This window comes from Pinus tabuliformis, chromosome 1_1, assembly GCF_031772625.1.
Source record: "Pinus tabuliformis cultivar Carrire ecotype Pingquan chromosome 1_1, CPIR1, whole genome shotgun sequence".
NCBI lineage: Eukaryota > Viridiplantae > Streptophyta > Pinopsida > Pinales > Pinaceae > Pinus > Pinus tabuliformis.
In genome coordinates this window covers 95,486,793-95,554,658 of record NC_142297.1, presented here as the reverse complement: position 1 = coordinate 95,554,658, position 67,866 = coordinate 95,486,793, and the positions used below count along the sequence as shown (strand labels likewise).

Here is a 67,866-nt window from a genome sequence, read left to right as displayed (position 1 = left end):
ATAAATTCCGACACTATATCACCGGTTATCCTACTTTTGTGCACACTGATCATTCAGCTATTAAATACTTAATGAACAAATCTGTCACAAATGCTAGAGTTACCAGATGGCTATTACTATTGCAGGAATTTGATATTACAATTGTAGATCGGCCTGGTAAAGAAAATGTGGTGGCTGATTTTCTTTCACGGTTAAAAACTGACAATGATATTCCAGTAGATGATAGTTTTCCTGACGAATATTTGTTTGCAGTTTCTGCTCATTCTCCATGGTATGCAGATATTGCTAATTACTTGGTTGCAGGAAAACTACCAGCACACCTGTCATATAGAGAAAAGAGAAGAATTGTTCAACAAAGTGTCAGGTACAGCTGGATAAGCGAGTGTCTCTTCTATACTGGGCTTGATCAGGAGATCCGAAGATGCATTAGAGAAGATGAAGTGTATGACATATTGAAAGCTTGTCATGATGGCCCTTGTGGAGGCCATTTTGCTGATAAAAGAACAGCACATAAAATTTTGAGGATGGGTTACTATTGGCCCTCATTATTTAAGGATGCAAAGAAGTATGTAAGGGCTTGTGACAGCTGCCAGAGAATGGGTCAACCCAATCATAGAGACCAAATGCCATTAAACCCCCAGGTAGTTTCTGAACCATTTGAAAGATGGGCCTTGGACTTCATAGGACCCATTAACCCTCCATCCAATCAAAGAACCTATATATTAGTCTGCACAGACTATATGACTAAGTGGGTGGAGGCCAAAGCACTTATTAGAGCCAATGAAGAGGCTGTTCTAGCCTTCTTGTTTGAAGAAATTTTCACTAGATTTGGAATTCCCAGAGAGCTAGTTACTGATGGAGGACCTCCATTCAATTCTCATGGTTTTAAATCTACCCTTCACAAATATCATATTCAACATAGAATGACTACACCATACCACCCCCAGGCCAATGGGCAGGTGGAAAGCACAAACAAAGTTTTAGAGACCATTCTAACTAAAACAGTGAAGGACAACCGAAAGGATTGGTCCCAAAGGCTCCCTGAGGCATTATGGGCTTACAGGACTACTTGGAGAAACACTACAGGTTTTTCTCCCTATGAATTGGTTTATGGTAAAAATGCTGTTTTTCCTGTGGAATTTGAAATTAAAACTTTAAGGATTGCTTTAGCTGTTAATCTTGATTTGAATGATGTGCAGACAGCTAGATTGCAGCAGCTTTTGGAGTTGGATGAAAATAGATTAGATGCCATTCATCAAACAAACATGATTCAGCAACAAAGGATGAAGTGGCATGACAAAATTATCAAACACAAGCAGTTCCAAAAAGGTAATTGGGCCTTGTTGTATGATTCTCGGTTTGAAAATTTTCAGGGAAAGTTACGTACACGTTGGCTTGGACCATATGAAGTAGATGATGTCTTTCCAAACGGAACGGTAAGGCTTGTAACAATTGATGATGCTAAAACACCTCTACTAGTCAATGGCCATAGACTCCGTCTATATAAGCACCCTGTTTCTAAAGAGGATTTCAAGACTGCTTGCATGACTGATATTCATTATCTTTTTCTAGGGGAGTCTTCTGCTCCTCACAGTACTTAATTTTCTGCACTATATTTTTAGTATTAGATTAGATTTAGCACTAATAATCCCTGTCAAGGATTGGCATATTACAATTGAATTTTGCAGATTCTGGAAAAAGCAATAAGGAGGACAGATTCATCATGAGAAGATCTGAAGCTTTAAATCAAGAAGCTTCTCCCCATCATTTTACCCTTTTTTTTCCTAAAGCAATATCCCTCCATACCCATATTACTTCTATTATTCCCACTCCCACCACCCCTGAAATATCCTCCTTCAGCCAGTATTTCCCACCCCTTACTGCTGAAATAATCCCTTATCATTCACGGACCTAAGTCAGTTATCCCATTTCTCTGATTTTTCCCGTTGCTGAAACACCTGTTTCAGCAACGTATCACTGACTTTTCCCGTTGCTGAAACACCTGTTTCAGCAACGTATCATTGATTTCTCCCGTTGCTGAAACACCTGTTTCAGCAACGTATCGTTCATTTTTCAGTTGCTCAAACACCAGTCTCAGCAACTTGTTATCATCAAAACAGTATCTCTCTTTGCTGTCATATGAGCTTTCTGGTTCTCCACGATTATACTTCAGATCCTTTTGGTGAAAACTATTCAGCATGTACTAGATTTAATTACACCTTCGTTCTAAAAATCTACAAATTCTTCCATATACATTAAAGCTATTTTGAAGCAACCGACACTTCGAATTATTAAATCAAAGGTAAAATGTAAGGTATAAGGTTTTAATGTAATTCGGTTAAATCATATTAAAGAGAGGATTTCATTTCATAATGATTGCATATCTTTACACGTCCAATCATTATTACACCATACATAGGGGGGGAATTCCGAAAATAGAATAATCATTTCGCATGAACCAAGCAGCCGCCCGTTGTCATATCCATTTCTGCCGTCATTTAGACTATGCAGCCTCTGTTGCAACAACTAGTGCGATCACGGTCTGAGTTTACTGTGTCGGTGCCTCTGCGGAAAACTCAAAGCTACAGCCATGGGTGGGTCGGCCGTTAGACATGAGCCCGGCTCCATAAGTCTTCTTCAGCTGTTTCCTGAAGTTTATCAGATCTTCCAACAAGCGGGATGGACAGTTTATTTCGAAAGGTTGGGGGAATTTAACCAGGAACAAGTCTTAGAATTTGCACAAAACCTTGAAGACAATTTTTCAGTGGTCCAAGGGGTTCGCATTTCAGTGACAGAGGATGACATAGTTCAGGTATCAGGGTTGCCAGCTGAGGGCACTCCCTGGTTTAGCAGGAAGCAGGTCGTTCTTAACGCACAGCAAGAATTTCTGCGCCCGGACGAGCAAGTGGAACCCAGAGGCCGCGGGGTTAGTCTGCACTCACTTCCTCAACCATGGCCATCAGTGGCAGAGTTCATCAAACTCTACTTAACATGTGAGGGGCGTTATCAGGTAGTGTACAATCATGATTTTGTTTTGATGAATCACTTGAGGAATGGACGATTGATTAATATCCCCTATTATCTGCTTGGTTGTATTAAAAACATGTCTTATTATTGTAAACGAGCCAAATCTCCAATGTCATCCCTTACCCATCACCGTTTATGCCAGTTGCTGATACAGAGGGGTTTTGCTCAGCAAAATCTCCCTCTGCACGCCCCACCTGAAATTCCCCAACCACCCGAAATTCCTCAACAAGTACCTGAAATTCCCCAGCCGCCCGAAATCCCTCAACAAACCCCAATATCCCAACCACCCGAAAATTCTCAGGATATTCCGGAAATTCCTCAGCAGGACCAAATGCCTCAACCATCTGAAAGTCCTCATGACATTCCAGAGATTCCTCATGAAGAACAACAGGAGGAAATCCCGCATTCCCCAGTCAACCCAACCCCGAGCTCGCCTCATTTAGCAGAGCCAACTGCCTCCACTATTCCAGTCCCTAGTGACGATTCTCTAACACCCCCTTCTTCACCCGTTAAGAAAAAGAAGAAAACCTCAGCAGTCGCAGGCTCCAGACCACGGACAAGGTCCACATCTCAAATTCTTACCCCTCCGGAAAACCCTGTCCCCAGAAAAAAGCCCTCCCTTTCAAAGAAAAGGAAGGGCAGCAATTTTGCTGCCTTCCTACCAAAAAGAAAAAGGAAAACGACTGTTGAGACAAAATCCACCTCCATTTTCCCTGACCCTGCCACTATTCTACTAAAACCTTTATCCCCATCCCAAACTTCCCAACCCGTCTCGTCCGAAGGCACTGCCACACAAGAACCAGTGCCCCGGGATAATATGACATTGTTTATGGGTCAAGAAGTGACTGCCCCACAAGAACCAGTCACTAGCCCAGTGACTGAAACACAAGAACCAGTCACTGAGGCACAAGAATACACCAAGCAGGATGATAGTGGGAAATGCCCAGTGACTGAAACACAAGAACCAGTCACCAGCCCAGTGATTGAAACACAAGAACCAGCCACTGGAGCACAAGAATCCATTTCTAGCCCGGTGGATGAAACACAAGAACCACCCACTGTGGTGCAAGAACCAGCTACTACTGTGCATCAACAAAATATTCCAACAGAGCCAATCAGCACACAAGGTCCACATACTATGACATCTCTACTGGAGGAAAATGAGTTCCTGAAGTCTGAATTAGAAGCTTACAAAACTGAATTAACCATGGCTCGAGAGGCTTTTGAAAGAGAACTCAATCTCCATACATTAGCACACGTAGCCTCAATGCAAAATAGGGAGCCATGTATAGAATATATGTGCAAAGAGTGTGGCAGCATTTATCAGGATGCAGGCTACAAAGTAGTTAAGATTCAGCTCCCTGAAACATCTACGACAGGTGGAATAAAAGAGGAATTCCCTACTGCTCCACAAGAACCAGTAGGACCCTCTATAAAGCAAGAAGAAGAAGAAATCAAACCACAGATATCCCATCCTTTGCAGGCTGATGCAGCCATCCCGACAGAAGAAACAATGCCCCAACACATTACTTCTGATGCAGCCATCCCGACAGAGGAAACAATGCCCCAACACATTACTTCTGATGCAGCCATCCAGACAGAGGAAACAGTGTCCCAACCCACTACTTCTGCCAAGACACAGACTCTGCCATGGAATCCATTGGAACAGATGAACAGATGGAAGAAGCAATATGCTGAAGAACAAGATATAATATTACGACAGCATAAGTTGCAATGGCAGAACCATGTATATGCTAACTGGGATAGCTGGGACCAAATACTGCAAGAGCACAGGGAGTATAAGAAGGAAGCCAGACAGTCTAAGGCACGGATAGCCTTGATGTTTTCATTAGTGCGGAAATTGATGGTTACACGTAAACCCTCTGTAAATTACTCTCTCTTTCTTTCTGAACGATTAGTTTATTTTCAATTAAAAGCAATAGCAAATGGCAGACCATATGAATTAATGACTTCAGAGAAATTTGTTGAGACCTTTAAGGAGGCCCCTGAAAGTGACCAGCATCTGCTGTGCGAACTCTACCTTCATAATGAGGCCATTCCCGAAGATAGGAGAGTTAATCTTATTCCAATTGCAGGCGATATACAAATCAGGGCATTTGCTTCATTTTTGTCTAACCAGCTCACTTGGCAGACTGCGTTCACTGCAAGCAGTCATAATGAGGAGAATAAACTCCTGTGGATTAGACCAGAGCCTGTAGGCCCAGCCACGTTTATAGCACAATATTATGAATTCTTGCAGAAGCCAGGAATGAAGGAGCACATACAGCAATTACAGGCTTCAATACTTTTTAAGTGTCAAGAGCACATTAGAATGAAGGGTACTGCTGCGTTGAAGGCCAATGATATCTTTTGGCAGCAGTCATGTAAGGAAAGACAGGATTATCATCCTTTTAACCCTCTCAATCTTCAAGCTGCATTATCCAGGGTCCCTAAGTACATTGATTGCATTCAACATTGTGGAGTAAACTGGATTGGGTATAATTTCCGTTTTCCAATTTTATGGCTGCCTTCAGACAAATATCAATGTCATTACCAGTTGACTGACAGAGAGGAAGCCTTGGCATGGCAACAGTTGCAGACCAACAACGGATTCCAAGCTCCTACAGATGCCACCTTCTCCAGCTACTGCTTGAGTAATTTGCATGCTCAGTCCCAGTACTCAGACTCTGATTCAGACTAGGGGTTGCCTGAGGACATGCAACATTTTTAGCTGGGGGGGATGTTAGGACTCCACTATGTACCATTTTTGCTATATATTTTGACACCACTCTACTCTTAAACTATGAACTTCAATGTCCTTTTCATCCACTTTATCCCAAGGTATATAGAAACCTCTTCTTTATTATATGATTAATCTGTCTTACATTTAATTCCGCAATACTCTTATATTTTATCATTAATTGAAGTGCATTGTTGCTAACTCAAGTCAAAGATCGCAGATAAGTTATATGCCTTGTTGGGAACGAGCGGCCGTTGCTGAAACAGCTGACTCCGTTGCTGAAACAACCAACTCCGTTGCTGAAACAGCTGACCCCGTTGCTGAAACAGCTAACTCAGTTGCTGAAACAGCCGTCAAGCACGCAAATCCCGTTATGCGTAATTTGCGATTCTGGAAGAACTTTTTGTGGAATAGTAGCAGCAGCCCGAAGATACGGTTACCTGGATTATCCTGAAGATAGCATTTCTGTTGTCTCGGTTGTAACAGTATCTCTTTTTAAAAGAACAGAATAGTCCTGTCTTGGAGAAGAAAACAGAATCGAGATATTCGCTCTCATGTAAATTGTAAATGATGTCTCCTCTTTAAAAAGAGGAGACATCATCATTAGAGGGGGATTGAATTGTAAGTTACAGGACAATATTGTGGAGAACTGGAGCTAGTCTCCTTCTGTAATGTATCAGTTACTTTGACAGATGAATAAAAACTTCTTTTGAGCGTTTCAATTTAATCCTTTCTCTTGGGGAATCTTGTGAGAAGTAAAGGGCCCGCCTTCCTCACAAGATTCACCCTTTTGGTTCCTGTAGTTTGTTTATTTCTTTATGTGTTTGCACTTCCCTTAATTCTGTTGTTGAAACACTAGTTACATGGTTTGCAATACTCTGTTTCTTAGCGCTACACGTATTGAATGCACGAGTGAATGATGTTGAGAGCATGTGCTGAAGATCCCTGCATAAAGGGATAGGGTCTTGCTCCCATTGATTGCTTTCCTTTGCCTGCAGTGTGATTAGAAACAAGAGGACAAGTGCTGAAGGTTCCTGTTCCTGGGAATAGGGTCTTGATCTCTTGAAGTTACTTTTCTTACAGTGTGATTAGTGCCAGGCAGCAGGTGCTGAAGTTCCTCACCAGGGAATAGGGTCCTGTTCCTGCTATGGTTGAATGATTTCTTTTCTTGTAGATTGATTTTCCTTTGCTGTAACAGAGAAATCGTTTCTGCTATAATTTAAATGACTTCAGCTTTAATTAAGTAAAGTGTGAATTAGTAGATTAATGAATTTAACAGGTGTGTGTCTTCCTTTCACTACAACATTGATCCCGCTTTTTAAATTGAGCATATCCAGTGCGCCATTACCTTTGAAATAAAAAGACCTTCTCGGGTTGACAATTTATGTGGAGCTCGAATTGTGAAAACAATTAGAGCGACCAACATATGCTTCAATCTAAAGGACTAAGTCTTAATTATTGGGCAGAAGCAAATTAACTGTGCAAATTACATAATAAATCGCACTCCTACTAAGGTTTTAAAGAATATCACTCCAGTAGAAGCATGGAGCTCAATCAAACCAGATGTAAGTCACTTTCGTGTTTTTGGAAGTGAAGCATGGGCCCATATTCCAGATGAGAAACATAAAGCTTTAGAACCTAAGAGTGAAAAATGTATTTTTGTTGGATATTCTGAAGATGTCAAAGGATATAGACTTATTCCACTTAAGTCCAAAAATGTTATCATTAGAAGAGATGTAAAGTTTGCTGAAAATATATCGGCTTGCAAGCCTAGTTCAGTGGATGTGCCACCTCTCCCTATCTCTTCTACTTTTGAAAATATTTCTTCTTTAGATGATGAAAGCGAGGATGAAAATCCTCCCCCACCTTCTCAGGATCCTCCTTCAGCTCCTCAGCTTCCAAAATGGGTCCGTGCTACTCGGGATGCAGCAGGTGATCTTGCCAGTGATCCTACAGATCAGCGACGTACACGTTCTCAGTTCGAGAGAGCCTCTTCTTTACTGGCTCAAGCTTCAGTGAATTATGATCCTGACACCTTTGCAGAAGATTCAGGCCATCTAGATTGGGAAGCAGCTATGAATGAAGAATATCATTCATTATTGGCAAATGATACATGGGATCTTGTTCCTCTACCAAAGGGACGAAAACTTGTTAGATGCAAATGGGTTTACAGAACCAAGTATGGACCAGAGGGGAAAGTTGATAAACATAAAGCTCGTCTTGTTGCTAAGGGTTTTTCACAAGTTGAAGGCATTGACTATACTGAAACCTTCTCCCCTGTTGCCAAAATGAACTCTATTCGCCTTGTTCTTTCCCTTGCTACCTCTTTCAAATGGGAAGTCCATCAGATGGATGTTAAATCCGCCTTCTTGCATGGGGACTTACATGAAGAAATCTATATGGAACAACCTATTGGCTTTATACAAACAGACTCCAGCCTTGTATGTCGGCTTAAGAAATCCCTTTATGGTCTCAAGCAAGCTCCTCGAGCTTGGTATGCCAAAATGGATAACTTTCTTTTAGAAAATGGCTTTTCTAGGTGTCATTCTGACAATACTGTCTACACCAAGAAAGTGGGCAAGTCTCTTATCATTCTTGTTCTTTATGTTGATGATCTTATCCTGAATAGTAGTGATCCCAACCTTATAAACCATGTGAAGTCTAGCCTTAAAAGGAAGTTTGAAATGACAGACTTAGGACACTTACATTATTTTCTTGGCCTTCAAGTCTTGCAATCCAAGGAAGGTATTTCCCTTTCCCAATCCAAGTATGCCTGTGATATTCTACGCCATTTTCACATGGAAGACTATAAGCCAGCCCCTTCTCCCTTTCAGTCTGGAGTCAAACTTTCAGTCACTTGTACTTCTCCTGAAGTTGATGCTACCTTATACCGTCAACTTGTAGGAAAACTTTTGTATCTAACCCATACTCGTCCTAACCTTTCCTTTGCTGTTGGCCTTGTTACTCGGTTTATGCAAAACCCACGTGAAATTCATTGGAAAGCAGCTAAAAGAATACTTCATTATGTTCGAGGTACAATTCAGTTTGGGATTCATTACAGTGCCGAAGCATCTCCTCTATTGGTTGGTTTCACTGATTCCGATTGGGATGGTGACCCTGATGATCGGAAGTCTACTGCAGGTTATGTGTTCACTCTTGGTTCAGGACCTATTACATGGGCTTGCAAGAAACAAGGTTCCATTTCTCTTTCTTCAACAGAAGCAGAGAATCGTGGTGCCATAGAAGCTAGTAAGAAAGCCTTGTGGCTCCATCAGATCCTGTCAGAGTTTGGCTTTCAGCAGCAGCATCTGGCTACACTTTGGTGTGATAATCAAAGTGCCACTCAACTATGCAAAGATCCAGTCCAGCATCAGCGCAGCAAACACATTGAACTGCACATGCACTTCATCAGAAAGCTCATTCATGACCATGTTCTTGAAGTGCAATATTGTTCAACAGATGATCAAGTTGCAGACATCTTTACAAAGGCTCTCACAGAGGCGAAGTTCACTAAACTTCGATTTATGGTTGGAGTTCAGGAAGTTGTCACTAAGGGGGGATAGGCTCTAGTGCCTCCTTCCTTCTCCTATTGTGTCATATTTGTAAATCCTTCAATCCTATCCCAAGTTGTTCTTAAGGGTGGATGTTAGGATATTCCGACACATAGGAAATAGTTAAGTACAACTTGGTCTAGTATAGAGTTAGGTAAAGTGTGTTTCTTTACTATGTACATTTTGTAACTTACAATCTGACGGTCACGATATGTAGTGATCCGATGGTTCATTCTCTCCTCGGTATTACCGACACTTGATCCGTGGCTTAACACCCGATTGCTCCATGATCTCTATTTAAAGAGCATGGAGGGTCATTTGTAGGTTAACCGTTCATGAGAGAAGCTTATGTAAATTTTCATTCTTTTATTAATAAATTGCCTGAAGTGGCCGCGTTGGCTCAGGCCGTGGACTGTTTCCCTCTTTGAGGGTTTTAACCACGTCAAAAGTACTAGTGTATTGATCTGCGATCTGTTTGTGAGCGGTTTCCTTTGGTGTTCTGTCTAAGGAACTTACCCTGTAAATTCCTACAAGAAACCTCTGATTTTCACCCTGTATTTTCTGTATAAGTATGCCAATCAGTGATTGGTTTTCAAACTCATACAATTTATTTTTTATTTTTATTTTTATTATTATTATTTTTAGGAAAAATAAAGGCTAAGTTAGTGGAGAAGAAGAATTCTTCTTCACTAGCTTTATTTCAAAGTTATTATGGAAAATCTTAATGAACTCCTCTCTTGAAATTGGCTTCTGATATATCTTCCACCGATGACCATTCACAAGAAGAGGTATTTTGCTTCCATCTATTGTCCTTATCCTTATTTCTCCGTTACTAAAGACTTATTCAATCTCATATGGCCCAAGCCAATGAGTCTGAAACTTTCCTTGAAAATCTTTGAATTCTGAATTGAACAAAAGTGCCCAATCTTCGACTTCAAACTTTTTACTCTTGATATATTTATCATGCCATTTAGCCCTTTGCTGTTGGACTATACTGGTTCTTTGAACTGCATCTTACCTGATTTCATCAAGCTCATTGAGTTGCTCCAATCTATGTTTCTATGCCTCTGATAAATCCAGTCCCAATTAGACTGCCATCTTAAAGGTTTTGATTTGAAACTCTATAGGGAACATGACTTATTTCCCATAAACAAGTTCATAGGGTGTGTGTCCCGTTGCGTTCCTCCATGTAGTTCTATAAGCCCATAAGGCTTCAAGAAGCCTTTCTGCCCAATCTCTTCTATATATATGCACAGTCTTAGTGAGAATTCCTTCAATCACCTTATTTGTATATTCAACTTGACCATTTGCTTATGGATGATACGGGGTAGATTTCCTATGTTTGATCTTGGAAGCTTCCACAAGACCCTTCACCATTTTATATGTAAATTGAGATCCATGATCTGTCACAATTTCTCTTGGAACACCAAAACGAATGAAGATGTCCTCAAAAAGAAAATTAACTACAGATTTTTCATTAGTAAGAGGTAATGCTTTAGCCTCTACCCATTTAGTGGCATAATCAATGCATACCAATATATACTTCTTTTGCTTAGATGGGGGATTAATTGGTCCAACAAAAGCCAAGGCCCATTTTTCAAAAGGTTCAATGAGTACCTGAATTTGTAGTGGCATTTCATTTGAAGGAGCGGGTTTTCCTACCCTTTGGAAATTTTCACATCTCTTGACATATTCTTTGGCATCTTTGAATATGGATGGCCATTAATATCCTAGCGAAATATGTTGTCCTCTTGTCAGAAAAGTGTTCACCACACGGTTCATCATGATATGCCTTAAGAATCTCAGGCATTTCATCTTCCTTAACACATCTTTTGATCATGAGATCTGGACCTGTTTTATACAATTCATTAGTGATCCATGAGTATCTTGCACTTATTTGAATGATTTTTCTTTTCTCTCTAGGAAACAAATGTGAAGGCAATTTCCTTGTGACTAAATAATTCGTAATATCTACAAACCAAGAGGTTTGAGTAATCACTGCAAAAAAATATTCATCTGGAAACTTATCTTCAACCGAAGTGTCATCTTTGATATTTTGAATTCTGGACAAGAAATCAACAACTTTGTTTTTTTTTCCACGTCTATCTAGCACAGTAATATTGAATTCTTGAAAGAGTAATAGCCATGTTGTAGCTCTGCCATTAGTAATAGATTTATTCATTAAGTGTCTAATTGCAAAGTGATCTGTATGAACAAAGGTTTCATAGCCTGTTATGTAACGTCTGAACTTATTGATGGCATGAACAACAACTAAGAATTCCTTTTCAGTTATAGTATAATTTAACTCAGTGGGAGTCAAATTCTTACTTGTATAGTAGATGGAATATGGAATCAAATCTTTTTGTCTTAATATAGCTCCCAGAGTTGTATCTGAAGCATTTGTTGAAATGTGAAAAGGTAGTTTCCAATTTGGACCTCTCAAGATGGGTGCTTTAGAAATTCTTGCTTTTAAAGTCTCAAATGCTAACTGGCAATCAGGATTCCAATTGAATTCACAATCCTTGGTGAGTAATTTGAAGAGTGGGGATGCTATTTTAGTGAAATTTTCTATAAATCGTCTATCATATCCTGTAAATCTTAGAAAACTTCTAATATCCTTTTGACAATTTGGAATTTATAATTTAGAGATGACTTCAACTTTAGATTTATCAACTTTAATTCCATCTCCTGAAATGTGATGTCCTAAAACAATCCCTTCTGTAAACATCATAAAACATTTTTCATGGCTTAGTGAAATGTTTGCTTCCTTACATATTTTAAGAACTTTTTCCAAATTTTCCAAAGCTTCTTCAAATGTATTCCCATAGACTGTAAAGTCATCCATATAAACCTCTACACAATCATGTATTAGATCAGAAAAAATCCCTAGTACCGCTCTTTGGAATATTGCAGGTGCATTACATAATCCAAAAGGAAGTACTCGATAGGCATAGGTTCCCCATGGATAAGTAAATGTGGTTTTATCTTGATCTTCAGGTGCCACCTCAATCTAATTATAACCACTAAAACCATCCAAGAATGAGAAATACTTCTTACCTGCTAATGTATCTAACACTTGATCTATAAAGGACAAAGGAAAATGATCTTTAAGGGTAGTTTTATTTAGTGCTCGATAATCAATGCATACCCTCCATTTACCATTCTTTTTAGGCATAATCACTAAAGGGGAAACCCATTGGCTATATGAAATTGGGAGAATGAAGTTTACATTCAGCAGTTTTTGCAGCTCTTCTTTCACAATTTCCCTAAGATTTGGATTCATCCTTCTTTGAGGTTGTCTGATAGGTTTACAATTTTCCTCAATGTAGATGTGATGTATACAAGTCTTAGGACTAATTCCTTTCATGTTAATATATTCCCATGCATATGCAGCAAAATGTTGTTGTAATGTTTTGATTGGCTTTACCTGTTGTAATTTCTCCAAGTTATTGTTTATGTTCAATGTTCTCCCTGGAAAGATTTCAATTGTAGAGCTACCAAATTCTTACATTGAATAAAGAGACATCTGCCTAGATGACAAATATTCCATATTGAATTTTTATTAGAATTGATCATGTTCATATTCTGGAGATGATTCAAAATTTTCCATTGTATTCAAGATTTGAATATCTTCACTAATATCTGAAATAGTAAAGAGAGGCCGAATGTCATTTTCATCATCAATCCATTCTTTGTCATCTATTTTTTTTATTGTTCTTGTTGGAGGATATAGAGGGAATTTCTTTGTTAAATTCCCATTAGAAATATATATGTCACCAAATCTACAACTAATGAAAGCATCAGTTGTGGCCAGCCAAGGTCTTCCTAATATAAGTGGATGTCCTCTTAGATTGTTCTTGGGGGTTAAGATCATAAAATTAACATGATATTCCCAAGAATCTAAGGACATTGAAATATCTTCTAACACACCATTTGGTTTGATTATGGATCTATCTGTTAATTGTAGTAATGTAGGTGTATAAAGAAGAATAAGAAGCTTGAGCTGTTCCATCGTTTGTTTGCTCATGATGTTTATAACTGCTCCTAAATCAATCAATGTATTCAGAATTTCAACTCCTGATATGTGTTTTCACAATTGGACTTCCTGGATTTACATATTTTTGTATGGAAATTTTTGGACTTCCATACAATGAAATTTGAGTTTCCTTCCATGACATACTCAAGTCTCAACCCGTTTAAGGTCGTTTTCCCAACTCTAAAGAGATCCTCCTACATTGAAGCTGAAAATTCGAACCTCCTGAGAAACAACTTCGAAATTCCTATTCTAATGTGAATCCTACTCTGATTCCATGTATAAATATGGTGTAAAATCGCAACTGCTCAAGAAGTTTTAATCTAAATCATGAGACACAATCATAGTCTACTGCTCTATGGAAATTAATTCACAATTTAGAACATAAATCTCAAACATGCAATAAGAAATAACACACATGCACAATATTTTCTAGGGGAAAGAAACTGCTAAAAACCCCTTAAATCCTGTTTGCATTAAATCAAAATAATAGAGATGTATTACAATTGCTAGCTAGCTTTGAGATCAACCTGCAAGTGAATAACCTATCTCTCTTCTCACTGAGAAGCTCTGACCCAGAGTTAGCCAAATTTTTCCTCAGCTTGAGCCCCTATTTCCTTATGAAAATCTTGATGAATTAGGCCCTTATTATTTAGGAATTGTCCTCCAATTGATTGCATAATTCCCAAGGTTGATCCTTTGACCGCATGCAACACCTGTACACTCAATACTAGTCTACAACGGATGTTACATTTCCTTGGAATCTACACCACAGCTGGGGAACTCAAATTCTCTACATGCACTAGCTATTTTGGGACGCTTGCTCAGTTAACTGGATGATCACTGTGTTAAATTGTTGTCCCATTGCACAACCAACCTTCCATTAGTTTCATCAACAATTAAAACTAGTTTAACTAAAAACAACTTGAAATAACTAACCTTAATTGCTACAAATTAGCAATCACACATGCTTAACTAAACTCCAAGCCCTCTAACTCAAATTTACTAAGCTAACCTAGTGACAAGATCCATGCCACACAATTTAATTGCCTCCAAGTTGTTTGTTGTGGAAATTCAAATTTTCTTAATTTTACCAAGGCAAAGTCAAATTGAGACTTCCTTGCTGCATTTTTCAACATCCATTGTATATTTGGTTCTATAGACCAATTTAGAACAAATGAGCTATTATATTTTACGAAAAGAATCAATATCCTAAGAGTGATTCTACAACAATGAAGAATGCTCCTCTATGATAGCAACATCCTATTCTAGTATACCAATAACATTAAAAAATTGTTGTGGGTTGATATGAAAATCACCTGTGAGTGATCTCATTTAATTAATTAATGAAGGTATTACAGACTCATGTGCTGGTGTGTGTCTATGTTATCTTAGGCAACGGATCGATCAGATTGCAAAATACACAGACACTGGAAAATGGAAAACAGTAAGAGACGTTAGCCTGCGATGAGATCAGTTTTCTCTTTCATCCGTCAGACACGCGTCGTTCGTTGTATGGCATCACTGGGTCTCCTGACAATTCTGCTTACCGCCCAAAACGCCTCTAATATTCTGCCAGTTTTTGGAGCGCGAGACCCGCCTGTCATTTTAGCGCTTTTCCCACAGTTTTTGGCTTTCCTTGTGACCGAGCGCTCGGGGCTATTCCTCCTTGAGGGGTTTTGCCCAGCGATGCGCGATTAGTGCTAATCGCGCATCAGAAACGACCTCCGTTTTCTGATTCAGACTTCCTAACTGCTAGTTTGCATCTTGCGCGGTCTCCATGGGCCTCAATCAGCGTGCTTTGACCGAGGTCCTCGTCATTCCTTGTTGGCTACAAACTGCCAATATACAGAGGTCCTTCCTGATAGCTCTTTGTTCACAAGTTTTTGAAGTCTGTCATTGTTTGATACAGTCATAGAACTCTGATAAATTTCCATGGATCCAATTTGGATCATGGCCTTCCCACTGAAAAAGCTTTTGGACCACCAAAAAAATTGATTTTCAAGCATCAACTAAGTGAGGATACAACTGTCTCACTTGTCCAATCTCTATCCATTTTGCACTGCTCAGCTTTGAACCCTTGAGCCCAACTCTGAGGTACTCAACATCTCCCCTGCGTGTCATTCTTACCTTCCTGTCCAGAACTCTGTCTTCCTGCAATTCATTAAGATATTCAGGTAACAGGTCATCAATAGAAGGCAATTGACTCTGCTCTTCAGGATCCTCAATTAGTGAAGGTTCAAACAATATCAAGCAATCTGCATTCACAACTGAGTCGATGTGCATGTAAGCTGGTAAATCAAGGTGAAAAGCATTCTCACCAATTTTCTCAAGTATCTTGAAAGGTCCATACCTGATAGGCTTTAGCTTTTTACCTTCACCTTGCATCTTTTCCTTGCTGATATACAGCCAAACTTGGTCACCAACTTGGAAACTATGTTCCATCCGATGCTTGTCATGCCTTGCCTTGTATTTGGCCTGGCTCTTTTCCAGTTGTTCCTGTATTGCATGGTGGATCTCTTGGATTTGTTCAATGAACCTAGTTGCCCTGTCCACATCACTGTGTCCCTCAACTATTGTGTCCTTACCAAAGACAAAATCCAAAGGAGACCTGAGTGTAAAACCAAAACAGGTCTCAAAAGGAGATCTCTGTATAGAAGAATGTTTGGCTCGGTTGTAAGCACGCTGCACATAACAAAAATGTTCATCCCAAATCTTAGGATGTTTGCTGCAATATCCCCTGAGCAACTGGATCACTGTCCTGTTGACTACTTTTGTTTGGCCATCAATTTGTGGATGGAAAGTTGTGCTTTTCTTCAGTTTGGTGTCCATCAGTTCCCACAGACTTGACCAAAACTTCCCCACAAATCGGGTGTCTCGATCAGATACAATGGAAGTGGGTAATCCAAAATGAACCCATACATGTTGAAAGAACAGTTTTGCAGTTTGTTCAGCTGTAATCTGTTTATTACAAGGTATCAAAATACACATTTTGTTGAACCTATCCACAACAACATACAGACAATGATGACCTTTCCTATATTTAGGCAGTTCTCCAACAAAATCCATGGAAACACTTTCCCAAGGGTGAGAAGGAACTGGCAATGGAGTTTACAAGCCTAGTTTTCTATTGTTGGGCTTGCTTTTAGCACACACAGTACACCATCTTACATATATAGAAACTGTCTCATTCATTTTTTGCCAATAACAAAATCTTTGTAGTTATGCAACTATTTTACTTACCCCAAAGTGACCTGATATTAGAGAAGTGTGTGCTTATCGAATTATCTTTACTCTTTCAGTTTTTGGAATACATAACTTCCCACAATAGTATAAGAGTCTGTCCTTTACATGATAATCCTATTCTTCTACTCGTTTACCTTGACTTAAAGTTGCATATACATCTTTGAAATATATATCTTGAGCATATTGTTCAATGTAACTCTCATGTAACATAGAATTATGCTTAAGTATAGTAGATGCATTTATAATGGGTCTAGATAACATATCTGCAGCTTTATTGTGTATGCCCTTTTTCTATCTGAAGACTAAATGAAACTGTTGTAGAAAACCCATCCATCTATAGTGTCTTGATTGTTGCAACTTAGTTTGGGAGTGTAGATATTGAAGTGGTTGATGATTAGTATGTATTACTGTCTCTTTTCCCATTAAGTAATGTTTCCACTTTTTCACACTTTGTACTAATGCATACAATTCTTTATCATATGTAGGATAGTTAAATACTGCGGAATTAAATGTTTCAGAATGATAACATATCGGTTTATCGCGCTGTGTCAACACTGCTCCCATGGCATAGTCTCTGACATCCGTTTGTATCTCAAATGGTCTTTGAAGATCAGGTAGTGCTAGTACAGGTGCTGTAATAATCTTTTCTTTCAAGGTGTCGAAGGCTTCTGTTGTTTGCCTCCCCATTGAAACACCTTGTTCAATCATGTTAAAGCATGTAAGGGAGTTGCAATTAAGGAAAAGTTAGAAATGAACTTTCTCCAATATTGTGCTACCCCTAAGAAGCTCCTAACTTCTGTAGCAGATTTGGGCTTAGGCCAGTTTACAATGACTACCACCTTAGAGGGATCTATCTTCAATTCACCACCCCCTACTATATGTCCCAAATAATTCAAAGATGTTTTGCCAAATTCACATTCTGAGAGTTTACCATAAAGTTTTTCTCTTTTCAAAACATCTAGTGTCTGCTTAACATGCTTTAAATGTTCTTCCCATGTTTTACTAAATATCAGAATGTCATCCAAATACACAATAAGAAAAGGTCTGAGTACATCATTCATTAATCTCATGAAAATAGCAGGAGCATTAGTTAAGCCAAAAGGCATAACCAACCACTCATACAATCCCTGCTTTGTTTTGAAAGCAGTCTTCCATGCACCTTGTTCTGCAACTCTAACCTGGTGATATCCACTATGCAAGTCTAGTTTCGAAAAATAAACAGCTTCTTTTAATTGATCTAACAGATCATCTATGCGAGGAAGGGGATAACAATTTTTTATTGTTATCTTATTCAGTGCTCGGTAATCAATTCACATTCTCCACGAGCCATCTTTCTTTCTCACCAAAACAATTGGTGACCCACATGGTGATGTGCTAGGTTTGATGAACCCCTTCTCGAGCAACTCTTGCACCTGCTTCTTGATTTTTGTGTTCTCTAAAGCAGACAACTTGTACATTCCAATGTTAGGCAATGGAGCATCTTGCTGCAAAATAATATCATGCACTATTTCCTTTTTGGGTGGGAGACCTTTAGGTTCTTGAAACAAGATATCATACTCTGAAACAACCTTTTCTAAATAAGCTTGTTGTTTAGCATTACAGCCTTCAAATACATTGGTTTTATCAGGTTTCTTTTCCTTTACAACCATTAGTAAAAATTGTTTGCATGAGTTTATCATTCGTTTCATCTACCCTGAGTTTATGAGAGTATAATTATTCTTGAGCTTATGAGCTCTTACAAAGTATTTGATTCCATATTTAACAAGTAGATAGTTGTTCTCAGCTCTATAGAAAATAGCTTTTCTGTCATACAAGTAAGGGCTTCCCAAAACAATTCCACATATATCCAAAGGAATTATGTCTAACTCAATCTCATCTACAAATGCTAACCCAAAAGAAAACTTGAGTTTGCATTGTCTAGTCACTTGTAGTTGTGCTTTATCATTTAACCATCCTAATGGGTATGGTTTCTTGTGAGGTGTAGTCAGTAATCCCAATTTCTTGACAATTGCTTCAGAAATTAAATTTACTTGTGAGCCACTATCAAATAAAGTATCAATCTTTTGATGTTTGGAAATAACTTGAATATGGAAAAGCTCATGGCTTTTTCTCTCATTTTCTTCATCAATAGTAGATTGTGCAGAATTACTAGTAGAAGCTTCAGAATTCTTACCTTTTATACCTGTGGTTGCAATGGTTGTTTCATCTCCTAAGTCTGACCCCAAATCTTTCTGAATAACTGCAACATTCTTCTTCTTCTTGCCCTCAAACTTCTTAGGTCTCAGCTCCGGATGCATAATCCAATAGTACTCATCATCATGCCCATCCTTCTTACAGTGAGTGCATGAAGCCTTGCTTTTCTGTGCAGTGTTAGCCTTCCTTGCTTTCCATTTTTGTTTTCTTTTCTCCTTATTCTTGCTTGTAGTGGGTTGGGATGATCCCCCAACTTCTGGATTTCCATTCTTTCCTCTAGCTTCTAGATGAGTGGCTTGTACAGATACCTCATCTATACTAGTGGGATTAAACATGAGGATAGTGTGCCTCATGTAGCTGTGTAGACCACCAATGTAATTCAACAGAGTCTCAGGTGAGTCTAATGAGATTCCTAGAATCAATGCTCTCTTTCTAAATTCTTGGGTGTATCCTTGTACACTTTGCCCTGTCAATTGTCGAAGAGTTTGCCAGCTCATCGTGGCTTACTGCATGTAGGCCAATGGATAGAACTATTTTTTGATTGCAGAAACAAATTCAATCTAGACAGAGATAGTCTTACCATGTATTTTCATGTCAGCTTGGGTCCTGCCTTCCCACCAAACCAAGATAGTGCCTCCAAGGCATAGGCTTGCCAGCTGAATCTTGCTCTTGTCTAAGTCGATACTTTGCACTCTGTAATAAACATAAATTTGTCTAATCCAATTGTCCAACTTTTCTGCATTCAACTCTCCATCATATATAGGTAGGTCAAATTTAACATCTAGTTTAATGAAAGATGTCTTCTTCTTATGTTCAGGGCTATTAGGAGGTGTGAGAAAGCTTTCCTCTTTCCCTTTGCCTTTTGAGTGGTCATGGAAGTGAGGCTCTTCTTCTCCTTTATCTTGTTTGGAGCTTGATGAGTCTTCATCTTTATGTTTTCTAAAGTCCTTATACATTTCCTCTACCATGGACCTTATGGCTAGGAAACTATCTATGAATTGAGGATCTTGCCCCATAGAACCTTCCTCTGACATTTTCTTCTGAGGATAGACTCTTCCAATCTCAGGATTAGTTTTGACCAACTCTCCTTCTCCTAATTTGAGCTTTGATCTAGTTAGCATTCAACAACTAAAACCAACACAAGCTTGTCTAACCTTAACAGCCTAAAGCTCTGATACCACTTGATTTTAAAATCACCTGTGAGTGATCTCAGTTAATTAATTAATTAAGGTATTACAGACTCATGTGCTGGTGTGTGTCTATGTTATCTTAGGCAACGGATTGATCAGATTGCAAAATACACAGACACTAGAAAATGGAAAATAGTAAGAGAAACACAGTAAGCAAATACAAGAACACAACAAATTAATAAGGAGTTCACCCTATCCTCCAGGGCTACGTCTCCGGTCCAACTTTTAGTGGTGGCCTTCTTTTATTGTGTCTTTAAGCAGAGTTTTACAATGAGGAGCTCAATTTGAGTCTCCTGGAACAGATGATGCTTAGTAGGGTGGTTCTTGGATTCCCCAAGCCACTAGAGTGCACAGAATCTTCCTTACCAAGTCTCGACCTCAACTGGTCTTAATGGGATGAGTCCAATTTGGTACTTCGTTCCCGACAGATATCCTCATAGGGGTTGCTTGAACCTCTGAAGCCTTCTGTCTGCTCGATTCTGCCTTAGCTTCGTAGGTCAGCTCGACTCTCTGATCTCTGCTTCACTTTCTGTTCGGTTTCTCTGGCTCACTGTCTCCTTCTCTCTTTTCCCCATCCTCTGTTCTCTGTTTGATCATAGCTTAAAGCCAATTCGCCTCATGACTGTTCGTTTCCTCTTTCGCCTCTTCGGATCACCTGTTGTTGTTTGCTTGGAATTCCCTACCTCTGCATCATCGCCACTGTGTAACGTCTCACAGGGAAGTGGCCACTTTTCCTCTCACGAACTGCGCCAGCTCTTCCTCAAACGGTTCGGTATTTCGGTTACTCTGTGTAATGATTCATCCGCCAACTCAGCGGTCAAATCAGACTTCAGACTTTTATATGCCGCAGCTTAATTCTCCCTCCAGATCCGGTCATTCATTGGACGCAATCTTCATCGTTAGATCTAGAGCCCCCAGATCCTATGGTGTTCGCTCTTATCGTGCGGTTGACTTGCTCAGACGTTAACCCGCGATGAGAGCGGTTTTCTCTTTCATTCGTCGGACACGCATCGTTCGCTGTATGGTATCGTTGGGTCTCCTGAAAATTCCGCTTACCGCCCAAAATGCCTATGATATTCCGCCGCTTTTTGGAGCGCGGGACCCGCCTATCGTTTTAGCGATTTTCCCACGGTTTTCGGCTTTCCTTTTGACCGAGCGCTCGGGGCTATTCCTTCTCGAGGGGTTTTGCCCAGCGATGCGCGATTAGCTAATCGCGCATCAGAAACGGCTTCCTTTTTCTGATCTGGATTTCCTAACTGCTAGTTTACGTCCTGCGCGGTCTCCATGGGCCTCGGTCAGCGTGCTTTGACCGAGGTCCTTGTTGTTCGTTGCTGTTTACAAACTGCCACTGTCCAGAGGTCCTTCCTCATAGCTCTTTGTTCACAAGTTTTTGAAGTATGTCATGATTTGATACAGTCATAGAACTCTGATAATTTTCCATGGATCCAATTCAGATCACGGGTCAACAAAAATGGAGTGACTCAAAAACTACACATCAACTAAGCAACAAGATTACAAAAATTATTAATAATGAGTTTCCAAGAAAAAATGGGCAACTCTTATATGTCGAAATAGAGCATGTAAATGTCTTAGACAATACGTCCCATCATTTCTTGCATATATATAATCTTACCAAAAAATTGATTTTTTTTACAAAAGATAAAATTTGCCAAAAATATTATGGCTATTGGCTCCTTCTAACCCCATGTTGGTTGGAAGTGACTCTTGATTTCCAATATCCATGTTTTATATTTATATGTTTTAACCATCATGTACAATTAATTGTTTCATATAGATTATTAATAAAATAAAAAGATGTAATGGCTAACACACACACGCGCGCGCACACACACACGTCATGCGGCATCCATGAACGACCAATCCATTTACCAGGGATTAGAAGACAATCATAGTTCCTTAATTAAAACTTGAAAATCACGCGGTAAAACACCATGCACCACAAAATCAATAAAATCAAAAGTTGTGTGTCCAAAACTACTGAAAATAGATGCCAAAAAATGCCCAATTTTTTTTGGAGAAGCTAAACCTAAACACCCACATAGGGGGGCTTCTACCCCCCTACAAAATTCTCATATAAGGGATGATGTCACCCCCCTTAAAACCCCCACACCATCCCCTCCCCCCCCCCCCCAATAGGGGGAGCTATCGTCACCCTTGCGAACACCCCATTACGCTTGGTGCAATGTTCAGTGCATGACATTATTCGTGTAAAGAATATAGCACATATTTGTGAACTGAGGCTTTTATGAGGAGATCTGTTTAGATATTCATCATCATTTTTTCCTGATGATGAACCACATTAGTTAGTTCGAAACATTAACGATAGGAATAAATCCTAATGTGATGGATCAAGAAGGATAATCTCTAAATATAACACATACCCAACATGCTCCCACTTTTTTTTTTCTTTGCGTACAATGGGATCACAAGTCTACATGGATAACAATCCAAGGCAATAATGCCCATTGCTTATGTCCACCAAGAAAACTTCTCAATGTTCACATGTTTTTTAATGAATTGACAACATTCTTCAAAGTGTCCACCTTCACTAATAACACCTTCTTTCCTTCAATCACATCTTTCACAAAGTGGTACTGAACATCAATATGCTTTGTCTTAGAATGATATGTTGGGTTCTTCTCTAGGAATATTGCATTATGACTATCACAATTTATCCACACTTTTGGATGTACCAACCCAATAGTTGAACACAATCTATGTAATAATATTGCATCCCCACTTGCATGAGTAGTTGCAATGTATTCAAATTTTGTAGTTGAGAGTTCCACCATAGGCTCTCTCTTTCTCATCCAACTAATTGCTCCTATAAACAGGTTAAATACATACCCACTTATAAATATTGTATGATCTAGATCTCCAACCTAGTCTGCATCAAAAAATCCATGCGTGTCAAACATTCTATCTAATCTTGGTCTTCCTTGGTATCACAATCCATAACTAGTAGTGTCACACAAAGAATTGAGAGTCCTCTATATTATTGTTTAATGTTCCTTCCCTAATTTTGACATATACCTACTCAATACTCCCAACACATGTGTAATTTCTAGTATAGTATAGGCCATTGCATACACCAAACTTCCAACTGCACTAGCATATGGAACATATGGTGTGTCCTCTTCCTCTTCCTATGCCTTGGGAGATTGTTCTATAGATAAATTTACATCTACAATAATAAAGACCTTTACGCTTTTACTTTCCTACATATTAAACCTATGCAATAATGTCTCGACATATTTCTTCTTATTTAACTATAGTGTCTTGTTTGGTCAGTCTCTTTCAAGTTCCATGCCCAAAATGAAATTCGCAATACCAAGTTTCTTTGTCAAATTTATAGGACTATTGAGTTTTCACTTCTTGGATGATTTCCTTGTCATCTCCATTTAGTAGCATGTCGTCCACATAGAAGACCAAAGAAATAAGATAATCACCTACTATTTGAAATACACTTAGTGATTCTCTTTTCTCCTTACGAAGCCAAGTCCCAATATATAAGTATCAATTTTTGATGCCACATACTTGGTGGATTTAACCTATATATAGACTTTTCGACCTACATAATAACTTTTTCTTTCTCTTTAATGAAAAGCATTATGGTTGCTTCATGTAGATTTATTCTTCCAAATCCCCATGTAGGAATATTGTCTTTATGTCCTTTTGTTCTACTTTAAACTAAAGAGAAACATCATCAAATAAAGTAAATCTAATGGAAGTTAACTTGGCCATATTAGAAAAGATATCACCAAAGTCAATTCCATCAACTTTGTTTATTGCTAACCAAGCTTTGTATTTCTCCACTTTTCCTTTTACATTCAACTTCTTCTTAAACACCCATTTCCTAGCAATGAGATTTCTTCTTGCTGGAAAATCCACTAGATCCCAAGCCTCAATTTTTTATAAGGCTTCCATTGCTTCAACCATGGACTTTTTCTAGAGTTTTTCATACTCTGAATCCAAGACCTCCCTAACAATTCTAGGATCATTATCAATAATAAATAAAATAAAATAAAATTTGAATCAAAATTAGTTGGAATATACCTTTCTGCTTGTCTTCTTTCCTAATTTGATCTTCTCAATACTAAAGTATGTGGTTCTTCTTCTTCTTATTCCTATTCTTCTGTAGAATATGATTCATCATCTTTCAATTCAAACTCTATCTTCTATATTCTTTCTCCCATGGTAGGATTTCTTGTTTCACAACATCTTTGATTTCTCTAAATACTACATCTTGATTATACACAACTTTCTTAGTTTCTGGGTTCCAAAGTGTATAACCTTTCAACCCCTACTATATCTAACACTGATACACTTTTAAGCTTTTCTTATCTAGCTTACCCTATTCTCCTTTGGAACATGTACATAAGAATCACAATCAATTACCTTGAGATGTTATAGAAGGTTTGTTACAAGCCAATAATTCGTGTAAAGTCATATCATCTGATTCTAATAAATGTGATCCATTTATGATATGTAAATTAGTGTGTATATTCCACTCGAAATTTCATCACAACATATTCGACAAATTATACTTTAAAGTCTGAAATCTACTCTATGATGGTTTATTTCTCTTTAAATTTATGGATCTGTAGATTGTTGTTTAATGTGTATGCATGCAAATTATAATTATGAAAAATAGAGAAGAGTAAAATAAAAAATCACAATGGAAAGATTTGACTTATGATATAAACTGGGAAACCATTTTGGGAGAAAATCCATTTGGAAGGTGAGATCACTCTTCTCTCTTTCTCTGAATAGAAAATGGTTGGGAGTACAAAGAAGTAAGGTATGTGGTATGTGGGTTACTATAATGAAAAAATCCTCTATTTTTTCTCTCTCCCTATCCCTCTCAGCTACTCTACTCATATATGGAACAAATGCACTCGAAAAGAATGAAATCCATGATACTCCTAGTTCCTTAGTTATAACATAACTAGATAGCCTACTAGTGGTTAGGTTTTACTCCCTCGACTCTTTACCAGAGTTAGAAGATAGACTATTATAGAGTCCCCTTCATCATGATCACATGGCTAGCCCCTTTCCCATAAATAATGGGGGCTGATGTGGCATCCTCTCAAATTATGGTGGCTAAAATATGAAGGTCAACTATCGATTTGCATAGCTTTTGTATACATACTTTGATTGAGACGAGTATGGTTGGAAAGGCCTATATGTGTAGAATAAGAGAAAGAGGTGATGCACCAATGTAATGAATTTTTACCCCCAAAAAAATCAATTGATGCCACAAAATGCTCTCGAAAGGTTTCAAACCCCAATTTGCCAAACTTGGTCCCCTTGGTAAAATTTTCCTATGAGTTGATTCCTCCACTTTTTCCATTTTGAAAGCATCGAAGTGGATGACAAACAATATAATTATGCAATTCATATCACACCTCCCCATCTTGGGAGGGTTTTGATCCCCAAAATATTCTACTGAATGAGGTGAGGAAAATTGTCCTCCACCTTCTCTCGGGTGTACCATTTAGATTTTCCTGGAAGTTGGCCTTTCAACCCAATTTGCTAAAGGTCATACTGTCCTTATCTTGTAGTTATGGACCTTTTCTGCAAAATTGCATCTTCTGTCAATTTTTCCTGAGTCTAGTGTCAAATCCTCTACCAAAGGTAGGAACCAATGTGGGCCAGATCCTCTGCCCGATCTAGCATGGAAGTTTCATAGAGCTTCATATTATCCACATCCATAAATAAGTAAATGCAGATGTATAGGGGAAGCTAAGTCAATAGGGATTATCTCCCACCTTTTCCAATATATCATAGGGACCATATCACAGAGGTTGGATTTTCTTAATAGGAAGCATGTATGAATAATTGTACATGTCATAATAATAGAAATTTAGATAAACAAGAGGAAAGCAAAATTATAGAAATTGTTATAAAGAAAAATAAATATGCGATGAAGAAAATATAGTCAATGTTGTATATAAACATGGAATTAGAAAATAATAAGAACGTAAACTATATAGATATTATGCAAAAACATATGACAAATTGTAACACACTAGCAAAATCAAATCGTATGAAACAAAAGGATAAGAAAAGATAATTTCCCACTTGAAGATGATGACGAACAATGCATTAATTCCAAACATTCATGACATCATTGTGTTCACATTGCAATCATCAAAATGATTTATTGTGTCAATTTAGACTAGAACAATATAACAAGTTTATGAGTGTCATATCCTTTAACAAAAAAAAGGGTTTGAAATGAAGACCAAGAAGTTTTTCAATAAAGCATACTTTGAATCTAAGGCACTACATAGGTGTAGAGATAACTAGAGCCACCACAATGTTGAGGAGTTGCATATCCAAAATGGCCAGGATTTTAGTAATAAAAAAGTTGTCATTATATTTCATCAATTTTTTTTATGTTGTCATTGTTTTCTTGTTAAATGTCAAATGAAATGTGAAAAAAATTAGACAAACATTTATAGATTTCTATTGCATTGCATAAAGGAAACAATGAAAACAATATATCCTCTGTTATACTAAACATTGCTAGCATCTATGCTAATTTTTTCAATTTGCTTAACACAAAAGCCTTGCTAAATACAATTTTTTTAACACCATGAAAGAAACACTATTGTCATGGGTTTATGAAACACTTTTTTTTGGCACAAAGCTATAACTATAATAGGGATATAAATGTACATCAAGTTACTAAGCCTAGATTTATTTAAAAGAATATTAGTTTTCAATAATTGAAAACTACATGTAATTGCAAACATACAAGAATCATTGAATTTATATATGAAAGGGCCTATTGTCACAACAACAAAAGTAACCATGGACATCTAAATTGTAAAGAACAAGTAGTTTCAATTAGCTCTTTTTAATATTGACATTCATTATAAAAACATTGTGAACTTGTCTTCAACATTTCTTAAATTTGTTATTTAACGAATTAATATAGTTCTCTATCTGTATTGCTTGAAGGGAGTGCTAACAACAATTAGATTTCTAATTTACTATTTATTCCTAACTTAAGTTGTTAGATATTGCAATCCATAAAGCACATCCATTTTGGAAGATATTATTCCTTCCAACATTTCAAAGAATGACTAACAACACAAGTCCAAACAAGCCTAATAGTGTTTTTCATATGCATTATTGCACTAAATATCTATGTGCATATAACTAATGGAATAAAACCTAGCACTGTTAGACAATTGTGAACAACAATACATTGAAACTCAACATTGTCACACCAACACAAACCTTGCTAACAATGGAGTTACCAACGTAAAATACCAAGTTCTATGGATGAATAAAGTTGCATTGACATATGTAAGGTTTGATACCCTGAAGACCCTAAATAACAATTATGTAAAACTCATTGTAAGCAATATCCACAACAACAATTGAAAGGAAAATTGCACCAGAACATGGAGAGCCAAGCCTTTATCAAATGCCAAATGCCACTAGTTTAAGCCACAATGAACGACATTGCAGTAGAAGTCATTGCCAACTGCATCCACAACAATCAGTAAAAGTCCAAACCACACTAGGAAACAATGGATTCCAAGCCTTCGAAAAACAACAAACTTTGTTACAACAACTAATGTGAAACCTAATAAATAAACAATAAAAACCCTCACAAAATTGACAATACCCCTAGCTTCATTGCTGTGTAAAAACTGTTTACATCAAAACATCGACTACTCTTCATTTTCTAGAGTAAAGACTACATAACACCCTAGCTAAATCTCTCAAAAACACAAACAAAACCAAACACCAAACTCTATCAAAACAAATCATAATGAATAACAATGAGATAAAACCATTACCATAACATCACAACAATAATAAAAAAAGCCAAAAATAAATAAATAAATCTTTAACAAATCAATAATATAAAACCAAAAATCAATATATATATATATATAGGTGGATTCCATATATGCAACAAGGACATGAAACATTATAAGGTAGAATGGTAAGAAGAAAGAGAACCACCCAGAAACATGAAACATATGGAATATTCGTACCGGCTTGTACTATAACGATACGAATTTGATTTTATGCCACACTGATTACGATATTCCATCCTACTTAATTTATGTTATCGTATTGAAGAGTTGTTGCACTAAAATTTCAAAAGTGGAACGGCGTGCTTAAATGGAGATTTAGGTGATGGAATCTGGCGGAAGAAATTGAGGTTAAATCTTGATTTCTTGCAGTTAAAATGGTTTTTTAACTGCATATTTGGATTCAGCACCCTGAAAAACCCCTGGGACGGTTTGACTGTGCAGAAACTAGCTATCAAACTTGCGATTTCAATAAATTCCTGCCGGATTTTGACCGGAAAAAACCACCGATTTTTTTTTCAAAAAATCGCGTTATAGACCACTGCACCGGAATATACTAAGTAAAATATTTACATATTAGATGAAAATGCTTATATATTGGGTGAAATGATAATTTGTTTTACTGTCATTTAAATTTTACTATTTTCATAAAATATTATTTCTAAAATCAGATTTGTTACTTAATGATGGCTTTGTGGTGTTATATTGTACTCTAATAACTAGTTGCGAAGGCACCAGGGTTATCACCATTATATGTATCTAACACACCCTCATCTTTGAATCCGTCGTGCATTCACCAATATTTATAACAATTATTCAACATTGTTCGGTCGAGAAAAATCGAAAACGAATATTTTTTATAATATTATTTAAATGATATTTTTGGAAACAATAACGCGTGCAAGAGTGACTATTGGACATTATTTTTGAAAGCCAAAGGCCATAAAAGTGCGCGTTATAAGCATCCCATGATTTATTTAAATAATTGACGTCACCATCAACCATCATTTTTATTGTTTGCTTTAAAAAACTAGAAAACGAATCTCTTTAATAAATTATTTCTGGCACACTAAAGATCAAATGAGATCAACTGGTAACTTTTTATCAATATTTTTGAAAGCCAAAGGCCATAGACGTGACACGTCATTATTTTCGAATTCCAAAAGCCATAAAAGTGAGAAATAATTAGGTTATGAGTCATAATGTATGATAAATTAATAAAAACATTTTTTATAAAAATAAATACTAAAATGCAAATTGGCGAATACTAAAATGAGTTATGAATCATCACGCGCCATGACAGAAAAGACAACTTGCAAAAAGATGTGGGAAAATTAAGTTAACGGCCACGCAAAGACTACAAGAAAAGCAAAATAGTGCAAAAGTTAACCGCGAAGGCGATATAAATTGAAGAGGTCAGACAAGGAAAACTAAGAGAATGCGACAAATATTTAAAAATAAAAAATAAACTGTTTCATAAAACCATCCAATCTCATAAACGGTTTCATGAAACATGTCTACTTACATTATATTAATATCTCTCTGTATGTTTTAAGATTATTATAATTACAGTTGACCAACAAAACTCGACAATTTCTTGTACAATCGCTGCAGTGATTTAGATTTCTTCTTATTTTACTAGAGATACTGCAAGCCGAACAAGGTTTCCTGTTAGGTCATGTTATTATATTTTTTTTGTTTCACCGTCCTTTCACCGCAGAAGTATGTTAGCCGGCATTTCGGACAAAATGGCGAGGCCTATGTACTATGAATCTTGATCGCAGAGGAAATATACAACTATATATAATGGTTGTAATAGACGGGAATTCTCATTGAATTCCATCACTGGTCTCGAACCGCTCCATATTCCGGTTCGAATTCTGAACTGCAGGTTCTCATCTAGCCTGGTGGAAGCTCAATCTGTGTTCTTTTTCGCCCAGTCGGTCGGGGTTTCGAATCCAAACATCTCAAAGTTCAGATTTCAGTTCTCCCAGTCCGCATTGCGCGTCGCATGTTCGACTCTCACCGGTCCGGAGTTCTCACATCGGATTTCAGTTCTCTTGCTCTGAAAATTGGAATCCCGTCCTTCTCAAAGCTAAGTTTGGAAATTTTCCCTCTTTTAATCCCGTAAATCTCAAAGCTTCTATTTCAGTTCTTCTAATTCGAATCTGGTGCCTGTAAGACCTCATATTATGTTTCTCCCTGTTCGAATCCTATCTGTAAGAGACCGTATTATGCTTCTCCATGTTTGAATCCCGTTCTTTTAAAGTATGTGCTTCACTTCTTTCAGTTCCAATTTTGTCAATTTAAACCGCGTACTTCACTTCTTCCGGTTTGAATCCCGTCCCTTCAAATTAAATTCGTATTTCACAGATTCGATCTCGTAGACTTTAAAGATCGCATTTCACTTTTCCCGGTTCAGATCCCATCCCTCTGAAACACGTATATCAGTTCTCCCGGTCCGAAATTTACATGTTGAGAGTGTGTCTTTAATTTCTCCAGGCTCGAATCCTTGTCCTTTAAAGCTCGAATTTCACTTCGGCTCCATTTCCGTCCTCTTTAAAGTTCAAATTTCACTGATTCTTGTTGTTCAAGTTTTTTCCCTCTCGAATCTCGCATCTGACTTCTGGCGGCTCGAGTTCCTCGTCGCCTGATCAAACCCCGCTCATCCGCCATGTCTAGCTCCAGCTACACCTGCACAGCTCCTGAACTGGCGGCTCTACAGAACCTCCTCAACGGCACGGCCGGCGACTTTTTCTGCAACAAGTTGCAGGCCGTTTCCGACCAACTCATGGCGACGAGCCGCGCCGTGGATACCACGTACCTGCTCTTCTCGGCCTTCCTCGTCTTCGCCATGCAGCTAGGCTTTGCCATGCTATGCGCAGGCTCCGTGCGGACCAAGAACACCGTGAATATCATGCTCACCAATGTTCTCGACGCGGCCGCGGGCGGCATCTTCTACTATCTCTTTGGCTTCGCCTTCGCCTTCGGAAGGGGAAAGCACTCCAATGGCTTCATTGGCCATTATTTCTTCGGGCTGAAGGACGTGCCAAATGAGAACTTCCAGTACGATTATGCATATTTTCTGTACCAGTGGGCCTTCGCCATCGCGGCCGCGGGGATCACCAGTGGATCCATCGCTGAGCGCACGCAGTTCGCGGCTTACTTGATCTACAGTTCGATTCTCACGGGGTTCGTCTACCCGGTGGTTTCGCATTGGGTGTGGTCGCCTGATGGTTGGCTCAGCGCTTCGAAAGCCAGCGGTTTGCTTTTCGGAAGCGGAGTCTATGACTTCGCCGGCAGCGGGGTCGTTCACATGGTCGGTGGGGTCGCCGGTTTATGGGGAGCGCTTATTGAGGGGCCGAGGATCGGCCGATATAACCACGAGGGGAAGCCAAACGCGATCAGGGGCCACAGTGCCACGTTGGTGGTGTTGGGAACCTTTTTGTTATGGTTTGGATGGTACGGGTTCAATCCAGGGTCATTTGCAAAGATCTTAGTGCCTTACAGTTCGGGTGGGGGTAGTTACGTGGACGGTCAGTGGACAGCGATTGGCAGGACAGCTGTCACGACCACTCTTGCTGGGTGCTCTGCGGCTTTGACAACGTTGTTTGGGCGAAGGCTTCTAACAGGTCACTGGAATGTGTTGGACGTGTGCAATGGGTTGCTCGGTGGATTTGCGGCGATCACGGGCGGGTGCTCCATGGTGGAGCCATGGGCCGCTATTGTTTGTGGGTTTGTCTCGGCGTGGGTGTTGATAGGCTTCAACATATTGGCTGCCAAGATGAAGTATGATGACCCCCTAGAGGCTGCGCAACTCCACGGTGGTTGCGGGGTTTGGGGTATCATCTTTACCGCACTCTTTGCAAAGGAGGAGTATGTTTTGCAAGTGTACGGGCTGTCTCCTAATGGGACCTCCTCGAGGCCCTACGGGTTATTCATGGGTGGAGGTGGGAGACTCCTAGCTGCCCATGTCATTAAAATCCTGGTCACCGTAGGATGGGTCACTGCCACCATGGCCCCCGTGTTTTATATTCTGCACAAGTTCAACCTTCTAAGGGTATCTAGAGATGATGAGATGGCGGGCATGGATAAGACTAGTCACGGTGGAGTTGCTTATGTATTTCATGATGGTGATGGTGACGGTGACGCACAAATTCATCCCACGGGGTTCATGGTGAAGGCTTCTCCTAGCATAAGCCTTACTCCCTAATATCACTAAATTTGCCTACAACCATCTTTCATGTGGTGTGGGTAACGTTGATGATTAGCCTTTGACTCAAAAAAAACAACAAAGGTCCATGTAATGTTAAAAGTATGCTTGTAATCTTGAAATAGGTTTTGTTGTGATGTTTGGCCCATTGGAAGTTATGAATGATAGATTTAATTTAACTAGGGATTTATTATTTTTGGAGGGATTAAAAATCGAGGTGGGGAGCTAAGTGCATATTCTCAGTTTCCGTTTTATGTGACCAAGCATAGCAGGGTTTTATGTAATGTTGTATCTTTAATTTTTGAAGAGATTAAAAAAAAAATTGATAATGAAGATTCTTTATTTTTATAAATTTATATTTTGTAAAGAGATTAAAAAAAATATTGATAATGAAGATTCTTTATTTTTTTAAATTTATATTTATGTGATGTAAATTAATCGATTTCCATGGAATTTAATCTCTGTAAAATTTTTATGAGAAATTGAAAATAAAATTTATCTTTATCATAAAAATAATTGATAAAATTTGAGAAGGCCCATTCCGCAAATATTATTTTAGAATATAAAAATAAATTATACACCAATGAAGTACGGTGCGAAAAATAAAATTATTTACGACATCTCCACTGGAAATGGATATGGAAGTGGAGAATTGAGATCAAATAAGATAATGAAGGCTGCGAGGGTCAGATCCTGTTCTATATCAAGAGCCTGATCCAGCTTCTCAGTATATCCCGCTTATCTACTACCATCTATAAAAGCAGCAGAGACACTGGCATACGCAGAGTTCCTAGTTTCAGGTCCATCCGTTGAAGAATAATAGCACTTGTTTAAGCACCACTCAGGAATTTCGAATGGAAGCGTCCATCAAATTTGTGGGTTTTTTAACAATAATACCCCTAATGTTGATTGGCGGCACAATTTTTTAGCTTTATTTGACAAGAAAATAACCGTGTAACAAGCCATTTGCCGTCAAATTCCATCCAGAACCCCACCTAAGCTTGTTCGTAGTTTAAAATTAAAAGTCCGTACACAGTTATGCCGTGCAACATAGAATCTGTCGTACGCAATCCGAATTTGGTGGGACTTGTACATACTCATAATTATTCAGTGTTATATAATATTCATGTAAATCATAAAAAAATACTCGACGGAAAACTTTCGCCTGGCGTGCCATTAGAAAATGATGTAATATTTAAAAAATAGTGGGTCCTTTGGCAAATAACTAGTAATTGCGCCCATAGGTACAAAGAACTCTGATTGGACGAGTGGGTAAAATGAGGATTGTTCGTATCGGAAAATCATATAAAAACAGTGATATATAAACTTTATGTAAATCATAAAAAAATTACTTGACCGAAAGCTTTCGCTGGGTGCCATTAAAAAATGATGCAATATTTAAATTAATGGATTTTTTTGGGGAGATAATTAGCAATTCAGTGAGAAGTGTAAAGGAACATTGATAGGATTGGGTAAAAAAAATGGTTCATAACAGGTCCGATCTGCCGGCGTAAAAAGAGAATCAAAGTCGGAATTTGTATTTTGGCTGGTTTTGTTTTTTGTTTGTTATATTTACCTAATTTTTTTCTACATATTATATTTTAATCATTTTTTTTCTATTTTTCACAAATATTCCGCCTCTTATACTCCAAAGAAACATTTTGGATGTTTTTTCATATAATTGTTTCTCTTCCAATAATGTTATCACCTTGTCAACATGTTGAACATGATCCTTCCAATACTTGTTGTAGATTAGCATATCATCAAAAATACTAACACAAATTTTCTAAGGGTGGGTTTGAAAATGGAATTCTAACACAAATTTTCTAAGGGTGGGTTTGAAAATGGAATTCAGCATACCTTGAAATGTTGAAGGTGCATTAGTAAGGCCAAAAGGCATGACCAAAAATTCATAACGACGCTCATGATTTCTAAATTATGTTTTGGGAATGTCTTTAGTCTTCATGCTAATTTAATGTTATCCTAAATAAGATCCAACTTGGTGAAGTAAACTGCTCCATGTAATTCATCCAACAATTCATCAATGACAGGAATGGGGAATTTATATTTAATAGTGAGCTTGTTGAGATCCCTATAATCTAGAAACATACATCATGATCCATCCTTCTTGTGCACTAATATTACTGGAGCATAGCAAGAACTTTGACTAGTTGGGATCATATCAGCCTTTAACATTTCTGCAACCATACGTTCAATTTCACTCTTTTGGGAACAGGGATGTTTGTATTATGTTTGGAAGAACACTTCCTGAATCAAATGAATAGCATGATTATGATCACATAGGTGGGAGGCCTTTGGGAGTCTAAAATACCTTGGAATGATCGTCCAAGACTTTTTGGAGATTTGGAGAAAAAGATGATTTTGATGTTTGAACCTCTAGTGAGCATAATTGTGCAATTACACATCATTTTTCTTTCTTCAGAAGCTTTGTCATTCTATTAGAGCTCATTATCCTTAATGGTTTCCTTGCAATACCCCTTAATTCAACTTCCTTTTCTTCCCAAAAAAATTTCAAGAAAAGTTCTTAACAATTAAAATCTATTGTCCCCAAAGATAGTAACCATTGGAATTTTAGTACAACATTAGCACCACCCATTGGAATGGAAAGCAATAGAATATTAAATACATATCGCCCCATCATTAGCTTGATATTATGGCACTTTCCGGAGAAATTTATAGTTCCTCCATTTGCAACCATCTCTTCACACTCGGGTGATGGATACAGGAAGCAATTCAATTATTTAACTATCTTACAATGAACAAAATTTTGAGTACTACCTGAATAAATTAGCAATATAATCTTTTTCTTCTTGATATATCCCTCTATCTTGAGAGTTTTAGGAGTGGTAATTACTGCCAATGTAGTGCAAGATATGGTTGGATTCATTTCTTCTTTCTACAGGGTTGGTTCCTGGTGTATATCCTCCTCTTTTGATGTTTCTTGTACCTATTCTTCCTTCTCTTCACAATCTATGTAGTTTCATCTCAACGCACTCATGACCATTAGTGTATTTTCTATCACAATTGTAACAAATCCCTTTTTCTCCTTTTTCCTCCCATTTTTGTGGTGTTAACCTTGTAGGTTGTGGAAGGTTAGTAGTAGTAACACTTCCATCTTTATAGTTGTGAGTGGTAGGCTTCCTTGTTGCCATAATTTTTCTTTCAACTTTTCTTGCTACCTTGAATGTCTTCTCTAATGAATCAGGTTCTCAAAGTTGAACCTCATGTTGGATGTTATCCTTCAAAATCCCTATGAATACATCAATCCCTTTCTCCTATGGAATATCATTTACCCTAATATTCAATTTTTGGAATTCCTCAATGTATTCTACCATTGAACCCTTTTGGTGAGATTTATCAATTAGCTAAAGGTGTTCCTCTTTGTATCCTCATAATGTGATATCATTTCCTATGTAAAATTTGACCAAGTAATTTATGCCAGATTTCCCACGCTGACCTGATTATGGACTAATTCAGTAGAGAAAACTTGTACAAAGTGCCACGTGTCATTGTTTTGACATTCGGCCTTGAAAATGATACACCGGAAACTAGAGTCCATGCACTTTCAGTAATTTTTTACGCAATTCAAATATGATGTTCGGAGAGAAAATGATGATGATTTTCCTTAGGTCACACGTTTGAGATTGAATTCTGGAGCCTGCAAAAACCCTAATATCCTTAGATCATACTCCAAAAATATAACAAAAAAAACTATGATATTTTTACATAAAGTTCACTAAGATTTTGGATCCACGTTGTCAAATTTTCAGCTTTTGACGCCTAATCGAAAAAAACATTATATAAAAAATGTCAAGATGAATTGTTTGAAGAAGTGAAACCCTCGAATCCAATTCTCTGATACCAGAAAAGATATATCAACGATTTAAAAAATATCCTCTTTGAGGGGGAAACCTCCTTTACATTACATAAATGAACAATTATTGGATGATTCAAATGATAACACCTCCTTGGTATATAGAGGAGTCTAAGGGGTCACAATATAATCAGAACTTACATAACAATAATAATGTAGTGGCACAAAATTAACAATAGTGGGCTTATATGGGGCACAAAAATAACAACATGGGGGATACATAGGCACAAAAATAACAATAGGGGGATTCACTAATAACAATAATGGGAATACACTAGTATTATAGGGACCTGACATACTAGCCTTCAAACATAAACAGTTCCCCATCGCCTTGCCATTCTTCCAACCTGAGGAAATAGTGGATGAAACCCATGTCCTTCATTTCAAATTCCCTTGCAAGGCCCTCCTTGCAAGAGATGATCAACTACTCATCACCAGTAAACATTAGATCATCAACATATAAAACAATGCTAAGCAATTTACCTTCTACTAAGATATGATAGAGGTTCACATCCGCTTCACTTTTGGTGAAGCCCAAACCAGTGAGATAATTGTCGATCCTGGTGTACCAAACACGAGGTGCTTATTTGAGACTGTACAATGCTCCCTTGAGTCTGAACAAATGAGAATCTTGATCAAATGTATCAAAATCTTCTGGTTACTTGATGTACACCTCCTCCTCAATAACACCATTGAGAAATGTTTACATCCATATGGTAGATCTTCCACCCCAAATGTGCAGCCAGTGCAACAATTTATCTAATGGACGAATACCTTGATACATTAGCAAAGGGTTCATCATAGTCAATTCCCTCAACTTCATAGAATCCTTTGGCCACAAATTTGGGCTTATAATTCTCTATGCTTCCATCTGTCGCATGCTTAATCTTGAATATCCATCTTGAACCCATAATTGATTTATTTGTTAATATTGGGAACACTTCCCAAACATTGTTCTTCATGATGGATTTGTATTCTTCCACCATTTCATCAACCCAAACAGGCTACTCAACTACTTCCTCGAAAGAGGATGGCTCATTCTCTACAAGCTCAGTCATTAGAGCCATGTAGTCAGTGTACCTTTCAGGTGAGCTCCTTTTCCTGCACAAAGTTTCATTCTCCCTTGCATCCTACAAAAGTATATAAACTTCCCTGGTTCTTTTTCTTTCTTCTTTGGATGGTTCTAATTGAGTGGATTTCTCCACTCTACCTCCTGTTTGATCCTCAATTTATGGCTGCTCCACAACTACCTCAGGCTTCTCATGAGGCTCCTCCTTTGGAGATAAAATATCCTCTTCTAGTGGGATTTGAAGCTCCCTCTCAAGAGAGCACCGCATCGATTTCTCCTCATCGAACTTTACATCCCTTCGTACAACTATCATTCTAAGGGAAGGTAAGTAAACACGATAATTGTGTGGAGTTTCAGTGTAACCCGCAAAATATCCCACCTCTGTTGTTGTCTCAAGCTTTTTCCTTGAATATTTGGAGACATGGAAGTAAATAGAGGCTCCGAATATCCTGAAGTGGGACACAAATGACTTTTTATCCAATAAATCCTCCTCTCATGTAATCATACCAATAATCTCATGAGGACTCTAGTTCTGCAAGTAGGTTATTGTGTTACATGCCTCTACTCACAAATGCAATGGTAGGCCTTGGTCATGTAGCATAGCTCTTGTAACTCCAACAATGCTATGGTTATTTCCCTCATCTTCCCCATTCTGTTATGGGTTATGGGGTGTTTTCAACTCTCTTCAAATGCCTTCTTTTGCACATAAATTCTTGAATTCATTCAAAACATACTTACCTCCATTTTCGCTCCTAAGAGCCTTCACCTTCTTGTCGGTTTCTTTCTCAGCTAGTGCCTTGAATTCTAAAAACCTAGAGAATGTCTCATTCTTCTTCCGCATGAATAAGATCCAACATTTCCTTGAGATATCATCAATAAAAATAACAAAATATTTGTGTTTAGCAGTGGATGTTGTCGAGAAAGGTCCAAAAACAACAGAGTCGAATATTTCCAATACTACACGTGCTTTGCAGTCTTGATCATAGAATGTGAATTTTACATACTTCCCCAAAGTACAACCTTTACAGATATCATGTTGCTCAAGTTCTCCTTTAGGGAGGCTACTAGTTATTTTCTACATAATTTTCGATGCACCATGATGCAAATGGCCCAATATCTTGTGCCAAATTTCACCGACATCATGGCTCCGCACTTTCTCGGCTTACGACTTAATGCAACACAGACTTCCACATCAATTTTATATAGGTTCTTCACACGAACCCCGATTTTCTTCACTTGTCCAGTGACTATGTGTCTCAGGAATTCTTTCCCTTTACTAAAGATCACATCATAACCATGTCCTTCCAAAACTACTTCAGAGATGAGATTCTTCTTTAGGCCTGGAACAAACATTACATTTTTTAGGTGAAGAGGGGATCTCGACTCCCTATGAAAGGTTATTGTACCAATTATGGTAGCACTATACCTTCCATCATCCCCCAACTCACTATGCATTTGGAGATCTTTCTCATCCTTGTCACTAGAAAATTCTCTGGAGTCCAAGTACCACACACTCCCCATCACTGTGTTGGCCATGCATATATAAGGGTGAATTCAAGCTAGAACTGTGAAGCCAAAGCTTCACCTGCTACTTCTCTTGAGTTCTTATTGCTTGAATTTTTGTGTGGACACTTCGTAGCATAGTGCCTCAATTCATGAAAATTGAAGCATTTGATTTTGGACAAGTATTTCTTCTTTCCCCCTTGGCTGGATTCTTGTTTTGTTTGAGATTTCTTCCATTTCCCCTTATTTACCTTTCCAACCAGTGCAATATTTTCTTCATCCTCACCCTTGGATGAAGTTTCATCTATGGCATTCTGCCTTATCTATTCATGTCCCAAATTAGTCCGTAAGCATTCCCAATTCGTTAATTTCTCCCTGTCGTTCACATAGTCCTAGTAGTTATGCCAACTTTTTGGAAGGCCTAGAATAGTTAGGCTTACCGGGTCATCTTCTATAACATTTACACCAATCCTTCCAAACTCATCACAAATTTATGTAAATCTATTGAGATACAACGGGATAGTATCATTATTTTGCATATTGATGTTTTGTTAGGTCCCTACAATACTAGTGTAGCTCCTTATTATTATTATTGCAACCCCCTTATTGTATTGTTGTGCCCATGTAGCCCCCATATTATTATTGTGCCTCATAGAATCCCACTATTCTTATTGTTGTGCCCTTACAATATTATTGTTATGTAGGCTCTGATTTTATTGTGACCCCTTAGACTCCTATATATAGAAAGGATGTCTTATCATTTGTATCATCAAATAATTATTCATTTATGTAATGTAAAGGAGGTTTCCCACTCGAAGAGGATAATTTTGAAGTCGTTGATCTATCTTTTCTTCTATTTTGTGAGCTAGTTGCATAAGATGTTTTGAAGTTTGTCTTTAAGGGCCAATTTTCTATGATCATTGTTATTCTCAAAAAACTTTTTCAGTTCCTTCCACATTGTGAATGGATTTTCTTTCCCTTGGAGATTTGAGACAGTGTGGTCTCACACTCCCTCCAAGATTATCCTCCCCGCCTTAGCTACATCTTTCTTCCATTGAGCTAGGTTATGGGCATCAATTGATCCTGGTTTTGCAATATTTGCCTTGACATATTCTAGCAATCCATTGTCATAGAGCACTGCATCCATGCGATCCTTCCGTGCAATTAAATTTTAGTTTCCTTCCAAGCCATACTCAAGTCGTAACACATTGAAGCTAATTTTCCCAACTCTGAAGAGATCCTGCTACATTGAAGCTGAAAACTCAAACCTCCTGGGAAACGACTTCGAAATTCCTATTCTAATGTGAATCCTCCTCTTACACCATGTAGAAATGTGGTTTAGAATATCAACTTCTCAAGGATTTTTAATCTAAATCATGATATACAATCCTACTCTACTGCTTTGCATAAATTAATTCACAATTTAGAAAATCAATTTCAGACATGCAATAAGAAATAACACACATGCACAATATGTTTCTAGGGTAAAATAACTTATGAAACCCCTTAAAGCCTGCATGCATTAAATCAAAATAATATAGATGTATTGCAATTGATAGCTCGCTTTAAGCTCAACCTACAAGTGAATAACCTATCTCTCTACTCACTGAGAAGCTCTATCCCAGACTTAGTCAAATTTTGCCTCAACTTGAGCCCCTATTTCCTTGTGCAAAACCTCAGGAATTTTCCTCCACAATATTACACAATTCCCAAGGTTGATCCTCTGACTGCATGCAATGCATGTACACTCAAGACTAGTCTATAACTAATGTTACATTGCCTTGGAATCCCCACCTCAGTTGGGGAACTCAAGTTCTCTGCATGCACTAGCTATTTTGGACTGATTGATTAGTTAACTAGATGATCATTGAGTTTGACTGTTGTCCCATTGCACAACTAACCTTCCACTAGTTACATCAATAGTTGGAACTAGTTTAACTGAAATCACACATGCTTAACTAAGCTCCAAACCCTCTAACTCAAATTTATTGAGCTAACTAAGGGACAAGAGCCATTTCACACAAGTTAACTTCCTCCAAGTTGTATGTTGATGTGGAAATTCGAATTTTCTCAATTTGACCAAAGCAAAGTCAAATTGTGACTCTCTTGTTTCATTTTTCAACGCTCCCTCTTTGCAAGAAAGAGATTATCAACCACCCCTTTCTTGCACCTATAGAACTCAATTTTCCCTCTTGACAAGGCCTTTGTCAAGATGTCAACATCTTGTTCCTCTGTCGAAAGGTATTATAGCAACATTATCTGCCTCTGCACACAATCTCGTAAGTGATGGTACCAGATATCTATATACTTGAATCAAACATGAAATACTAGATCCTTTTATAACTTAATGCAATTGTAATTATCAGAATAGATCATAGTTGGATCCATCATCTGACCAAAAAATCCAAAAAGTATCTTTCTCATCCAGATCGCCTCACATGTTGCTTGACTTACAACCATGTATTATGCTTTTGTTGAGTTGAGCGCCACAGATCTTTGCTTTATGTTGTACAAGAAACCACTATGGAGCCAACACTGAAAACTCCACCTGATGTACACTTTCGGTTGGATGGACTCCTTTCCCAATCTACATCTGTGAAGCCACATATCTTCACTCCCTATGTCTGTCTGCACCATATTCCATACTAGGTAGTGCCTCCGAGGTACCATAGAACATGCTTAGCTACCTTCTAACACAATTTGGTCATCCTAACCGTAGATTAGCTTAACTAGTTGACTACATAGCACATATCTGGTCAGATGTTCACAAGATACATTAGTGAACCCACTAGCTACCGATAAATGGTAGCGTCCACCTCTTTACCTGAAGTGGCGATCTCCTTCCTCTAGTTGATCTCTAGAGGTATTTCCATGGGTTTAGAACTATCCATGTAGAATGTTCGAAATATCTCGTTGGTAGACTTGCCTTGAGACATAAACAATTCCCCATCACATTTCCATAATTCCAACCCGAGGAAATAGTGCATGAGTCCCATGTCCTTCATTTCGAATTCCCTTGCAAGGTCCTCCTTGCAAGAGTTGATCACCTACTCATCACCAATCAATATTAAATCATCAACATATAAAACAATTATAATAATTTACCTTCTACCAAGATATGATATAGGTCCACATCTACTTCACTTTTGGTGGAGCCTAAACCAATGAGATAATTGTCGATCCTGATGTACCAAGCACAGGGTGCTTTTTTGAGACTGTACAACTCTCCCTTGAGTCTGAACACATGAGACTTTTGATCAAATGTCTCAAAACCTTTTGGTTTCTTGATGTACAACTCCTCCTTAATAATACCATTGATAAATGTTGTTTTTACATCCATATGGTAGATCTTCCAGCCCATCTTTGCAGCTAGTGCAAGAATTGATCTAATGGATGAATACCTTGCTACAGGAGCAAAGGTTTCCTTATAACCAATTCCCGCAACTTGAGAGAATCCATTAGCCACAAATATGGCCTTATACTTCTCTATGATTCCGTCTTCCGCATGTTTAACCTTGAAGATCCATCTCAAACCCACAACTAATTTATTTGTTGGTCTTGGGACCAGTTCCCTAACATTATTCTTCATGATGGTTTTGTGTTATTCCACCATTGAATCAACCCAAATAGGTTTCTCTATTGATTCCTAGAAATAGGATGGCTCAGTCTCTAAAAGATCAGTCATTAGATCCATGTAGTCAGTGTACCTCTCAAGTGACTTGATTTTCCTACGCAAATTTGAAGAAGCGCCCACATTCTCCCTCACATCCTACACAAGTCTATAAAGTTCCCTGGTTCTTTTCCTTCCTTCTCTAGATGGTTCTACTTGAGTGGATGTCTCCACGCTACCTCCTCTCTAATCCTCAATTTGTGGTTGCTCCACAACTACCTAAGGCTCCTCATGAGGTTCCTCCTTTGGAGCTAAAAGTTCCTCTTCTGGTGAGATATGAAGCTCCCTCTCAAGAGAGCACCACATCGCTTTCTCCTCATCAAAATTTACATCCCTTCGCACAATTTTCATTATGAGGGAAGGTAAGTACACACAATAATTTTGTGGAGTTTCAATGTAACCCACAAAAACTCCCAAATTTTTAGTCAGCTCAAGCTTCTTCCTCGAATCTTTGGATACATGGCAGTGAACAGAGGCTCCAAAAATGTTGAAATGAGACACATTCGACTTTCTCCCCAAGAAAGCCTCCTCTTGTGTAGTCATACCAAGAATTTGACGAGTACTTCGGTTATGCAAGTAGATTGTTGTGTTACATGCCTCTTCCCACAAATGCAGTGGTAGGCCTTGGTCGTGTATAATGTCGTATAGATTAAATATTATTTTTTTGACACCATGAAAGAAACACTACTACCTACCACTGCATTTGTGGGAAGAGGCATGTAACACAACAATGTAGAATAGCCACCGCAATGTTGAGGAGTTGTTTATCCAAAATTGCTAGGATTTTAGTAAAAAAAAATTGTGATTATCTTTCATCATTTTTTTTTATGTTGTCGTTGTTTTCTTGTTTAATGAAGTAATATGTGAAAAATTTAGACAAACATTTATAGACTTCTATTGCACTGCATAAAGGAAACAATTAAAACAATATATCCTTTTTACACTAAACATTGCTAACATCTATGCTAATATTTTCAATTTGCTTAACACAAAAGCATTGCTAAATATGGTTTTTTTGACATGATGAAAGAAACACTACCGCCATGGGTTTACAAAACACTATTTTTTTTGGCACAAAGATATAACTATAATAGAAATCTAAATGTACATCAAGTTACTAAGCTTAGATTTATTTAAAAGAATATTAGTTTTCAATAATTGAAAAACTACCCTTATATCTAAGAAGAGAAATGTAATTGCAAATGTACAAGAATCATTGAATTGATATACTAAAGGGCCTATTTTCACAACAACAAAAGCAACCATGGACAATTAAATTGTAAAGAACAAGTAGTTTCAATTAGCTATTTTTAATATTGACTTTCATTATAAAACATTGTGAACTTGTCTTCAACATTTCTTGAATTTGTTATCTAACGAATGAGTATAGTTCTCTATCTATATTGCTTGAAGGGAGTGGTAACAACAATTAGATTTCTAATTTACTATTTATCCCTAACATAATTTGTTAGATATAGCAATCCATAAAGCACATGCATTTTGGAAGATATTATCCCTTCCAACATTTCAAAGAATGAATAACAACACAAGTCTAAACAAGCCCAATAATGTTTTTCATATGCATTATTGCACTAAATATCTATGTGCATGTAACTAAGAGAATAGAATCTAGCACTGTTAGACAATTGCGAACAACAATACATTGAAATCCAACATTGTCACACCAACACAAACCTTGCTAACGATGGAATTACCAACATAAAATACCAAGCTTTATGGATGAAAAAAATTGCATTTACATATCTAAGGTTTGATACGCTAAAGACCCTGAACTACAATTATGTAAAACTCATTGATCCACAACAACAATTGAAAGGAAAATGCACAAGAACATGGAGTGTCACGCCCCCAAGCCGGCGGTAGTCTTTCAACCGTGCTTGGCGAGGTGCGGCACCACCGAACACTTTGTTTTCACCAATACTTATGTTCATGGACTACGCCTAACCACTTATCCTACTTAGTTTATGTTTCTCAACCAAGTAATTACTATTGTTCCTTTATACCAATGAACACCCATACACATTCATTATCAATAGCAATTATACATGAAGAACACAATTGCACAATATAAAGGGAGGGGCAACTCCCTGAACAATGAGTCTGCCTGAATAATATATTATACAACTTTACAAAGTTACAATGTTTTACAAGTATACTTGGAAACCCCAAGTTTCATACTTAGCCAAATTTATGACATCATCACACCTCCGTGTGATAGCCAAGATTTCCTTGCCCAAGGCGGGTGGGCGCGCCCTCACACGAGCTGCCTTTTGCACTTCACAACCGAACCTTGTTCTTGTGCACGATGGGCGGGTGACTTCACCAAGTCACCAAGACACCCCCTTCACACAACCGGTTTCACCGTTCCACCATTCAATCTTCGCATGGTAGTCTCACCCGAGTTCCACCGTTTACAACTTTATACGATAGGCGGGCGCTCACTCGAGCCACCCAAGAATCTGTGCCAACCGTGGGCGCCCGACGCCTTCACCTGCACCATCACCCAAGATACCAACTTGTGCTGCCATGCGCTTTCCCCAAGAGTGGGCACATCTATTCCTGCACCTTCTTCACAATCTGCGCCTCGCACCTCTCCTCCTTCGCATTACCAAAGGAACTTGTTCGATTTTCTTGAGTTCGAATGATGAACTTTCGCTCCAACACATCGTTGCATATATATGAGTGGAAGGCTGAGTTCAGCTGCCCAAGCCAACTCGTCCTCCACATGGTTACATGCCCCTACTCATCGCAAACGCCTTCAAAACGTATGTCGGCCTTGCCCCAAGTGTAGGTCGGCCGTGGGTTGAGCATTCATGCTCCCCATGCTATAAAACCAAGTCACTCTCCTCCTCATGTGCATATTATCACACGACTCCATCGCACATTAAGTCTGAGCTCGTACTTTGTCAATTCGCACACCCAGTTGTTGAACCCACTCGTCGCACTTGTGTCGGTGGGCATGCCAAGGACCGCATGTCCTTACATCCTCCTCCACCTGAAATCATTGTCATCCTCGACAACATACCATCCTGGTAGCCATCCACCAAGATCATCATCAACAATTGTCTCATTCTCGGTCCATGATATCAACTCCTCCACATACTACAAACATCCCTGCAACATATGTAGAACTGCCATCTCCATCACGTGTCGTTCCATCTGTGAAATGTCCTCCTCGTCTACCTGATGCCAACATCTCTCTGGTACACTGCTAGCCCCCTTGACTCGAACTAGTCGGGTGATCAATCCAACTGCCACGCTCAAATCATGAGAATGTCCATTCTTATGCCTTCACCAGCCTATCTCGGATTCTGCCACATCCTGGACTGACCGAGAATCTCTCCCATGCTCAGGTCCATGGAAACTCCATCCCATCTGCAACATGTCATGATGCTTGATGCTGAACCATCCCTGCACCACCTGTCATACCTGCTCAACCTGTTTTAAGGACTCACTGCCATGAGCAGCTAACAATGAGCCCCATCTTCTTTCCCATCTAAGAAGATGTGGAGGGAGTAGAGCATGAAGGCTCACCCTCACTAATCATCTGAATCCATCTGTCAGGATTTTCTATCTCCATCCTCTGTAGATAAGTGACCCGATCCTCCTCTCAGACATTCGGCCTCACATAAGCCTCATCATCATCATCATCCTCAACCACTTCTAGCCTTCTTGACACATCCAAGATACTATCAAAAAGAGTCCTGATGACCAATGACTGCTCGGTAAGCTTTGTCTCAACCATAGACAACCGCTTACTCATATCTTCCATCCGCTTCTCATCCTCCATTTGCATTACTGCCAACTTACAATCAAGCTTTGTCACTCCAATGTTTGGCACACTAATGGGTACATCCTCCCTTCCATCGTAAATGTACAACCTCTTCAAATGTGGAACAATCATAGCATCGAATTGTTTCAATAATTCCATTCCAAGCACAGCTTCATAGTCATCTATCTGCACTATAGTGAAGTCGACCTTCCCTGTCCACTCACCTAGTGTTATGTCCACTTTTCCAGTTACACCAAGAACACAATCAATAGGAGAATTGACTGTCTTCATTTGTGCCTTCACCGGTACAAACTTCAGCCCAATCCTTCTCGCAGTATCTTCACTCATGAAGTTGTGAGTAGCCCCACTATCCACCATAGTGAGTATATCAGCACTCCCAATATTCATCCGAACATACTCCAACTTGTTCCTCTTAGGATCCCTCCGAGAGATCACCTCTGTAGTAGCAGCAGCACCAAGTATCTGTATCATCCCCACAGAAGCTTCTTCATTCTTCGCATTAGATTGTGCAATCGCAGCCACTTTTGGTCTAGAAGGACAATTCTTCACCATATGTGGTTCAGCACATATCCAACACTTCAAGGTTTTCTTCGTCTTCGACTTATCATCCGATTTCGAAGCATCATCCTTCTTCTTCTCTTTCGGCTTATCAGACTTCTTCTTCCTATCATCAGAAGTCTCATCATAATGCTCCACCAACCTGTCCACAACAGCAAAAGCTTCCTCAAGTGTTTTAATCTTCTGCCTCTTCACTTCATTGCGTACCCAAGGCTTCAATCCAATAATGAAGTTGAACACCTTATCCCTCTCCGCCATGTCAGGAAGTTCCAGAACCGCACTTACAAACTCCCGCTGATATGTCTAAAGGTTCCTTGTCTGCTTTATGAACTTTATCTTCATCCTTGCTTCCCACGTTTCATCCAAAGGACTAAAATGGGTCTGCAAAGCTTTCTTCATTTCATCCCACGAAGTAATGTCACCAGCACTGCCATTAGCAATCTGATCCATCCTCCTTCACCACCACATCTTAGCATCCTTTGTCAAGAACTGAGCAGCTACCTTCATCTTCGTCTCATCATCAGATAGACCCAGTCGTTCCAAGTATTTCTCCATGTCCCATAGAAAGTTGCCAAGAGTCTTCGCACTCCTTGTACCATCATAAGATTCCGGTTCTTTGACTTTCACATGAGGCACTCCTCCACCTGAGTTATGCCTCATGGCCTTCTTCAACACCGCGATCTCATCTCTGGCCTCGTCAAGAGATTTCTGCAAGTCCACGATCTCTGCCAAGCCTCAACCTCTTACCTCTTCAATCTCCTTGACTCTTACTTCAAGTTGTGTACACAAAAGATCAGTGTGCTCATGTTGAGTCCGATTTCATCGAGTTCTTCCTTCATCTTCGAATCGGCCTCTTGATCTTTCTCAATCAAGTCCATATTCTTAGTCCAGAAAGCTTCTAAATCCTCCATCTTTTCCAACACCTTTTCAATGAATGCCATAGTAGCATCCTTCAAACCGTGACTAGACCAAGCTTGAGATTCACCTGCAATTGCTAACAATTTCCTTCTTTGCAATCTAGTTTCCACCATCCAACAGCTTCACCAAGATGCCTGCAACCTGAACCAGCCCTTGTTCCACTTGTATGTGAAACATCTTCCTTCACCTGCAAGTACCTGCTTCACTGTCACTATTTTCCAATCTTCAACCAGCTTTCTGCAAGACTTCTCCAAGTCTTCAGACTAGCTCTGATACAACCTTCACTTCAGTGGAGTTGTGTAGCAGCTTCAACCTTCAATGCCCGAATCAGCTGCTCTGGTACCACCGAACACTTTCTTTTCACCAATACTTATGTTCGTGCACTATGCCTAACCACTTATCCTACTTAGTTTGTGTTTCTCAACCAAGTAATTATAAATGTTCCTTTATATGAATGAACACCCATACACATTCATTATCAACAACAATTATACATGAAGAACACAATTTCACAGTATAAGGGGAGGGGCAACTCCCTGAACAATGAGTCTGCCCGAATAATATATTATACAGCTTTACAAAGTTACAATGTTTTACAAGTATACTTGGAAACCCCAAGTTTCATACTTAGCCAAATTTACGACATCATCACACCTCCGTGTGATAGCCAAGATTTCCTTGCCCAAGGCGGGCAGGCGTGCACTCACATGAGCTGCCTTCCGCACTTCCCAACCAAACCTTGTTCTCGTGCACGATGGGCGGGTGACTTCACCAAGTCACCAAGACACCCCCTTCGCACAATCGGCTTCACCGTTCCACCGTTCAATCTTCGCACGGTAGTCTCACCCGAGTTCCACCGTTTATAACTTTATACAACGAGCGGACGCTCACCCGAGCCACCCAAGGACCTGTGCCAATCGTGGGCACCTGGTGCCTTCACCCGGGCCCTCACCCAAGAGTGGGCGCATCTATTCATGCGCCTTCTTCACAATTTGCGCCTCGCACCTCTCCTCCTTCGCATTACCAAAGGAACTTGTTTGATTTGCTTGAGTTCGAATGATGAACTTTCACTCCAACACATCATTGCATATATATGAGTGGAAGGGCGAGTCGAGCTGCCTAAGCCAACTCATCCTCCACATGGTTACATGCCCCTACTCATCGCAAACGCCTTCAAAACGTATATCGGCCTTGCCCCAAGTGTAGGTCGGCCATGGGTTGAGCGTTCATGCTCCCCACGCAGTAAAACCAAGTCGCTCTCCTCCTCGTGTGCGTATTATCACATGACTCCATAGCACATTAAGTCTGAGCTCGTACTTTGTCAATTCGCGCGCCCGGTTGTTGAACCAACTCGTCGCACTTGTGCCAGTGGGCATGCCAAGGACCGCACGTCCTTACATGGAGAGTCAAGCCTTCGTCAAATGCCAAATGCCACTAGTTTAAGCCACGATGAACGACATTGCAGTAGAAGTTGTAGTAGAAGTTATTTCCAATTGCATCCACAACAATTGGTAAAAAGCCAAACCACACTAGGAAACAATGGATTCCAAGCCTTCGGAAAACAACAAACTTTGTTACAACAACAAATATGAAACCTAGTAAATAAACAATAAAAACCCTCACAAAATTGACAATACGCCTACCTTCATTGCTTTGTAAAAATTGTTTACATCAAAACATCAACTACTCTTAGAGTAAAGACTACATAACACCCTAGCTAAATCTCTCAAGAACACAAACAAAACCAAACACCAAACTCTATCAAAACAAGTCATGATGAACAACAATGAGATAAAACCATTACTATAACATTATAACAATAATAAATAAAGCTAGACAAAAATAAATAAATAAATAAATAAATATTTAACAAATCAATAACATAAAACCAAAAATCAAATTATATATATATATAGTTTCACAGGGTGGATTCCATATATCCAACAAGGACATGAAACATTATAAAGTAAGAAGAAAGTGAACCACGCATAAACATGAAAAACATGAATATTCGTACCGTCTTGATTTTATGCCACTGATTACGATATTCCATCCTACTTAATAATGCATATATATATATACACACTTCTCTGTAACTTATCGTATCGTATCTGAAAAGTTGTTGCACTAAAACTTAAAAAGTGGAACGCCGTGCTCAACTGCATTATGCCACTTCTAATAGAATGCCACTGCTTTTTGGTTATCAAAATTTCTATATTTTATTTTTAAATATATCCGGAATATACTGAATAAAATATTTACATATTAGATGAAAATACTTATATATTGGGTGAAATAATAATTTGTTTTACTGTCATTGGAATTTTACAATTTTCATAAAATATTATTATGGTAAAATATTTACATATTAGATGAAAATACTTATATATTGGGTGAAATAATAATTTGTTTTACTGTCATTGGAATTTTACAATTTTCATAAAATATTATTATGGTAATTGTGTGAGAATCTTTAAACATTTTTTAAATAATTTTAATTTTCCATATTTAATTTATTTCCACCTTTAATCCTTCCGATCATACCTTCAAACTTACTAATAAAATTAGTATAAATTGATTTCCAAAATCAAATTTGTTACTTCAATGATGCCTTTTTGGTGTTATATTGTACTCTAATAACTAGTTGTGAAGTCACCATTATATGTATCTAACACACTGTCATCTTTGAATCTGTCGTGCATTCACCAATATTTAGGCCGTAGACCTTCCTTTGAATGAGTTTTTTCGTCTATCTTTTCTTTCTATGATTGACATCTGGCGTGCAACTCCGACTAGCATATGATTGACATCTGGCATGCAACTCCAACTGGCATCTGGTTTAACCATTTTCCATTTCTGTTCATCCTCTTTCCACTTTTTGCTCTTCATATTCTCTTCCACGACCTGCTGCAATGTTTCTGGGCTCTTCTACAACGGAGTCCAACTCCAACTGGCATTTGCTTTAACCAAAATTGCTTTCCATTTCTGTTCCTCCTTCCGCTTTCTACTCTTCTTGTTCTCTTCCACGACCTGCTGCAATAATGTTTCCGGGCTCTTCCACGACCTGCTGCCATAATGCTTCCGGTTTCTGCTGGAAGAGGAATCCTCTGTTAATTTCATAATTTATGGTTTGTTCCACGGTTCTGTTTACCATAATCAAAATGTCTCTGGTGTAGGGCATACGTTCAGAATGTCGAGCTTGCAGAACGATCAATTATTGCAACTGGAGACAACTTGTGGATCTCTTCTTTACGAGCTCCAGGTAATGTTTAATGTTTCTTATATTTATTTCAGCTAACCATGAAAAATATGCTATGGATTGTATAGTGGTTTGGTGGCTAAAAATCTGCTCAATTTCAGTTAATATGGGACGAAATGGGCGAGCCGGACGAGGAAAGAGATAAAATGTTGCTCCAGCTTGAACAAGAATGCTTGGAAGTTTACAGACGGAAAGTAGATCAATCAAATCGATCACGGGCTCAGCTTCACTAGGCTATTGCCGATTTCGAAGCAGAGCTCGCATCCATTTATTCTGCCCTCAGAGTTTGCCCTACCATGCCTAAACAGGTTAAAATAACAAGACCGAAAATATGCCTTTGCAGTTTATATCATGGTTTCATTTGGAATTCTAAATCTTACAAGACTCTGATATTGGTTTTACCTGCTCCATTTTAGGGAGACAGAAGAGCAGGGAGCCTGAAGGAGCAGCTGTAAGCGATAACTCCTCTGTTGGAAGAAATGCATCGGAGAAAAGAGGAATGGATTCAATAAATTTGGGATGTTAAAATGCAGATTTAGAAGATTTCAAATGAAATTTTGGAACGTGTAGAGCTTAGTCTGTCTGCCATTTAGTGGACGAAAATGATCTATCTCTTGGGAATTTTGAAGAATACCAGAAGCAACTTCAATCGCTTCAAAGAGAAAAGGTGAGAATTACTACTACTTCACTATTTTATTTTGTCTTATGCTTTTGCTAATAGCTGCAATGTGGGATAACCCTAAAGAGAGTTAGGATTTACCGAGTCAATTAGGGTATTTTATGGGTTTAACCGTATTAGCTATGTTCCAAAAAACCAAAAATTTATAGCAAGAAAACAAGTTCAAGCTTACAAAAAATTGGTAAGAAAATAGTGATAAGATGTGTATTGTTGTATAAATTGCTTTGAAAAGATCAAGCTTGATGGAGCCAGTGCAGCGTGTTGTATCACTGTGGGATGGGTTTCGTCTCATGCATAGAGCCGAAATTCATGAGGACCCAATTTTACACATTTATGATTTTAATGGGGTTTGAGTTTTGCTAACAAATCTATCATAGTTCCTTTAATTTTTAAATACTTTTAATTTTCTCAATTAATTCAAGTGTCTAAACCCCTTGTTTATTTGTAATCTGTGGATATGTCTTTTGAATTTGTGATCTGTCCTTTCGCCTTTGTTTTTTTTATGTATTTTTGTGTATCTGATATGTTCTTTTACCATTCGTTTTTGATGTAGAGTGAACGTCTCTCCAGATTCATCGAATTTGTCAACACAATCAATGGATTATGCTCTGTCCTTGGCTTGGATTTTGTACGTACGGTAACAGATGTGCATCCAAGCTTGGATGAGTCTGAACAATCCAAGAGCATTAGTAATGACACTGTTGATAGGTTGGCTGCGACAATTCAAACATTGCGAGAAGAAAAAAAGAAACGAATGCAAAAGGTTATTTTCATGAGATTGCCCATGCAATTTGTTTACCCCTTGTTTTGTTGGTTGCTATTACCCTGATCTGTATTGCAACATAATGTGGTGCATTGGGCTGATTCTTTTGATTTTTTCATATCTCCAGCTTCAAGATTTGGCCACGACTATGCTGGAGCTTTGGAATCTAATGGACACCCCTATGGAAGAGCAACAGATGTTCCAGAATGTCACCTGCAACATTGCAGCTTCAGAGCATGAAATATGTTCTCCCAATGCCCTGTCTATGGAATTTATTAACCATGTAGGCTTGAGAAATTTGGATGATCCTCTACATGCGTGCATGCAATATTTATGCATATTGATGTGGTGCAAGCCAGCTTGTTTTTTTAGATTCTTAGTCAAATTATGATGATACAGGTTGAAGCAAAGGTTTCAAGACTTGAGGAGCTAAAAGGAAGTAAGATGAAGGAGCTTGTTCGTAAGAAGCGAACAGAGTTAGAAGAAATTTGCGAGAGAACACATCTCATTGCTGAAAGTAATACTACGTTGGATAAGTCAATTTTCTCCATGGATTCTGGTAAGTTCTCTTGGGTATTGTTTCTTTTACTGCTCAATTCTGGTAGTCTCTTTTCATGGTATATACTTAAACAATGATAATTTGTTGTAGGGAGAACATATCTTTGATAAAATTATTGGATTAATTCCTATCTGTTAGGTGATACTTATTTGCTTTCCTTTTATTTGTTCACAGGGTTCGTTGACCCTTCCGAGCTTCTTGAGAGCATTGAAGAGAAAATTACAAAGACTAAAGAAGAAGCATTTAGCAGGAAATAAATCTTGGAAAGAATTGAAAAATGGTTAGCTGTCTCTGAAGAAGAGAGCTGGCTTGAAGATTATAACAAGGTAAGGAAGACAAGAACTAGAGATAGTGGAATTTTGTTGTCAAAATTTTCCTCATTGTGACACAAGCGTGTGGATATTGATAACTTTGACAGGATGAAAATTGGTACAATGCAAGCAGGGGTGCACACCTTACCTTGAAGCGTGATGAGAGGGCGCGGGCAGATGTTAGCAAGCTCCGTGAATTTATCACTCTGAGAGGAAGACCTCGATGTTACTTTGCCATCACTGCTAGATGCAGAGAAAACACTGAATGCTGAATTTATCACTTTGAGAGGAAGACCTTGAAGTTACTTTGCCCTCGCTACTAGATGCAGAGAGAAGATGAATGTATCTCTCTAAGGTTTCCTTGCCTGATTCCATCTCAGTTCTTGATCTTCATTCAAATAAATTGTATGGGTCTATAGAGAAACTCTTCAGTGACAATATCTCATATTCTTGCCCATCCCTAGAGGGATGCCTGGAGTTCATCAATTTGGCCAACAACGAGATCACAGGCAGGATCTCGGAGATCAATGGCAAGCGCATCATCAAGTGGCTGGACTTATCAGTTAATCATTTGAAGGGCAGCGTTCCAACTTCGATCTCCATGTTAAAGAAAATTGAGTGCCTGGATTTCTCAAGAAATCGGATGGTGGACAAGATACCAAGGCCCATGGGCGAGCTGAAGGAGCTGAGATGGTTGGATCTGTCATGGAACGGTTTCAAAGGGAAAATTCCAGGGCATATGTTGGGTCTGAAGCATTTGAAGCATATGAATCTAAGAAACAATCGTCTCTGTGGCCAGATTCCACAAGCGAAACCCTTAACTGTTTTCCCGGCTTCTGCTTATGCTCACAATGATTGCCTCTGTGGGTCTTCCTTCCTGCAAGAACCAAAAGCTTTGATCATGGTGGCCTTTAAGCAAAAATTAATTAGTGGGTCTGGTACAACGTCTCATTGCAATTGATATTCATTATTTTAGAGAAAATTTAAATGATGAATAGTCATTGCTGCTTGCCAGTGAGAGGGTCGACGCTTTCGCTTTAAGTAGATATGTAGGTCTGGTAAATGTTGGTAGCATTTCATACCAGAGCCCTTTCCTCAAAATTGGAACTGCATTTAATAAAAATTAAATTTATATTTCATTGTTTATGCCTCTCCATCAGAGGTGAGGATGTTTTTTGAAACATGCACTGAATTTTACTATACTGACCATAGTACTTAGTCCTGAGATAACATCGATAAGGATGAAAATATCGATGTCAATAATTTTGTACTTAGTCCTGAGATAACATTGATAAGGATGAAAATATTGATGTAAATAATTTTGTATGAAAGTGAAGTGAATCTTGCAATGCGCATATATAGAGCCATTAAGTGATCTAAAATGTGGTAGGTAGATTAATTCCACAAAAACAATTGTTGAACTTCAGACTCTCTCAATCCTCTCTTAAGGTGATATGTGAGGAGATGCCAACTTGAAGGAAATATGCTACATGTCACTGCTGGAATTGAAAAATGAAAAATTAGAAATGGAATTTCCTGAAGAGTTTCATGATTTGATTTTCTCAATCAATGGTGTAGGCTTCTCTAAATCTATGGATCTCATTTTTGGTGCAGTCAATTTTATGGAAAGACCATGCAAAATTCACAACGTTTGCTTAAGAAGTACTACCCAACTGTATGAATTATACAGTTTGTCAAAACTTCATAGTGACAATGGTCTGCACTATCCACTATCCACTGTGAACAAATAATGAGTAGAATTACTAAAAAGATTTATGAATAATTAAGTAAATGACATATCAAAATTGTATGTTACTTGGGACAAGCACACATAGATTTGATACAAACTGTTCATTTTTAAATAACTTCAAAACATATTAAAAATATATATTTATATATAAAGAAAGATTTCTCAACCTTTCTTTAAAATATTTCTTAATGAACTGCACTAATGTGGCAGGGTTCACGAAGAATATGAACCAATGTTGGATAAGAGTTACAATTGTGGAAGCATATGTTTGTGTAAAAGTTAACCAATACCCAAATTGACAATACAATTGAGATTTTAACTAATATATATATATATATATTTACACTGTAGATGTTATGTGGTTTCCAAAATTCATTATTTTCTATTTTTAACATTTTTTAGAAAAATACTAATCTTTTATAGCAATTCAATAATTCCAATTTCATAAGTCTATCGGCCTCTCTTTGTACTTTTCGAGACAATTGCTAGTTATAACAACTATGGAACATTATTAGTTTTAATGATTTATTTCAATAATTAATTAACAAAAACATCTCTGATAAAAATACATTATAAGTATTAATAATTTGTATAAATAATATATCAATAATGATATACGTCAGCAATCATTTTCGTTGTTCGCTCGAGAAAATTCGAAAACGAATATTTTTTATAATATTATTTAGATTATATTTTTGGAAACAATAACGCGTGCAAGAGTGACTATTGGACATTATTTTTGAAAGCCAAAGGTATAAAAGTGCGCGTTATAAGCATCCTATGATTTATTTAAATGGAGTTGTCTATAATGCGACTTTTTGAGATTCCGGTGACGGAATCCGGTGGAAGAAATTGAGATGAAATCATGATTTGTTGCAGTTAAAATGGTTTTTTAACTGCATATTCGGATTCAGCACCCTGAAAAACCCCTGGGACGCTTTCATTGTGCAGAAATTAGTTATCAAACTTGGATTTCAATAAATTACTGCCGGATTTTCACCGGAAAAAATCGCCGAAAAAGCTTTCAAAAAGTCGCGTTAAAGTCACCATTATTTACTTCAACCATCATTTTTATTGTTTGCTTTAAAATAATATTATATAAATTATTTCTGGCACACTAAAGATCAAATGAGATCAACTGGTAACTTTTTATCAATATATTTGAAAGCCAAAGGCGATAGACGTGACACGTCATTATTTTCGAATTCCAGAAGCCATAAAAGTGCGAAATAATTAGGTTATGAGTCATCATGTATGATAAATTAATAAAAACATTTTTTATAAAATAAATACTAAAATGCAAATTGGCCAATACTAAAATGAGTTATGCACCCTCACGCGCCATGACAGAAAAGACAACTTGCAAAAAGACGTGGGAAAATGAAGTTAACGGCCACGCAAAGACTACAAGAAAAGCAAAATAATGCAAAAGTTAACCGCGATGGCGATATAAATTGAAGAGGTCAGACAAGGAAAACTGAGAGAATGTGACAAATATTTAATAATAAAAAATTTAACTGTTTCATAAAACCATGCAGTCTCATAAACCGTTTCAAGAAACATGTCTACTTACATTATATTAATATCTCTTTGTATGTTTTAAGATTTTAATAATTACAGTTGACCAACAAAACTCGACAATTTCTTGTCCAACGCTGCAGTAATTTAGATTCCTTCTTATTTTACTAGAGATACTGCAAACCGAACAAGCGCTTGCAAGCGTTTCCTGTTAGCTCATGTTATTATATTTTTTTGTTTCCCCGTCCTTTCACCGCAGAAATGAGTATGTTAGCCGGCATTTCGGACAAAATGGCGAGGCCTATGTACTATGAATCTTGATCGCAGAGGAAATATACATCTATATATAATGGTTGTAATAGACGGGAATTCTCATCGAATTCCATCACTGGTCTCGAACCGCTCCATATTCCGGTTCGAATTCTGCAGTGGAAGTTCTCATCTAGCCTGGTGGAAGCTCAATCCATGTTCTTTTTCGCCCAGTCGGTCGGGGGTTCGAATCCAAACATCTCAAAGTTCGCATTTCAGCTCTCCCAGTGCGCATTGCGCGTCGCATGTTCGACTCTCACCGGTTCGGAGCTCTCAGATCGGATTTCAGTTCTCTTGCTCTGAAAATTGGAATCCCGTCCTTCTCAAAGCTAAATTTTGAAGTTTTCCCTCTTTTAATCACGTAAATCTCAAAGCTCCTATTTCAGTTCTTCCAATTCGAATCCGGTGCCTGTAAGACCTCATATTATGTTTCTCCCTGTTCGAATCCTATCTGTAAGAGATCGTATTATACTCCTCCATGTTTGAATCCCGTTCTTTTAAAGCATGTGCTTCACTTCTTCCAGTTCCAATTTCGTCAATTGAAACCGCGTACTTCACTTCTTCCGGTTTGAATCCCGTCCCTTTAAATTAAATTTGTATTTCACAGATTCGATCTCGTAGACTTTAAAGCCGCATTTCACTTTTCCCGGTTCAGATCCCATCCCTCTGAAACACGTATATCAGTTCTCCCGGTCCGAAATTTACATGTTGAGAGGTTGTCTTTAATTTCTCCACGCTCGAATCCTTGCCCTTTAAAGCTCGTATTTCACTTCGGCTCCATTTCCGTACTCTTTAAAGTTCAAATTTCACTGATTCTTGTTGTTCAAGTTTTGTCCCTCTCAAATCTCGCATTTGACTTCTGCCATCTCGAATTCCTCGTCGCCTGATCAAACCCCGCTCATCCGCCATGTCTAGTTCCAGCTACACCTGCACAGCTTCTGAGCTGGCGGCTCTCCAGAACCTCCTCAACGGCACGGCCGGCGACTTTTTATGCAACAAGTTGCAGGCCATTTCCGACCAACTCTCGGCGACGAGCCGCGCCGTTGATACCACGTACCTGCTCTTCTCGGCCTTCCTCGTTTTCGCCATGCAGCTAGGGTTTGCCATGCTATGCGCAGGGTCCGTGCGGGCCAAGAACACCGTGAATATCATGCTCACCAATGTTCTCGACGCGGCCGCGGGCGGCATCTTCTACTATCTCTTTGGCTTCGCCTTCGCCTTCGGAAGGGGAAAGCACTCCAATGGCTTCATTGGCCATTATTTCTTCGGGCTGAAGGACGTGCTAAATGAGAATAATAGTTCGTAGTTTCGGGTCCATCCATTGAAGAATAATAGCACTTGTTTAAGCACCACTCAGGAATTTCGAATGGAAGCGTCCGTCAAATTTGTGGGTTTTTTAACTTGATTGGCCAAATTGGTGAATACCCGTAATGTTGATTGGCCACAGAATTTTTTAGCTTTATTTGACAAGAAAATAACCTTGTAACCAGCAATTTGCCATCAAATTCCATCCGGAACCCCACCTAACCTTGTTCGTCGTTTAGAATTGAAAGTCCGTACACAATTATGCCGTGCAACATAGAATCTGTCGTACGCAATCTGAATTTGGTGGGACTTGTACATACTCATAATTATTCAGTGTTATATAATATTCATGTAAATCATAAAAAAATACTCGACAGAAAACTTTCACCTGGCGTGCCATTAGAAAATGATGTAATATTTAAAAATTAGTGGGTCCTTTGGCAAATAACTAGCAATTGCGCCCATAGGTACTCTGATTGGAGTGGGTAAAATGAGGATTGTTCATATTGGAGAATCATATAAAAAACAGTGATATATAATCTTTATGTAAATCATAAAAAAAACAGTGATATATAATCTTTATGTAAATAATAAAAAAATTACTTGACCGAAAGCTTTCGCTGGGTGCCATTAAAAATGATGCAATATTTAAATTAATGGGTTTTTTGGGAGATAATTAGCAATTCAGTGAGAAGTGTAAAGGAAGAGTGGGTAGAAAAAAAATGGTTTAGATCTGCTGCGGTAAAAAGAGAATCAAAGTCGGAATTTGCATTTTGGCTGGTTTTGTTTTTTGTTTGCTATATTTACCCAATTTTTTTCAACATCTTAGATTTTAATCCATTTTTTTCATTATTTAAATTTTAATTTAAAAAATTTACCTCAAAAAGAAAAGTGTTAAATATAAATTTAAAAAATAAAAATAAAAACATTTTTTTCCCAACAAACTACTTCCTATATTTTTCCCCTTTCTATGAACAATAATATGCATCGCTTGAATTTTGTTCCAAAAAAAATATAACACTGGAATTTCCAAACAAAATGGAAAGACCACCTTATTATTAGAAACTTTCGGTCTTTATCTATAAGCATTAAATAATTATTTTAATTAGTAGAGAAAACATACGATGAAATATGAAATTAACATTAATGTTGACGTGAGCCTCATAATTATACTAAATTAAAAGAGAAAATATGACATATAAATAAGATGGGCTGGCTCTTAACTCCGCTAGCCTCCGGTCTTGAGCGCTACCTATAGTCTCGTGGCACTCGGGTGGTGAGGGGCTAGGGCTTAGCTCGGCCCCTTCCCCATATCCTCATATACCAAAATTTAGATATAATTTTTAAATAATGTTTTAACAAGGAACATATATGACGCATTGGTGCAGGCCATGGTTAATATGTGTGAGGTTTCGGTTTCAATCCCCATAGAGGCAGTGTGGCCTCATAAAAAAAAATTGTCGGCCATGAAGAGGCCACGTGGCAGCGACTGGTTGGCCCACATGGCACTCCCTCATTGGGCCACCACACCAAATCATCAACCAATAAAAATCACCAAATGGAACCAACCATGTTGTGCCAAGTGTCGGCCATTCATTGGTTGATGGAGGACTAGTCAACCTTTCAAGTCATGGCCCAGTCAACGTACGGACTACTGATTGAGCATCCCTGCAACCCAAATTTCAATTTGTTTTTGTTGTTTGTCAATTCGATCAGAACATGATATCGGGAGAATCCAATACCGGTTTTGAGTGAAACAAATTACATTGGGTTTATATCATCGAAATCTATCCAGTCATTTAGGTTCAAGCTCTATTGCACTCTTTGAATTTTGAGCACTATTTTGATCCACTAGATCACAAATATTCCACCTCTTATACTCCAAAGAAACATTTTGGATGTTTTTTCATATAATTGTTTCTCCTCCAATAATGTTATCACCTTGTCAACATGTTGAACATGATCCTTCCAATACTTGTTGTAGATTAGTATATCATCAAAAAATACTAACACAAATTTTCTAAGGGTGGGTTTGAAAATGGAATTCGGCATACCTTGAAATGTTGAAGGTGCATTAGTAAGGCCAAAAGTCATGACCAAAAATTCATAATGACCCTCATGATTTCTAAATTATGTTTTGGGAATGTCTTTAGTCTTCATGCTAATTTAATGTTATCCTAAATAAGATCCAACTTGGTGAAGTAAACTGCTCCATCTAATTCATCCAACAATTCATCAATGACAGGAATGGGGAATTTATATTTAATAGTGAGCTTGTTGAGATCCCTATAATCTGGAAACATACACCATGATCCATCCTTCTTGTGCACCAATACTACTGGAGCACAGCAAGAACTTTGACTAGTTTGGATTATACCAGCCTTTAACATTTCTGCAACCATACGTTCAATTTCACTCTTTTGGGAACAGGGATGTCTGTATTATGTTTGGAAGAACACTTCCTGAATCAAATGAATAGCATGCTTATGATCACATAGGTGGGAGGCCTTTGGGAGTCTAAAATACCTCGGAATGATCGTCCAAGACTTTTTGGAGATTTGGAGAAAAATGATTTTGATGTTTGAACCTCTAGTGAGCATAATTGTGCAATTACACATCATTTTTCTTTCTTCAGAAGCTTTGTCATTCCATTAGAGCTCATTATCCTTCATGGTTTCCTTGCAATACCCCTTAATTCAACTTCCTTTTCTTCCCAAAAAAATTTCAAGAAAAGTTCTTAACAATTAAAATCTATTGTCCCCAAAGATAGTAACATTGGAATTTTAGTACAACATTAGCACTACCCATTGGAATGGAAAGCAATGGAATACTAAATACATATCGCCCCATCGTTAGCTTGATATTATGGCACTTTCCAGAGAAATTTATAGTTCCTCCATTTGCAACCATCACTTGACACTCGGGTGATGGATATAGGAAGCAATTCAATTCTTTAACTATCTTACAATGAATAAAATTTTGAGTACTACCTGAATAAATTAGCATTATTATCTTTTTCTTCTTGATATATCCTTCTATCTTGAGAGTTTTAGGAGTGGTAATTACTGCCAATGTAGTGCAAGATATGGTTGGATTCATTTCTTCTTTCTCCAGGGTTGGTTCCTGGTGTATATCCTCATCTTTTGATGTTTCTTGTACCTATTCTTCCTCCTCTTCACAATCTATGTAGTTTCATCTCAACACACTTATGACCATTAGTGTATTTGCTATCACAATTGTAACAAATCCCTTTTTCTCCTTTTTCCTCCCATTTTTGTGGTGTCAACCTTGTAGGTTGTGGAAGGTTAGTAGTAGTAACACTTCCATATGTATAGTTGTGAGTGGTAGGCTTCCTTGTTGCCATAATTTTTCTTTCAACTTTTCGTGCTACCTTGAATGTCTTCTCTAATGAATCAGGTTCTCAAAGATGAACCTCATGTTGGATGTTATCCTTCAAAGTCCCTATGAATACAACAATCCCTTTCTCCTATGGAATCTCATTTACCCTAATATTCAATTTTTGGAATTCCTCAATGTATTCTACCATTGAACCCTTTTGTTTGAGATTTATCAATTAGCTAAAGGTGTTCCTCTTTGTATCCTCATAATGTGATATCATTTCCTATGTAAAATTTGACCAAGTAATTTATGCCAGATTTCCCACGCTGACCTGATTATGGACTAATTCAGTAGAGAAAACTTGTACGAAGTGCCACGTGTCATTGTTTTGACATTCGGCCTTGAAAATGATACACCGGAAACTAGAGTCCATGCACTTTCAATAATTTTTTACGCAATTCAAATATGATGTTCGGAGAGAAAATGATGATGATTTTCCTTAGGTCACACGTTTGAGATTGAATTCTGGAGCCTGCAAAAACCCTAATATCCTCAGATCATACTCCAAAAATATAACAAAAAAACTATGATATTTTTACACAAAGTTCACTAAGATTTTGGATCCACATTGTCAAATTTTCAGCTTTTGAAGCCTAATCGAAAAAAACATTATATAAAAAATGTCAAGATGAATTGTTTGAAGAAGCGAAACCCTCAAATCCAATTCTCTAATACCAGAAAAGATAGATCAACGATTTAAAAAATATCCTCTTTGAGGGGGAAACCTCCTTTACATTACATAAATGAACAATTATTGGATGATTCAAATGATAAGACCTCCTTGGTATATAGAGGAGTCTAAGGGGTCACAATATAATCAGAGCTTACATAACAATAATAATGTAATGGCACAAAATTAACAATAGTGGGCTTATATGGGGCACAAAAGTAACAACATGGGGGATACATAGGCACAAAAATAACAATAGGGGGATTCACTAATAACAATAATGGGAATACACTAGTATTATAGGGACCTAACATACTAGCCTTCAAACATAAACAGTTCCCCATCGCCTTGCCATTCTTCCAACCTGAGGAAATAGTGGATGAAACCCATGTCCTTCATTTCAAATTCCCTTGCAAGGCCCTCCTTGCAAGACATGATCAACTACTCATCACCAGTAAATATTAGATCATCAACATATAAAACAATGCTAAGCAATTTACCTTCTACTAAGATATGATAGAGGTTCACATCCGCTTCACTTTTGGTGAAGCCCAAACCAGTGAGATAACTGTCGATCCTGGTGTACCAAACACGAGGTGCTTATTTGAGACCGTACAATGCTCCCTTGAGTCTAAAGAAATGAGAATCTTGATCAAATGTATCAAAATATTCTGGTTACTTGATGTACACCTCCTCCTCAATAACACCATTGAGAAATGTTTACATCCATATGGTAGATCTTCCACCCCAAATGTGTAGCCAGTGCAACAAATTATCTAATGAACGAATACCTTGATACATTAGCAAAGGGTTCATCATAGTCAATTCCCTCAACTTCATAGAATCCTTTGGCCACAAATTTGGGCTTATAATTCTCTATGCTTCCATCTGTCGCATGCTTAATCTTGAATATCCATCTTGAACCCATAATTGATTTCTTTGTTGATATTGGGACCACTTCCCAAACACTATTCTTCATGATGGATTTGTATTCTTCCACCATTGCATCAACCCAAACAAGCTACTCAACCACTTCCTCGAAAGAGGATGGCTCATTCTCTACAAGCTCAGTCATTAGAGCCATGTAGTCAGTGTACCTTTCAGGTGAGCTCCTTTTCCTACACAAATTTTCATTCTCCCTTGCATCCTACAAAAGTATATAAGCTTCGATGGTTCTTTTTCTTTCTTCTTTGGATGGTTCTAATTGAGTGGATTCCTCCACTCTACCTCCTGTTTGATCCTCAATTTCTGGCTGCTCCACAACTACCTCAGGCTCCTCATGAGGCTCCTCCTTTGGAGATAAAATATCCTCTTCTAGTGGGATTTGAAGCTCCCTCTCAAGAGAGCACCACATCGCTTTCTCCTCATCGAACTTTACATCCCTTTGCACAACTATCATTCTAAGGGAAGGTAAGTAAACACGATAATTGTGTGGAGTTTCGGTGTAACCCGCAAAAAATCCCACCACTGTTGTTGTCTCAAGCTTTTTCCTTGAACATTTGGAGACATGGAAGTAAATAGAGGCTCTGAATATCCTGAAGTGGGACACAAATGACTTTTTATCCAATAAATCCTCCTCTCATGTAATCATACCAATAATCTCATGAGGACTCTAGTTCTGCAAGTAGGTTATTGTGTTACATGCCTCTACTCACAAATGCAATGGTAGGCCTTGGTCATGTAGCATAGCTCTTGTAACTCCAACAATGCTATGGTTATTTCCCTCATCTTCCCCATTCTGTTATGGGTTATGGGGTGTTTTCAACTCTCTTCAAATGCCTTCTTTTGCACATAAATTCTTGAATTCATTCAAAACATACTTACCTCCATTTTCGCTCCTAAGAGCCTTCACCTTCTTGCTGGTTTCTTTCTCAACTAGTGCCTTGAATTATAAAAACCTAGAGAATGTCTCATTCTTCTTCTGCATGAATAAGATCCAACACTTCCTTGAGATATCATCAATAAAAATAACAAAATATTTGTGTTTAGCAGTGGACGTTGTCGAGAAAGGTCCAAAAACAACAGAGTCGAATCTTTCCAATACTGCATGTGCTTTGCAGTCTTGATCATAGAATGTGGATTTTACATACTTCCCCAAAGTACAACCTTTACAGATATCATGTTTCTCAAGTTCTCCTTTAGGGAGGCTACTAGTTATTTTCTACATAATTTTCGATGCGCCATCGTGGCTCCGCACTTTCTCGGCTTACGACTTAATGCTACACGGACTTCCACATCAATTTTATATAGGTTCTTCACACGAACCCCGATTTTCTTCACTTGTCCAGTGACTATGTGTCTTAGGAATTCTTTCCCTTTACTAAAGATCACATCATAACCATGACCTTCCAAAACTACTTCAGAGATGAGATTCTTCTTTAGGCCTGGAACAAACATTACATTTTTTAGGTGAAGAGGGGATCTCGACTCCCTATGAAAGGTTATTGTACCAATTATGGTAGCACTATACCTTCCATCATCCCCACCCTCACTATGCATTTGGAGATCTTTCTCATCCTTGTCACTAGAAAATTCTCTAGAGTCCAAGTACCACACACTCCCCATCACTGTGTTGGCCATGCATATTATAAGGGTGAATTCAAGCTAGAACTGTGAAGCCAAAGCTTCACCTACTACTCCTCCTGAGTTCTTATTGCTTGAATTTTTGTGTGGACACTTCGTAGCATAGTGCCTGAATTCATGAAAATTGAAGCATTTGATTTTGGACAAGTATTTCTTCTTTCCCCCTTGGCTGGATTCTTGTTTTGTTTGAGATTTCTTCCATTTCCCCTTATTTACCTTTCAAACCAGTGCAATGTTTTCTTCATCCTCACCCTTGGATGAAGTTTCATCTATGGCATTCTACCTTATTTATTCATGTCCCAAATTAGTCCGTAAGCATTCCCAATTCGTTAATTTCTCCCTGCCATTCACAGAGTCCTAGTAGTTATGCCAACTTTTTGGAAGGCCTAGAATAGTTAGTCTTACCAGGTCATCTTCTATAACATTCACACCAATCCTTCCAAGCTCATCACGAATTTATGTAAATCTGTTGAGATACAACGGGATAGTATCATTATTTTGCATATTGATGTTTTGTTAGGTCCCCACAATACTAGTGTAGCCCCTTATTATTATTATTGCAACCCCCTTATTGTATTGTTGTGCCCATGTAGTCCCCATATTATTATTGTGCCTCATAGAATCCCACTATTCTTATTGTTGTGCCCTTACAATATTATTGTTATGTAGGCTCTGATTTTATTGTGACCCCTTAGACTCCTATATATAGAAAGGATGTCTTATCATTTGTATCATCAAATAATTATTCATTTGTGTAATGTAAAGGAGGTTTCCCACTTGAAGAGGATAATTTTGAAGTCGTTGATCTATCTTTTCTTCTATTTTGTGAACTAGTTGCATAAGATGTTTTGAAGTTTGTCTTTGAGGGCCAATTTTCTATGATCACTGTTATTCTCAAAAAAAAAATTCAGTTCCTTCCACATTGTGAATGGATTTTCTTTCCCTTGGAGATTTGAGACAGTGTGGTCTCACACTCCCTCCAAGATTATCCTCCCCGCCTTAGCTACATCTTTCTTCCATTGAGCTAGGTTATGGGCATCAGTTGATCCTGGTTTTGCAATATTTGCATTGACATATTCTAGCAATCCATTGTCATAGAGCACTGCATCCATGTGATCCTTCCGTGCAATGAAATTTTAGTTTCCTTCCAAGCCATACTCAAGTCGCAACACATTGAAGGTCATTTTCCCAACTCTAAAGAGATCCTGCTACATTGAAGCTGAAAACTCGAACCTCTTGGGAAACAACTTCGAAATTCCTATTCTAATGTGAATCCTCCTCTTACACCATGTGGAAATGTGGTTTAGAATTGCAACTTCTCAAGGATTTTTAATCTAAATCATGAGATACAATCCTACTCTACTGCTTTGTATAAATTAATGCACAATTTAGAAAATCAATTTCGGACATGCAATAAGAAATAACACACATGCACAATATGTTTCTAGGGTAAAATAACTTCTGAAACCCCTTGAAGCCTACTTGCATTAAATCAAAATAATAGAGATGTATTGCAATTGATATCTCGCTTTAAGCTCAACCTACAAGTGAATAACCTATCTCTCTACTCACTGAGAAGCTCTATCCAAGACTTAGTCAAATTTTACCTCATCTTGAGCCCCTATTTCCTTGCGTAAAACCTCATGAATTAGGCCTCTATTATATAGAAATTTTCCTCCACAATATTGCACAATTCCCAAGGTTGATCCTCTGACTGCATGCAATGCATGTACACTCAAGACTAGTCTATAACTAATGTTACATTGCCTTGGAATCCCCACCTCAGTTGGGGAACTCAAGTTCTCTGCATGCACTAGCTATTTTGGACTGGTTGATTAGTTAACTGGATGATCATTGAGTTTGACTGTTATCCCATTGAAAAACTAACCTTCCACTAGTTACATCAATAGTTGGAACTGGTTTAACTGAAAACAGCTTGAAATAACTGACCTTGATTGCTACAAATTAGAAATCACACATGCTTAACTAAGCTCCAAACCCTCTAACTCAAATTTATTGAGCTAACTAAGGGACAAGAGCCATTTCACACAAGTTAACTTCCTCCAAGTTGTATGTTGATGTGGAAATTTGAATTTTCTCAATTTGACCAAAGCAAAGTCAAATTGTGACTTTCTTGTTTCATTTTTCAACGCTCCCTCTTTGCAAGAAAGATATTATCAACCACCCCTTTCTTGCACCTATATAACTCAAATTTCCCTCTTGACAAGGCCTTTGTCAAGATGTCAACATCTTGTTCCTCTGTCGAAAGGTATTATAGCAACATTATCTGCCTCTGCACACAATCCCGTAAGTGATGGTACCAGATATCTATATACTTAAATCAAACATGAAATACTAGATCCTTTTATAACTTAATGCAATTGTAATTATCAGAATAGATCATAGTTGGATCCATCATCTGACCAAAAAATCCAAAAAGTATCTTTCTCATCCAGATCGCCTCACATGTTGCTTGACTTACAACCATGTATTATGCTTTTGTTGAGTTGAGTGCCACAGATCTTTGCTTTATGTTGTACAAGAAACTACTATGGAGCCAACACTAAAAACTCCACCTGATGTACACTTTCGGCTGGATGGACTCCTTGCCCAATCTACATCTGTGAAGCCACATATCTTCACTCCCTATGTCTGTCTGCACCATATTCCATACTAGGTAGTGCCTCCGAGGTACCATAGAACATGCTTAGCTACCTTCTAACACAATTTGCTCATCCTAACCATAGATTAGCTTAACTAGTTGACTACATAGCACATATCTGGTCAGGTGTTCACAAGATACATTAGTGAACCCACTAGCTACCGATAAATGGTAGCATCCACCTCTTTACCTGAAGTGGTGATCTCCTTCCTCTAGTTGATCTCTAGAGGTCTTTCCATGGGTTTAGAACTCTCCATGTAGAATATTTGAAATATCTCGTTGGCAGACTTGCCTTGAGACATAAACAATTCCCCGTCACCTTTCCATACTTCCAACCTGAGGAAATAGTGCATGAGACCCATGTCCTTCATTTCGAATTCCCTTGCAAGGTCCTCCTTGCAAGAGTTGATCACCTACTCATCACCAATCAATATTAAATCATCAACATATAAAACAATGATAATAATTTACCTTCTACCAAGATATGATAGAGGTCCACATCTGCTTCACTTTTGGTGGAGCCTAAACCAATGAGATAATTGTCGATCCTGATGTACCAAGCACAGGGTGCTTTTTTGAGACTGTACAACTCTCCCTTGAGTCTGAAAACATGAGAC

General features: G+C 38.1%; 1 protein-coding gene and 2 pseudogenes across 2 annotated transcripts; all 3 read left to right on the top strand.

Moving 5' to 3' along the window:
• The first annotated feature begins 29,487 nt into the window (after positions 1-29,487).
• LOC149211820 (ammonium transporter 1 member 2-like) lies at positions 29,488-32,254 on the top strand. Its single transcript, XM_089390479.1, has one exon. It carries the CDS (start codon positions 30,517-30,519, stop codon positions 32,053-32,055), a length of 1,539 nt encoding a protein of 512 aa, XP_089246605.1. The 5' UTR covers positions 29,488-30,516; the 3' UTR covers positions 32,056-32,254.
• An 18,288-nt stretch (positions 32,255-50,542) lies between these two features.
• Positions 50,543-53,952, top strand: LOC149211819 (65-kDa microtubule-associated protein 3-like; annotated as a pseudogene). The gene is made up of 8 exons (XR_016250185.1): positions 50,543-50,744; positions 50,843-51,049; positions 51,158-51,408; positions 51,974-52,183; positions 52,311-52,466; positions 52,583-52,742; positions 52,917-53,068; positions 53,161-53,952. The product of XR_016250185.1 is annotated as a 65-kDa microtubule-associated protein 3-like (transcript).
• Positions 53,953-57,537: 3,585 nt separating this feature from the next.
• Positions 57,538-57,936, top strand: LOC149211818 (ammonium transporter 1 member 2 pseudogene; annotated as a pseudogene).
• The last annotated feature ends 9,930 nt before the right edge of the window (positions 57,937-67,866 follow it).

Coding starts and splice junctions, on each gene's coding strand:
- LOC149211820 (XM_089390479.1), top strand. CDS start 30,517: ATGTCTAGCTCCAGCTACACCTGCACAGCTCCTGAACTGGCGGCTCTA.